Below are 72,089 nucleotides of genomic sequence, written 5' to 3' on the forward strand. Positions count from 1 at the left end.
GTATTTGGTTCTGAACATACATCAAAACTAAATCTCATAATAATAATAATCTACTCACATGTCTGAGTGTTTTTCACTGTTCTCTTGGGAACACTGTGGAGGTGACATAGGCTCTACATTGGTCATCATCCCGGTATTGGTGATATTTAGCTAAAACACACAGAGAAAAATAAATTGATTTATTTTTAAGCATTTTTGTAATTATAGGTTTTAGACATACTATTAGCCACATACTTACTTTACAAAACCTTTGATAAGATGATACAAAGTTTTTTATTTCTGGCCAGCCATTGTCCTCTCTTGTGTCCGCCTCATCTGAATTCATGTGTCTGCTACAACGAGCTACAAAGTACAAGTGTTATCAGAGATAATTAGTATAAGACCCGGTCAGACATTCACCCTGTTATCACTAATAATGATGAGAACTTATCTTCACATAAAATGAAAGACAAGACACACAGCAGTTTTCTGCAGATGACGTCTCATTTTACTTACTGATAAAGTAGCGGGTGTCCTCATCTGACTTTAGCTCAGGAACGAACAGGGGCTTCTGACTTAGAAGGTTGTCAAAGTCTAAGTGATGCAGAAATGGATGCATTTTGATCTCATTTGCTCCTCCTGGAAAAGGAAGACAAGAAAGAATGTGATAGAGTCATTTTTAGAGAAACTGCTCCATATCGGTACAGTTTATGTTAACCTGAACTGAAGATGTAACAGCAGACATGAAGGAAATGTACTGAAAGTCACAGTATGAAAAATGGGGAATGGATAAGTAGGTAGATTACTGAACCTCATGGACACAACCATTTGTCTGGTCACAGACGTGTAATAAGTCATAATACTATTATAATATTACCTGTCCCAAGTCTATCTGCTGGATCTTTTCTGAGCAGCTGAGTGATGATGTCCCGAGCATCAGGTGGAGTAGAGTATTTATGATATGTCAAAATTAATTTATCTGTTATATAGAAACAAATATTACAGGAAATGAAACATTTTCATTTATTTTTATAAAAAATGTCCTTAATAAGGCTAGAAATTAAACCAGAAAACCAATGAAACCAAATAACAGTGACATCACAAGCATTCAGATTATTTTACTTACCCTCAAGGACACTGCGTAAAATATCTCTTTTTAAAGCCCCTTTAAATGGTGTACATCCATAAAGAAATTTATGTAGAGTGATCCCTACTGACCACCAATCAACGGGCCTTCCATAGCCTTTCCTTTGGATAATTTCTGGGGCCATGTAACTAGGGGTGCCAAAAGTCTGGAAACCAACAGAAGAATGAGATGATAATCAATAAATATAATTGCGTCAAATAACATCAGTGCAAACGTTTTATAGAGAAATTGTCAGAGAAAGAGAAAGAGATGAAATCTGTAAAGTACAAGACCTTGTAAGTAAAGCCTACCTCTTCATCAAGGAACTCGCTGGTGATGTCCTCAGTTGAAGCCTTGTAGATATCTGAGCTTGGTCTCATGAGGCCGAGTTTTGAAACCCCAAAATCGGTGACCTTAATATGTCCTGTTGATGATATCAGGAGGCTGTGAAAGAAAGAAATGGTGTCAGACCCAAGTAATTACCCATAGACTGTATAAAAACTATAATTTTTTTTCCCCTTTATTATACTACTGGGGTCACTTACTTGCCAGGCTTCAGGTCTCTGTGCACCACACCATAACTGTGCAGGTATTCCACAGCAAGTACCGTTTCCGCAATGTACATACGGGCCAGGGGGACTGGTAAAGGACCCCTGCACTTTATAAGACTGGCACAGTCTCCTCCTATCGGAGAAAGCAAATATGAGAGGTGAGGGTTTGTTTCAATGTAAATTACACATGATGAGGGTGAATATGAAATAAGTGGAAATATTGGGACAAGATGGCCTATATAGAGATATACTGTGTAATGTAGAGCGTATACTGTATACTATATGTTGCCATCCATGTGGGCACATTATGGTCATATATAGGTGCTAGGACAAAACAGATGTGGGCTGGATATAGATACAATGGATGTGTCCTACCTGGTACATACTCCATGACCATACACAGATGAAGTTTAGTAGGGAAAGAGCAGAACATGGAGGCCACAAAGGGACAATCAGCGAATGCTGAGATGTCCCTCTCCAGAAAGGCCAATTCAAGTCTCTTTGGCTTTTTCAGGTTCTCCTTGTCCATTGTCTTCATAGCACAAATCTGGTTTGTGTCTTTATGGCGCACTAAGTGGACGGCCCTGGAGAGGAAGAAAATCCATGATTTATTACAAATTCTTATTAACAGTCCATCTATAGACCTCATCAAATGATCTCCTGTACTAATGGTTAATACTAGATGTGAGGCCATCACTATAAATCCATGTCTAGAAATGCATAAAATAATACTCCATAAATGATTATCAATGGAGGGTCCACAGCCACGTCACATCCTAACTGACCTGACAGATAGATGTGGACAGTGATGTGGTCTCCTAATTTCTCTATGGGAATATTACATGGGCAGGACACCGAGGCATCATCATAAGGAGCCCTGGGAAATAAATATTATACCAAAGTAAAGCTCACCCAAAGGCTCCACTGCTGATCAGTTTGATCTGTTTATAGTCGCTCTTACAAGGATTTCTCTCTGGGTTCAATGATCCGATCAAGGCCTAAAAAGGAATAAGAAATGACATTAAGACAGAAAATGCAGGAGAATAAAAGCTCAAGATGCAGGAACGTCTCCCTTCTATATTATGTCCCCACTGATTACACTGTAGAGAACGTAATACAAGCCGGACCCACCACAGACCCCATTATATTATAAAGGGAAATCCCCCATACACATAAATCAATACTGCAGGGAAGGATAAGGGACATCACACAGAGGGGGCAGGAAGAATAACGCCATTATCACACATAATATGTCTGATCTACATGACGAACAGTGATATCCCATTGTCATATGGGATATAATATGGGATGTATAATTCACACCCGTCATCTAATGATATACAGACGTCCCTCTGATACTTACACTGGCAGATTCCTGGATGATTTCTGGTGTCTCACATATTCCACCATCAGTATTTGCCGGCACAGTTATTCCTAAAATAATGAAGAAACGTTATTTATTAAATGTCTATATCAGCACTTAATAACCAAAAGAAAAGGAAGTAAAAAAGTCAAATATCAAAAAACATAACAAATTGTATTGATTAATCAGAACAATTCATGATAAAAAAAATAATAAGAGAATGTCAGACACAGAGAACGCTCTCTCTTTCAAACCAAGAACAACTGATCAAAATCACTTCAAAACCTATTCATAATGGTATTCATACAAGTTTGTGTCTGTTTAGAATGTAGAAGATATAGGAACAATCTGTAGTCCTCAAAATTAATAAGACAAATAAAAAAGAGAAACCTGCACAGTCTGGGAGGGTGGGAAGCAAGACCCCGACATGTGTTTCGCATAGGCTTCTTCCAAGGGGTATTGAAGAAGTTTTGCGTAGGCTTCTTCCAGCGGGTGTGTAAGAAGCCTACATGAAACGCGCATCAGGGGCTCACTCCCCACCCTCCCAGACCATGCAGGTTTCTCCTATTTATTTGTTTATTTATTTATACAGAGGATGAAGAATAAATCAAAATATTCTTTGCCGTTCTCAATAACGAAATATTTGAATGTAAAATATTAGATGATCGTCTTACCTTCTATCAGATCGGAGTTTGGCCCTGGCTGACTATTATCAGGGTCAGCAACATTTAGGTTTTGCCCCTCTGCGGAGTCGCCTTTTGATGTTTCCTGATGGATATAAGATATACAATTAATATAACATTTCTCAAACACTAGATTACCATATATATAAAGCAGGAAGGATTAAACCTGGATTTACTTGACAAGTTCAGTATTGGACGGACAATTCACGGCCGCTCTATCAAGTAAATTTACATTAATATTTAAGCGACTTGTATCTACAACTGTTCTCTAATAACTTCTATCAGAACTGCAGCATTTACAAGGAGGAAGATTGTGATGATCGAGTGAGACAGAGGTAGAAATACAAGCTCCGCACCGCTGAGTACAGACTGTCACCACAGAGGATGGAGCCGCAGAGACAGGCTGCCATAAAATATCCTGTGTCTGCCTGGAGCGGAGAGAGGAAGGCCTCTACCATCATAAATCTGACCTTCTGCTATATGACTGGTAATCTGGAGAAGATCAGACAACAAGGACATGAGATGTAGAAGATGACAGATCCTTACCAGGCGCTCCAGTGAGTAGGCCGGATACTCCAGTACAAGCAGGACATTTTGGGCCAGCTGTTTGAAAAAGGCCAATTCTCCACTTTGTGATTTTTCTTCAGCCTATAAAGATGAAAATAAACAAGAAATGAAAATAATCAATAAAATTCATGAACATATATGGTATTGCCACGTTTGTTAAAGTCTGATCTCTCAAGATAGGTGTTTATTAATTGTGTTAATTAATTCCCTAACACCGAGAAAAAAAATCAAAACGCTAGATTTACAGGTTTTTTTGCTCACCTCACTTCACTAAAAAAATGTAATAATAAGTAATTAAAGCACCGTATGTACACAAAAATGATATCAATAAAAACCTGAGTTCACTGCGCAAAAAAAGGCTTTACTTAGTCCTATCAACAGAAAAATTACAATGTTATGGGTCTCTGAATATAGTGACACAAAGAACCATTTCATCTCAATTGGAATTTTTTTCACCTTGTTTCAATACAATGTATGGTAAATAGGATGGAGCCATTGAAAGCTGCAATTCATCCCAAAAAAACAAGCCCTCACATGTCTATGCCAATGGAGAAATAACAAAGTTATGGCTCTTGAAAGAAAGTGAGGAAAAAATGAGAGCAGAAAAATGAAAAATTCTGTGGTCCATAAAGGGTTAACCAATCCTATTCCCTCCTCCCCCCGCATCCAGGACCTTCCCACCCCTAATTCAACTAACCCTTTAGATCCCACCCCCTCCTTTGTCATGTAGCCTGATTGCCCTGTTTTGACTCCAGGCTATTCTTATCTGGGTATTTGGCACAGGTTAAACTTAAACTTGTATTCCATTATTATTTTCCATTATTATTATATATAATTTGTGCAGATTGTCTGCTACTTACCTGGTGTACTAATGTCCAGATGTTCTGCTGTAAATGCTCAAGATATTCTGAGCTTATACAACCTTGGTGGTATTTGGTCAGGCAATCTCTCACAAGCTCCATAACCAGCCGGTAAGTGAAGCTGAGGACGCCATCGGGTAGTGGTAGCACAAAGTCAGGGTCATAGGTGGTAAGAATCCCCTGGAGTAGTGCTAACACCTGAAGTCTGTCTGGAGGAATTCCAGACATTTCAAGTAATCCAAGCGCGGTTAGTATATGACTAGCTATATGGCTTATCACACCAACAGCAATGACACCGGAATGTCAAAGTGACAACAGGAGTGTAAACACTTGTAGAAGTAGTGATGGTTAATTGTGATGTCATAATGGAATCTTGTGTTCTAATCTTAAAGGGGCATCTTACCTTATAAGGAAGTTGCCTTGCAACCCTTAAGTAGGGAAAAATATAGGCTCAGCATCAGTATCTGTTATACACAATAAAAATTATAGCGTTTTGTATCAATAAGAAATTCCGATTCCAGCGCTAACAGAAATATCTTTCTGTGGGAACAGGGCATGTGGGGCTGGGGCTGCATCCAACCCTGGCATATGAAGCACGCTGGCCCATGTTGCTCTGCCACAACCACTTCCAAAGATGGGGGTCTTTATTACAAATATGGCCCTGCCTACCAATGGAGAAAATCAAAATTTACTACTCCCAATAATTCCAGTTTTTAAAGTTGGCAAAATAGGTCTCTTTATAATATTAATAGTAACCTCTTGACCCTCCTTATAATAATAATAGCGCCCATCTGGTTCTCCTGATAATATTAAAGGGAATCTGACAGTGGCATCAACCCTCATAAGCTATCTATATGGGCATTTAGGTCATAGAACGTTGAAGAAACCGATACCTTGATATCTGCCATCTGATGTCTTATTCCACAGAAATCCACATTTCTTTTATATGTAAATGAGCTGTTAAGATCTATGGGCCGGACATAGATCTCCCTGAGAATCTGCATCCAGAGATTATTTTCAATGGAACAGGTAGTTATCAGTGGGAGACATGTACATCAGGAGAGTAGACGGTCAGTCATTACATGTGTCACACTGGAAATGACTCTTTTCATTTATAATAAGCCCTGGATGCAGATTCTCAGGGAGATCTATGTCCGGCCCATAGATCTTAACAGCTCATTTACATATTAAGAAAAAAAGTAAATTTCTCTGGATTAAGACATTCATCAAATAGTGGCTATCAAGGCATCACTCTATTCAACTTTCTCTGACCTGCATCTTTATGTAGACGGCTTATGAGGGTTGATCTTACTGACAGTTTCCCTTTAATAGTGTGGCTCGGACCTCCTTATAATAATAGTGCCCCTTATGGGCCTCCTTATAATAATGATAATAATGGTGACTACCTGTTCTTTTTTATTAAATTAAAAATAATAATGCTCCGTCAGGCCTCTTTATAATAGTAATATTAATGATAAAAATATTAGATGACCCCACACGGTTTAGGGAAAGTGTCACTGAATGCAGAAGCCGGGTCTAAGCTCCTAATAAACACTACCCACCTCCTGCCCTGCTGTGTTATCACAGGCTTTATTCCCCTTCAAGCCTAAGCAGCAGAATGCCGGTATCTCCTCTTACTGCTCCATTTCACCTGCTGTCAGTAATGCAAAGTGCCTGAGCCCTGTTTTAAAGCCTCTTGCTAACCCCCTCCCACCATGTATCTAGTGGTAGACCCCATATTAATATAAGCCCCCTACATACCTTGAGCTGCCCCTCTCCAGCTGTCTTTTCTGGAGCTGATCCCAGCAGGTATGGCTGACAAGAGGCTGCAGCTGGAGGCCTTGTGCTTCAAGCAGCATTGTGGGGAGGAAGGATAGCTGTCCTGACTTCTGGCAAGGCTTGCAAGTCTCCTTCACGGCTGGACTGGGCATCTGGCAATTCTGTCAAATTCTGGCTTGGCCGGTCTGGCAGTGGGCTGCATCAATCCGCAACACTATTAACTGTTAACAATTATAGTGAAGCAGAGAGCCATCAGCTCCCTGCTCTGCCACTTAACTAAGGCAAGCCACAGATTGCTTCCGGCCACAGGCAGGGACTGCAAGGGATCGGTACCACGTAATGGACGTCAGGCAATAAGATGACATCAGAGACTGTAGTGAGGAGGAGCACATCACCACTCGGCATGGGAGTGTCGTGAGGAAAATATGAGTTTATTTCTATTTTTTTGCAGTCACTGCAGGGTACTAATATTATTACAAGATAAGATACCTAGGGGGGCACTAATGTCTCATAAAGAGGCCAAGGAGGGTGACATTGTTATTACAGGTTGTCCCATGGGGCTCTTTTATTATCACTATGGAGGAGGCCTAGAGGGGCTCTGTTATTATTATAAGGAAGCCCGGGGATATTAATATTATTGTAAGAAATCCCGGGGCGCTATAAATATTATAAGGAAGCCCAGGGTCCATTATTATTATTATTATTATTATTTTAAGCAGGCCCAGGGGGTCTCTATTATTATTGGGGCAATATTATTGTAAGAAGCCCTGAGTGCACCATTATTATTAGGTACAGATGGGGGCATTATTACTCTGTAGTGGCACAGAGGGGACACTGTTACTGTGTGGGATACAAAAGCAGGAAGCTCTTTCTATGCAGGGTACAGAGGGGGCATTATTACTACGACAGGGGTGGGCAATTAATTTTCCAGAGAGGAAACAAGAGAGACTGTGACTGTTGTGGAGGGTCAAACCAATAGGCTGAATTTAATTCTGCTCATCATTAATATTACCAAAAATAATTACAATTATTATTTTATAATAATAGTATCACTTAATATTAAGTAGAATTAAGTATGCTGACATCCCCCTATATACCGTACGAGCCCGCAAACAGCCTCCAATATACAGTATGAGCCCCTACACAGCCCCTTACATACAGTATGAGCCCCCAAATAGCCCCTCTATATACAGTGAGCCCCCACATAGCCTCTCTGTATATAATATGAGCCCTCACATAGCCTCCTATATATAGTATGAGCCTTCACATATTTCCTATATACAGTATTTGCCCCATAAACAGTATTAGCCCCCCATAGCCCCTCTATATGCAGTGTGAACCTCACATGGCCTCCTATATACAGTATATATACTCCTATGTGAGCCCTCACAAAGTTTCATAGTTTTGAAGTTGAAGATAGACTTAACACCATCAAGTTCAACCTATAGTCTAAAATGTTGATCCAGAGGAAGGCAAAAAACCCATGGGGCAGAGATTAATAGCTCCATATTAGGGGAAAAATTCCTTTCCGATTCCATAAGACAATCAGACTAGCTCCCTGGATCAACGCCCCATCACAGAATCTAGTGCCCATATCATGTAATGTTATATTTCTGGAAATTGCAGTTGGAACCAGCTCAACACACCGGAGTAATTAAAAATTTGCAAACTCTTTATTGGAAATCCTTTAAAAATGAAATTGATAAAAAATTGGGCATCTTAGACAACAAAGAGGGGTGTAACAGGAATCAATCCATACGCGTTTCTAGCTACATGGCTCTTAAACACAGTGTTCAAGAGCCATGTAGCTCGAAATGTGTATGGATTGATTCCTGTTACACACACCACCCCTCTTTATTGCTTTGTTGTCTGAGATGCCCAATTTATTATCAATTTCATTCTTAAAGGATTTCCAATAAAGATTTTGTGAATTTTTAATTACTCCGGTGTGTTGATCTGGTTCCAACTCCAATTTCCTCAACTACCTCCAGCGCTGTGCAGCAGCGGGGACGCCGTGCTCCTCCCGGACTGGAACAGCATCTCAGGGGTGAGCTGAATTTTTTCTTATTTAATGTTATATTTCTCAAGAAAAGCATCCAGACTCTTCTTCAATTTTTGTAGTGAATCACTCATTACAAACATCATCTGGCAGAGAGTTCCACAGTCTCACTGCTCTTACAGTAAAGAATCCGCGTCTGTGGTAATGATTAAACCTTCTTTCCTCTAGACGTAGAGGATCCCCTTTTGTCCCCATCGCAGGCCTAAGTAAAAAAGCTCATTATACACATCTCTGTATTGTCCCCTCATATATTTGTACATTGCAGCAGGATCGCCCCTAAGCCTTCGTTTTTCCAAACCGAAAAACCCCAAGTTTGATAATCTGTCTTGGTATTGCAGTCCACCCATTCCCTTAATAACCTTGGTTGTTCTTCTCTGTACTCACTCTAGTTCAGTTATGTCCTTCTTATACACTGGAGACCAAAATTGTACAGAGTATTCTAAGTGGGGTAGCAATGGTGACTTGTATGGTGGCAAAACCAATGTTCTTGCCATGAGTGTTTATGCCTCTTTTAATGCATCCTATCATTTTCTTTGCCTTGACAGCAGCTGCCTGACACTGGTCACTAAAGTGAAGTTTGCCGTCCACCCATACACCCAAGTCTTACTCAGTGACTGTTTTACCCAGTGTTTTACGATTTAGTTCATAATTATTTATTTTATTTCCTCTGCTCAAGTGGAAAGTGGTGACTACCTGTTCTTTTTTATTAAATTAAAAATAATAATGCTCCCTCAGGCCTCTTTATAATAGTAATATTAATGATAAAAATATTAGATGACCCCACACGGTTTAGGGAAAGTGTCACTGAATGCAGAAGCCGGGTCTAAGCTCCTAATAAACACTACCCACCTCCTGCCCTGCTGTGTTATTACAGGCTTTATTCCCCTTCAAGCCTAAGCAGCAGAATGCCGGTATCTCCTCTTCCTGCTCCATTTCACCTGCTGTCAGTAATGCAAAGTACCTGGGCCCTGTTTTAAAGCCTCTTGTTAACCCCCTCCCACCATGTATCTATAGCATCGGCGTCTCTGCCCCCTGCTGGCGTAGCGTACATGTACATACCATATCATACGTGTACGTTACGGTAAGCTCGGACCAATGAGAGGAAGCATCCGGCGCTCAATCAGAGGAAGTATCCGGCACCCAATCAGAGGGACAGCTGTAACATCACGTGCCAACGTTAGCTGCTGGTCTGAGATTGGCTGGCGGCTGCTTCCTGTGATTGGGCGGAGCTTACAGTAATGTACGGGACGCTACATGTAGGGTACAGCAGCGGAGAGAGACCGGCGGTCGGGCGGAATCCAGCGTGGAGCCACAGAGCACCGATGAGTGTGTGTGTTCTGGCGGGTCTGGCAGTGGCATGGGGTTATTTGGTGGTGGCAGCGTGTTTGGTGGATCCAGCGGCGACCCCAGGAGCGGCTCTGACAACGGCGGCGTCTCTGGCGGTGTGTCCGGCTGTGCTTGGAGCAGCGTTTGCAGTGGCGGGTGCAGCCAGGGTGTCCTGTGCCATCTTGGGACACTCATGTGCTTCCTGCCGGGCACAGCCGCGGTGCCTTATGGGATTCGTTCACTTCGCAAACTGCCAATTATGTAAGTACATAGCCTCCCATTGCTTAGTGTTCTTGATTGTCTTTGTGGGCACACTATCTCCTCCGTAGTGTAAAAACAAGGCAGCAGCGCAAGTGCGAATGCTCGCTGGGTTATGTCATCATCTTTGCCAGTGATGGTGCATCGGAGACCAGAGCTGTGGAGTCAAAGTCGGAGTCGTGGAGCCTGAGTCGGTGCCAATTTTGGTGGAGTCGGTATAAAAAGGACTGACTCAGACTCCAAAAATATATAATAAATTGGGTACGGTAGTGCAATGCAATATTTGCAAATTATTATGTTCTACATATCTTGATTATTATAGCAATGATTAAAAGGCTTATGTTCACATGATGCTACAATAAATGTATCACCTAAACATCAGCAATGTACGAAGGAGTCAGAGTCATGGAGTCGGAGTCAGGGAAATTGAGGAGTCAGTGGTTTGGCTTACCGACTCCACAGCCCTGGAGACAGCCAGGCAAGTGTCGCTGCTGCAGTTGTGTGTGCCTTTCCCAGAATTTCGCGCAGTATCCTAGATGCCAAATTGCAGCATCTGTATCCAGGATCGTGCATCTACCTAATAATGCATGTTGCAGCAGCCTCCAAGATGCATTATCAGTAGGAATAGATATATTCAGATGCTGAATATGGACAAATATTTTCAATTAACACTACCCCACCACTATACTAGAGAAGCAAACAAAACCATCTCAAACTTTTATTTAAAATATTTTATTTACTGGAAAAAGTAATGAGGCAGAGGGCAAAAACATTTAATACAAAAAAAAAATAAATTCATATATGTACTCTTTTAAAAACAAAGGAAAGAAATTCTGCATTAATGAGCCTTGTCATTTATTCATAACTCTGTCAATCTTGCACCAATGCCATCCAGACATGACATCCACATTTGGAAATCTCAATCCCCTTTTTTTGCCAAGAAACATCTAAAGGAGTTATTCAAGTCTCCAACGCTTGGTTACCTAAATAGAAAAAAATAAATAATATAATATATATATATATATTAGATGGTGGCCCGCTTCTAACGCATCGGGTATTCTAGAATATATATGTAGGCTGCTGGGGTGTATATAGAGGCTGCTGGAGTATATATAGAGGCGGCTGCTGCTGGGCTGTATCTAGAGGCGGCTGCTCCTGGGGTGTATATAGCGGCTGCTGGGCTGTATATAGAGGCTGCTGCTGCTGCTGGGGTGTACTGACCAGAAAATGTGACTGCCTCAGCCAATCACAGGCCATAGTTAACCGGATTTACCCAAAGTCCATTTTCCCTAATATGGGTAAATCCAGTTAATTTGTAGCATATAGCACAGTGGGTAACCGAAGTCCATTTTTCCCTAATCTGGTGAACAACTGCAGTATATGATACTACTTAACCGTTTTTACTCAAAATGAAGGGACTTTGTCGTTTTTTAGACCCTGGGTCACTGCCCCCCCGTGCTGGATCTGCCCCCGCAGTGTTCGCTTTCTACCCTCCATCCCACGTGCTGGCTCTTATGCAGCGGGTGAGAGCGGGCAGAGTAGGCGTGAGGGGGTAGAGCAGAGTGAGGGTAGTAGCAGAGAGCGGGACAGCGGGGGGACAGTGGGAGACAGGAGAACACAAAGGGAGACAGTAGAGCACAATGGGGTCAGTGGAACACAGCGGCGGACAGCAGAGAAGGGGTCAGTGGAGCATAGCAAGCAAAGCAGGGTACAGCGGAGTACAGCAGGGGACATTAGAGCAGAGAAGGGGTCAGCGGAGCAGAGTGGGGGACAGCAAAACAGAGAAGGGTTCAGCAGAGCTCAGCGGGGGTTAGCAGAGAAGGGTCAGTGGAGCACAGCGGGGTACTGCAGAGCAGAGAAGGGGTAAGCAGAGCATAATGGGAGACAGCAGAGCACAGTGGGGGACAGCAGAGTAGAGAAGGGGTCAGTGGAGCACAGCGGGGAAAAAGCGGAGCAGAGAAGGGTCAGTGGAGCACAGCGGGGGACACCAGAGGAGGGGTTAGCAGACCACAGAGGGGGACAGCGGAGCAGAAAAGGGGTCAGCGGAGCATAGCTGGGGACAGCGCAGCACAGTGGGGGATAGCGAAGCAGAGAAGGGTCAGTGGAGCACAGTAGGAACAGAGAAGGTCAGTAGAGCAGAGAAGGGGTGTGTGTGTGTGTATATACACATGCGGTGTGTGTATATGTGTTCCCTCGCCCGACATTGCCGCAGCGCTGCCTGCACCCACCTCCGTGTAGCCACAGCCTCTAGGAAAGACCGCGGCTTGCGGCCTGTGCATGGAGGTGGCTGCAGGCAGCGCAGTGGCGATGTCGGGCGAAGGGGAATGGGGGAAGGGTCCCAGCGACGGCGGGTCCAGGCGGCGGGTGGGTTCCACTTCCGGTGAGCGTGGTTCAATTCTCGCGGCAACTCGCGGCTGGACTGCGCCTGTCCCTGATTGGTTCTGGCCGGCCGGGATTGGTTCAGCGACGCGGGATTTCGGTTACGGAAGTGGAACCACAAGGCAATTATATAGTGAACACACATTTCACATACAGTGACAGAACTACCCAACTCTGAGACCTTATTGTTCCCACACAGCCTGTCCTTGGGTGGCTCCGTCTGAGATAAGGTGTTATATTCAGCTAGGATGCATTTTAAAAAGATTTCTCTCTCCAGTCAGGGTGATGAAGGACTGTATCCCTTATCTGCATTATACACCACAGGGAACTCTGGTTTTACAGATTTCTGCTGCCTTCACCATAGCCCATAGGAGACATAATATATTACCTTATTGTATGATTAGACACTAACATGTCCCTGTGGACATTACAGCTGTGTTAAAAAAACAAACAAAAAAATGAGATAAGGCGACACTCTCACCCTTCCTGGGGATGGATGGCACAGTGAGCACCATTTATGGCCTCCCTCCAGGCAGGAGCAGAACCTGCAGGGGGGCGAGTATAGGAGCAGTGAAAAAAGAAAAAAAACATCACATGGACTGTGAATGCCAGTTTGAAAAAAGAAATATGAAGCATTTCCCACCTTTGGTCCCTAGAGGGAGGGCTTACAATGTTTCTAGTTTGAAAGAAAAAAAATGTGATGCTTCTCCCCTTTTGGTCTTTAGAGGGGGGCTTGCAATGTTAAAAATTTATAGCACACCCCCTGTAACTGATGAACTATAAATTCAGTGGCCTGAACACAGAGCATTGTCAGAAGGTTCCGGTAAATCCAGGTAACTGCTAGCATAGTGCACAGCAAGGCAATCTGATAAACCACTATCCACTAGAGAATGAAATCCACCCAATGTACAGAGTCACTGCTGCCCCAAGAAAGATTGAAGAAAACAACCAGCGTGTATTTGTTGTTTTAGGAAATAGGCTGTGAGACTTTTTTTTTTTTTTTACAGGCTAGGTTTTATTTTTACATGGTGTTTTTTAATACAGATCCCATGGTGTTGTGGATCCGCCGGCTGCTGGGCGTAAGTATGTACCTTACCTACCAGTGTCTTACATCTGCCAATATGTATAACATTTTTTATTCACTTCTGGGTGTCTATGGGTAAATTACCTTACTTGATGCAATACGCAGTCACACTGTGACAGTGATACCACATGGAACGGTGTGAAGTCTACCATTTTGTCATGTCTGCAGCTTTTTGAGCGCTTTATGAATGTGTAAGGCCGTATTCCCTTTGACAGTAGTTGCACGGTGCATCACCAGTCTTATACTGCTTTTTTTAGAACATATACCACGAGGACATACCTGACCTGCCCAGTTTGCTCTAAAGTATCAGAGCGACTGGACAAACATCTACACGGAGTGTGCATGACCCAGAATTCTGCCGAGGAGAGGAAAGCCGCTACTGCTGATGCAAGGGCCAGAGTTAGAAAAATCACATCCAAAGGGACAAGCATAGACGAGGAGGACATTATGTCTCTTCAAACATTGGCCAACGTAATCCCTTTCCTTGAGGATAGAGGGTTCCTCATAGTCCGGAAGCCAACTGCGGCCAGGTAGGCTCCACTTTTTCCTATCAATCTTTTGGCTATATCACATGACTTTGTATATTTAATATATTAGTGTTGAATGATCTGATCGGCCCAACTTCAGGATGGATCAGGCGCTTTTTTGGCTGACTGGGTTTAAGGTTAGGGCCGATCACCGATTGTCGGTCAGATTGGGTCGATGCTTTTGACCCCATCTAACCCAGGATGGCTCATCACCATTTGATATGCATGTCCGTTAATCAGGTGGCTTTTTATAAATTTACAGTACTGTCCAATGTGAGGAGCAGACTGCAGGTGCCAGCAGCACTGCCCCTGCGGTGGAATATGAAGTGGTCCAGGAGAGCGAGATGTCCGAGAGTGTGTAAGTGTCTGCCAGTCAGTCAGTCTGCGTCAGTCAGTCTGTCTGTCTGTCTAATTCACACATAATGCTTTCTTTCCTCGCAGTGCCAGTGCCGTGCATCCCTCTGCTCAGTCAACTCAAGAATCTCCTTCAAGAGAAGAAGACTACCAGAGATCGCCTGTACAGTGAGTTTATTGCTTAGTCTTTTCATTAGGATACACCCAGCATTCAGTTATCCGGTGAACCACTGCAACATATGCTACTACTTAACCGGAATTACTCAAAATGAAGGGACTTTGTCGTTTTTTAGACCCAGGGTCACTCCCACTGTCAGAGGTGCGGGCATTCAGGTGTCTGATGCCCGTCCCAGCTGGCCAGGGGAGATACCACCACCAGCAGCCGCGTCCCAGCTGGCCAGGGGGGGGACACCAACACCAGCAGCCGCGTCCCAGCTGGCCAGTTGGGACATACACATAAAGAAACACACATACACAGGGAGTAAGGCACACAGGAGGAAGACAGCACACAAGGGGGAAGAGCTCCTATCGGAACGTCACCCCCCTCCCGATATATATATATATATATATATATATATATACATACACACACTAGATGGTTGACCGATTCTAACGCATCGGGTATTCTAGAATATGTATGCGGTACACCGGGCGCAATCAGCACAGCAGTTTTTACATTTGGCGCCAATATCGCTGATTGCTCCCGGCCGCGACCAATCAGCACAGAGGTTTTTAAATTTGGCGCCAATATAGCTGATTGGTCGCTGCCGACGGCCGCGGCGCTGCTTGTGCGGGTACTTCCGCTGCGAGCAGCTGGGAGATGACCGGCTGCTCGCAGCAGAAGCATCCCGAATGGTGGCGCCGCTGCCCAGTCCTCCCTTCAGTCTTACAGTCGGGAGATCAGCGGTCCTAGCCGCTGATCTCCCAACGGTAGCCGCATGGAGGTCAGCGGCGCCACCGGTCGGGGTAGTTCTGCTGCGATCAGCCAGTCATCTCCCGGCTGCATAGCCGCTGACCTCCGTGCGGCAGATGAGCCGCTAACGGCCGCCATCTTTTTTCTGAAATCCCGCGTCGCTTATTGGCTGCGGCCGGACCAATCAGCGACGCGGGATTTCCTGGACAGACAATTATATATATTAGATTTTATTTATGAAGATTTAGGAATAATGCAATACATGCGGGCGGGCGGGCGGGCGGGCGTGCGGCGGTGTAGGTATGCAGTGGTGTGTATGAGCGGTGGCTGTGTGCCCCGATGGCTGTGTCGCCCTGTGGCTGTGTCACCTTGTGGCTTTGTACTCCTGTAGCTATGTCCTTCTGTCTCTGGCTGTCTCCCCCGTGTGCGCTCTCTGTCTGTGGCTGTCCCCCTGTCTCTGGCTGTCCCCCTGTCTCTGGCTGTCCCCCTGTCTCTGGCTGTCCCCCATGTCCCCCTGTCTCTGGCTGTCCCCCATGTCCCCCTGTCTCTGGCTGTCCCCCATGTCCCCCTGTCTCTGGCTGTCCCCCATGTCCCCCTGTGTATCTGGCTGTCCCCCATGTCCCCCTGTGTATCTGGCTGTCCCCCTGTCTCTGGCTGTCCCCCATGTCCCCCTGTCTCTGGCTGTCTCCCATGTCCCCCTGTCTCTGGCTGTCCTCCATGTCCCCCTGTCTCTGGCTGTCCCCCATGTCCCCCAGTGTCTGGCTGTCCCCCATATCCCCCATTGTCTGGCTGTCCCCCATATCCCCCTGTCTCTGGCTGTCCCCCATGTCCCCCTGTGTCTGGCTGTCCTCCATGTCCCCCTGTGTCTGGCTGTCCCCCATGTCCCCCTGTGTCTGGCTGTCCCCCATGTCCCTCTGTCTCTGGCTGTCCCCCATGTCCCCCTGTGTCTCTGGCTGTCCCCCATGTCCCCCTGTGTCTCTGGCTGTCCCCCATGTCCCCCTGTGTCTCTGGCTGTCCCCCATGTCCCCCTGTGTCTCTGGCTGTTCCCCATGTCCCCCTGTGTCTGGCTGTCCTCCATGTCCCCCTGTGTCTCTGGCTGTCCCCCATGTCCCCCTGTGTCTCTGGCTGTCCCCCATGTCCCCCTGTGTCTGGCTGTCCCCCATGTCCCCCTGTGTCTCTGGCTGTCCCCCATGTCCCCCTGTCTCTGGCTGTCCCCCATGTCCCCCTGTCTCTGGCTGTCCCCCTGTCTCTGGCTGTCCCCCATGTCCCCCTGTCTCTGGCTGTCCCCCTGTCTCTGGCTGTCCCCCATGTCCCTCTGTCTCTGGCTGTCCCCCATGTCCCCCTGTCTCTGGCTGTCTCCCATGTCCCCCTGTGTCTCTGGCTGTCCCCCATGTCCCCCTGTCTCTGGCTGTCCCCCATGTCCCCCTGTCTCTGGCTGTCCCCCTTGTCCCCCTGTCTCTGGCTGTCCCCCTGTCTCTGGCTGTCCCCCATGTCCCTCTGTCTCTGGCTGTCCCCCATGTCCCCCTGTCTCTGGCTGTCTCCCATGTCCCCCTGTGTCTCTGGCTGTCCCCCATGTCCCCCTGTGTCTCTGGCTGTCCCCCATGTCCCCCTGTGTCTCTGGCTGTCCCCCATGTCCCCCTGTGTCTCTGGCTGTCCCCCATGTCCCTCTGTCTCTGGCTGTCCCCCATGTCCCCCTGTCTCTGGCTGTCCCCCATGTCCCCCTGTCTCTGGCTGTCCCCCATGTCCCCCTGTCTCTGGCTGTCCCCCATGTCCCCCTGTCTCTGGCTGTCCCCCTGTCTCTGGCTGTCCCCCATGTCCCCCTGTCTCTGGCTGTCCCCCATGTCCCTCTGTCTCTGGCTGTCCCCCATGTCCCCCTGTCTCTGGCTGTCTCCCATGTCCCCCTGTGTCTCTGGCTGTCCCCCATGTCCCCCTGTCTCTGGCTGTCCCCCATGTCCCCCTGTCTCTGGCTGTCCCCCTGTCTCTGGCTGTCCCCCATGTCCCCCTGTCTCTGGCTGTCCCCCTGTCTCTGGCTGTCCCCCATGTCCCTCTGTCTCTGGCTGTCCCCCATGTCCCCCTGTCTCTGGCTGTCTCCCATGTCCCCCTGTGTCTCTGGCTGTCCCCCATGTCCCCCTGTGTCTCTGGCTGTCCCCCATGTCCCCCTGTGTCTCTGGCTGTCCCCCATGTCCCCCTGTGTCTCTGGCTGTCCCCCATGTCCCCCTGTGTCTCTGGCTGTCCCCCATGTCCCCCTGTCTCTGGCTGTCCCCCATGTCCCCCTGTCTCTGGCTGTCCCCCATGTCCCCCTGTCTCTGGCTGTCCCCCATGTCCCCCTGTCTCTGGCTGTCCCCCATGTCCCCCTCTGTCTCTAGCTGTCCCCCATGTCCCTCTGTCTCTGGCTGTCCCCCATGTCCCCCTGTCTCTGGCTGTCTCCCATGCCCCCCTCTGTCTCTGGCTGTCCCCCATGTCCCTCTGTCTCTGGCTGTCCCCCATGTCCCCCTGTCTCTGGCTGTCCTCCATGTCCCCCTGTGTCTCTGGCTGTCCCCCATGTCCCCCTGTCTCTGGCTGTCCCCCATGTCCCCCTGTCTCTGGCTGTCCCCCATGTCCCCCTGTGTGTCCCCCTGTGGCTCTGCTGCAGGCACCACCCCCTGTCCTCTGCTCCTGTCCTGTGTGGCCCTGTGTCCCCCTGTTCTGGTCCTTTGCCCCAGTCCTGTTGGGACATAGGATCGTTGAGTGTACCTCAGTTAAGGATGACAGCAGCCGGCGGGCATCCTCTGCTCTTTGAAGAAAATGGCAGACACGGCACTAGAGACAGCCTCCGCCTCTCCGGGAAGGGAGAGTTCTGTTCTCCCGCGGAGGCTCTTGGGAGTTGTAGTTCTCCAGGCGCTGTCACTGCCTCTTCTGGCCTGGGCGTGGACTACATCTCCCAGCATGCTGTGCGGCTTCGGCCTCAGACAGACAGCTGGCTTCCCAGCAGCGTCACGTCCCCCCGCCCCCCAGCCATTCACACAGGGACGGGGAAAGGAGGAAACAGAGCAGGCTGGAACATTGAGCCCGCGCCTCCCTCTCCCCCTCCCCCCACGGCCATTCTACATTGTGCTCCGGACGGGGCCACAAGCAGATCACCCTGTCCCTGCCTCTGATGCCACACTGTACACTGCCCCCCACATTGAGCCCGCAGCCCGTGCGCGTCCCCTACCGGCCGTTAACATTGTACATTGCACAATGAGTGACAAGCCAGCCGGCTCCGAGTCAAACACCCTGACTCCGCCCCCGCCGTGCAACATCCCCGTTTTACGCGATTTGAGGGTCTTTTGAAGTATTTTTTTTGCGGCGGCCATCATCCGGGGGAGGGGCTGATGATACCACACGCACTTAAAATTCAATCTGCAGCAAAAAAGTCACTGACCCCGTTTTTCACATGAAATTCGCAAAATAAAAATAAGCGTACGTGCGGACGCGCCTCCGTTCAGCGCAGCGTCCGTTATCACGCTCATCGCATGAATTACGGAAAAAAAACGTAAACTTTCTCTTTTTTTGGGCGCACTTTTTTTTCCACCCTATTGGGCTAGCTAAAGGCGAAACTGTCCATGGACAGCCCGCCACCTGCTGCTCGTTCACCGCATTGCATCTCCTAACCCAGATAATGGTGTTTGAGGGTTCCGTGGTCTGCTGCACCACCTGCCTGGGGTCGGCAGATCGCATGGCCCTAATCCGGTTAATTTGTGCACTTTGTGATTTTGGGGTGATCTTTTTCGTGCAAATAGGGCGTAGTCGCAGAGGCGCGGGAGAGGCAGCATATCGTTCGGCCGGTCTCGGCGGTGGGGCATGCACCGGTCTCGCGACCGCCGGGGCGACGGAACGGCCGCAGCGGCCCAAAGAAGCGCCACGGCGAGGGGGAAAAAAAATCCGCAAAAGCGGAGATGCTGCCCTCCGGGGCGTCGCCCCAGGGCCCGGCGTACCGAATTTCGAGGCAATCCGCCAAAATTTCCGTTTTTCCAGAGTCAGGCTGTAACCCTTCAGGTGGGAATGCTGCACTCGGAGAGGATCTCCTTTCATGTGCTATCCGGACTCTCTCACTCCCTTTTGCTAGGTCTTGTCTGGCTACAGAGACATGAACCCATCCTGAATTGGTGATCTGGTGCGGTGCTCCGTTGGGGACAGGATTGTCATGAGACTTGCCTGGTTCCGGTTCGTCTGGCTCGACCTCCGTCTACTCCGGCTAATCTACCTGGTCTGCCGGCACACTACTGGTCCTATGCGGACGTCTTCGACAAGAAAGAAGCTGAGACACTACCACCTCATAGGCTGTATGATTGCCCTATCGACCTGGTACCCGTTGCTTCTCCTCCCCGCGGGCGTATCTACCCCTTGTCGCTGGCTGCGACCTGGGCCATGACTGAGTACATCGAGGAGAATCTTGCTAGGGGATTCATCCAGAAATCTACTTCCCCGGCTGGAGCAGGATTCTTCTTCATTAAAAAGAAAGACGGCTCGCTTCGGCCGTGTATTGAATACAGGGGTCTTAACCAGATTAACATCAAGAATATGTACCCCCTGCCTCTAATCTCGGAGCTGTTCGAGTGCCTTAAAGGCGCAAGGGTCATCACCAGGCTCGATCTTCGTGGGGCATACAATTTGGTCCGGATCCGCCAGGAAGACGAGTGGAAGACGGCATTCAACACCCGGGACGGTCACTATGAATACCGCGTGATGCCCTTTGGTCTCTGTAATGCCCCAGCCGTCTTCCAGGAGCTGGTTAACGACATCTTCCGTGATCTCTTGTATTCTTGCGTAGTGGTGTACCTGGATGATATCTTGGTCTTCTCTCCGGATCTGCCCACACACCGGAGGAATGTTCGTCAGGTTCTGCTAAGGCTCCGGCAGAATCGTCTCTACGCAAGACTTGAGAAATGTCTCTTCGAACAGACTTCCCTTCCGTTCCTGGGATATATTATCTCCGAGACTGGTCTTCGGATGGACCCCGAGAAGTTTTCTGCCGTCTTAAAATGGCCCCGACCGGAGGCGTTGAAGGCGATTCAGCGATTCCTGGGCTTCGCAAATTATTACCGCCTCTTCATCCCTCATTTCTCCTTTCGGACTGCTCCCATCTCCACGCTCACCCGTAAGGGAGCAAATCCCAAGGAATGGACTTCCGAAGCGGAGGAGGCCTTCGTCTCCCTAAAACAAGCTTTCTCCTCCGCCCCTGTGCTGCACCGTCCGGATTGCAACAAGCAGTTCTTCCTGGAGGTTGATGGTTCCTCCTCCGGAGCCGGAGCGGTGCTCACCCAGAAATCCCCATCCGGGAGAATGGTAACCTGTGGCTTCTTCTCCAAGCTCTTCTCCTCATCGAGCGCAACTACTCCATAGGAGATCGTGAGCTGCTTGCCATCAAATTGGCGCTGGAGGAGTGGCGCTACCTGCTGGAAGGGGCTCTGCACCCGGTGATCATCTACACAGATCACAAAAACCTGGCCTCTTTACAAAACGCCCAGAGACTCAATCCGCGTCAGGCCCGGTGGTCTCTGTTCTTTGCCAGTAAGTGTAGGGATAGTCCAGGCGGAAAGGAAAATAAAGTGGCAAATCTACTGTATTACTGAAGCTAGAAATGGAGGGTGCTGTGCCTGATACTGCGTGTGCCAATCGGATGTCCTTGAACTGTCCAGTAAACTTTTGTTGGTTAAAATGAATTGGATGTGCACTGAGTTGTGTACGGCTGTTCCTAAATATGTATTTAGTGCCCCAAAGTCGTAGTCTATATGCCTTTAAGATGTAGCAGAGCCAGCAGCTGCCTGATTATGTTTGCACAGTGTTAATATTTTAGTTTGCAGATAATGTACACGAGAATTCAGTACATACACACGTGGTCAAAATTGTTGATACTCCTCATTTAATGAAAGAAAAACCCACAATGGTCACAGAAATAACTTGAATCTGACAAAAATAATAATAAATTAAAAATCTATGAAAATGAACAAAATGAAAGTCAGTCATTGCTTTTTAACCCTGCTTCCACAGAATTTTTAAAAAAATGAAACTCATGAAATAGACCTGGACAGAAATGATGGTACCCCTGAAAATAATGTGACAAAAGGGACATGATAAATCAAGTTGTGTCCACTAATTAGCATCACATGTGTCTACAATCTTGTAATCAGTTAGTGGGCCTGTATATAGGGCTACAGATACTCACTGTGCTGTTTGGTGACATGGTGTGTACCACACTCAACATGGACCAGAGGAAGCAAAGGAAAGAGTTGTCTCAGGAGATTAGAAACAAAATTAGAGACAAGCATGTTCAGGGTAAAGGTTATAAGACCATCTCCAAGCAGCTTGATGTTCCTGTGACTACAGTTGCACATATTATTCAGAAATGTAAGATCCATGGGAGTGTAGCCAACCTCCCTGGACATAGCCGCAGGAGGAAAATTGATGACAAATCAAAGAGACGGATAATACGAATGGTAACAAAAGAGCCCAGGATAACTTCTAAAGAGATTAAAGGTGAACTTCAAGCTCAAGGAACATCAGTGTCAGATCGCACCATCCGTCGTTGTTTGATCCAAAGTGGACTTCATGGGAGACGACCAAGGAGAACACCATTGTTGAAAAAAAGTCATAAAAAAGCCAGACTGGAATTTCCCAAACTACATGTTGTCAAGCCACAAAGCCTCTGGGAGAATGTCCTATGGAATGATGAGACAAAAATGGAAGTTTTTGGCAAGGCACATCAGCCATGTTCACAGACGGAAAAATGAAGCATATCAAGAAAAGAACACTGTCCCTACTGTGAAACATGGAGGAGGCTCTGTTATGTTCTGGGGATGGTTTGCTGCATTTGGCACAGGGTGTCTTGAATCTGTGCAGGGTACAATGAAATCTCAAGACTATCAAGGGATTCTAGAGAGAAATTTGCTGCTCAGTGTCAGAAAGCTTGGTCTCAGTCGCAGGTCATGGGTCTTACAACAGGATAATGACCCAAAACACACAGCTAAAAACACCCAAGAATGGCTAAGAGGAAAACATTGGACTATTCTGAAGTGGCCTTCTATGAGCCCTGACCTAAATCCTATTGAGCATCTTTGGAAAGAGCTGAAACACGCCGTCTGGAAAAGGCAACCTTCAAACACGAGACAACTGGAGCAGTTTGCTCATGAGGAGTGGGCCAAAATACCTGTCGAGAGGTACAGAAGTCTCATTGACAGTTACAGGAATCGTTTGATTGCAGTGATTGCCTCAAAAGGTTGTTCAACAAAATATTAAGTTAAGAAGAACCATCATTTCTGTCCAGGCCGATTTCATGAGTTTATTTTTTTTTAAATTCTGTGGAAGCAGAGTTGGAAAGCAATGTCTGACTTTCATTTGTTCATTTCAAAGATTTTAGTTTATTATTACTAATAACTGACTAATTTCAATCTGTCTTGGAGTTTCCTATAGCTTGTAACATGTCATAGATATAATTACATATATCTTTTCCCCCATGCACTTGCACTTTAGTCTATTTACATGTACGCACGTTCCATATACTTGTTGTGTATTACAGTATTTGGCATTATATGGATATACTATGTATACTGTATATCCATTTGATGTATCGTCACTCATTTTATTATTCCTGCACTTTCTTTACTTTTCTATCATTAATAAATAGGTTTTCCTATAATTCAGTCTCACTCCTGTGCACTTATTTTTTATTATACTTTATTTTTTATTAATTATTTTTTCACTTTCAATATGGGACTTCTAGCACTTATATATCAATATGGTGATCTAATATTTTTATTTGTGTATTCTTCTGAGTGTACATCCTCCTTTTTCCCCTCATTAATAGTATAATTGCCAGACCTGAAATACCAAGCACTTTCCACCTATTGTGTCCCCCATTTCCTTGTAGATTGTAAGCTTGCGAGCAGGGACCTCACTCCTGATGTAACTGTTTAAACTGTCTTACCTTGTATTGAATTTATTGTTTGTATATGTCCCCGCTTAATTGTAAAGTGCTGCGGAATATGTTGGCGCTATATAAATAAAAATTATTATTATTATTATTATGTCCACTTTATCACTGGGGTTCTATTTATATAATATAACTTCTATTTTTTTATCCCCAGTTGGTTATTAATTATCTAATGATTTGCACTGTTTTCATTCTCATACATCTTTCTATGATTATATCAAGGGACGACCATCATGACACTTCCTTGCTTCCTTTATGACTGAAGTATTGATTAATGGCTCTATGCTGGGGAGATCTTATGATGTGCTTATCCTTACTTGGATTTGGTGCATCTCTTTCCATACTGCGATAAGCTTTCCCGTGGTGTGCGCTTTCGGTTGCAGGCCGAATTAGGTTGCCGTGATGACGTGTCCTCCAACGTCACTTCTCCCCTCCTCCCGGGCTGACGCGTCGGCCGGTGGGCGGGGCCTGGTGACATGGTACGCTGCTGCTGCGGCTTCTGGAAGCGCCGATGCAGCCACACGTGAGTACACTGAGCACGGCCCAATATAAGGGAGCTTCCCTGCCCCCTATGTATCCTTCCCCCCGAAGAAGCGGCACGTAAAACGCGCGTTGGGGTTGTCCTTTTTCTCACAGTCACCAGGTTGTATTGCTTCTTCCCTCCACTCCCTATATACCTGCCGTGTTATGATGTCTTATGTTTGCTTTATGCTGAATGGATCTCTCTTGACACTACAGTCTATATTGCATTTTAATCAGAACTCAGCTATATGTCTTCTCGTCATAACTCCTGGTCTTCCTAGGGTTTTTGTGGAAGTGTTACCATATTGAGTTTTAATTTTTTTTGCTTCAAGGTTATATACAGCACTATCTGTGGACTCTGTTTCCTCATATATATTGCATGCAACACTTTATAGCCTCTACTGATAGTTTATTCTCTTGACAGGTTTTCATACCGTTGAGTTTATTTGTGTGACTCTATACCTTGGGTCCTCACTATCACTAATTGCTATATTATTATTATTTTTTCTATTTCATGTGACACTTTACAGATTTTTTCTGATTGATTGGATAGGCCTTCTATGCCTTTATATTATCCTTGTATGTGCTGATACCTATTACCTCGCTCATACTCTCGGTCATACTCCCAACCTACAGACTGTGGGATCCTTCTATTTACTTCTCCTTTTTTAGTACTGTGTTTTTTACTGACTGTTTTAATGAATTGAAATAAATATTGATTTTATTGGCATCTATTCTTCATTTATTTTGATTGGATTGCTTTAAGACTGAAGTATTGCATTTAATAGGCCCCTTTACGCCTTTGGATTAAAATGTGATATGTTGCAGTTGTGCAAAGTACTTATGCAAAAGACATGTAAATTATACTTGTGACGAATGCAAACAGTAAATTTAGCACCGTGAACCTTATTTACCATTTTATATAGAAAAACTGAACTTTTTATTTATTTATTTATTTTTTTAAATATATTTACATACAGTTTGATGTGACTAGTAATAGTTTACAGTTATATAAAGATTATTTTTTATGTGCAAAGGTGCAATATGCATGAATATTGCAATAAGGTCATGTAACATTTTTTGATACAATAAAAATTAAGTTTTGATTTCATTTTTCATTTGTTTATGAACAACCATGTTCACATACAGTATAATAATGCAACAGGTATTCAAATAAAACACTTAAATTAGCTAAAAATCAAGACTTTAATATGTCCGGTCAAAAATGACCGGAACATTATAAGTGTATAGTAGACCCGAACAGAACAGCAGGGTTAAGTCAAAACAATTTGAGCAACTCGGAATTTGTTTTACATTCTTTAGACTTTTTAAGTTTGTGGAAGCAGTGGCACAGAGAACGCGGACTCAGTGGTACAATAAAACAAGTTGTTTATTAACTATTTACAAAATTATTAAATTATATATCAATGACAATACAGACAGTGTAGAGCGATCTCTGCGCTCTCTCTCTGTCTCTTGCTTGTGGTCACCGTCTGGCCCTGTTTCTGGGCCTGTTTATCTGAACGATGCCGTATAAAATATCAAACGTAGCGCTACAGCACTAACAAGTATGACACCAATAGCTTAGCTGTCGACTAGATATCCTTGATTTTCCCTGACACAGGTAACCACTGTCTGTTACGCTCACTAAACCTTGCGTGGCTCAGTTATACTCCTACTGAGCTTCACACCAAGAACATGTGCTGAGTACAATTACCACTGTAACATCAATATTCACATAAAGTATATGCAACATACATCGTTGTACAGGGTCGGACTGGGGTGTCTGGGGCCCACAGGAAGAACTGACTCTAGGGGCCCACCTACAGCCATATGCAAATATCTGTTATCCGCTATCCCTGTTATAGTGGAGCATTGACTGGCGGCTCCTGCACATCTACTGTGCGACACTAACTGGGATGTAGAATTACGGTAGTTTGCATTAAAGCGGTTCTTTGGTTAAAACAAGTTATCACCGATCCATGGGATCCACAGGATCGGTGATCACTTATTGATCGTTTGGGTCCGAACATTGGAAAACGCGCCTATCAGAAGAATGGGGAAGTTTCATCCCTGACAGGACACTTATCCCCATTTTAAAATGCAGCTTCCAAAAAAGAGCAGCGCTCACAGTCACTGAGGGAATGAATGGATCAGTGGTTACATCTCACCAGTGACATTATACACAGGAGCTCTGTATATAGTGCACAGGTAATACAGTGGTCACCAGTGACATTATACACAGGAGCTCTGTATATAGTGTACAGATAATACAGTGGTCACCAGTGACATTATACACAGGAGCTCTGTATATAGTGTACAGGTAATACAGTGGTCACCAGTGACATTATACACAGGAGCTCTGTATATAGTGTATAGTGTACAGGTAATATAGTGATCGCCAGTGACATTATACACAGGAGCTCTGTATATAGTGTACAGTGTACAGGTAATACAGTGACCACCAGTGACATTATACACTGGAGCTCAGTATATAGTGTCAGTGTACAGGTAATACAGGGTTCACCAGTGACATTATACACAGGAGTTCCGTATATAGTGTCAGTGTACAGGTAATACAGTGATCACCAGTGACATTATACACTGGAGCTCTGTATTTAGTGTACAGGTATTACAGTGGTCACCAGTGACATTATACACAGGAGCTCTGTATATAGTGTACAAGTAATACAGTGGTCACCGGTGACATTATACACAGGAGCTCTGTATATAATGTACAGGTAATACAGTGATCACCAGTGATATTATACACAGGAGCTCAGTATATAGTGTACAAGTAATACAGTGGTCACCAGTGACATTATACACAGGAGCTCTGTATATAGTGTACAGGTAATACAGTGGTCACCAGTGACATTATACACAGGAGCTCTGTATATAGTGTACAGATAATACAGTGGTCACCAGTGACATTATACACAGGAGCTCTGTATATAGTGTACAGGTAATACAGTGGTCACCAGTGACATTATGCACAGGAGCTCTGTACATAGTGTATAGTGTACAGGTAATACAGTTGTCACCAGTGACATTATACACAGGAGCTCTGTATATAGTGTACAGGTAATACAGTGGTCACCAGTGACATTATACACAGGAGCTCTGTACATAGTGTATAGTGTAAGGTAATACAGTGATCACCAGTGACATTATACACAGGAGCTCTGTATATAGTGTACAGGTAATACAGTGGTCACCAGTGACATTATACACAGGAGCTCTGTATATAGTGTACAGATAATACAATGGTCACCAGTGACATTATACACAGGAGCTCTGTATATAGTGTACAGGTAATACAGTGGTCACCAGTGACATTATACACAGGAGCTCTGTATATAGTGTATAGTGTACAGGTAATACAGGGATCACCAGTGACATTATACACAGGAGCTCTGTATATAGTGTCAGTGTACAGGTAATACAGTGGTCACCAGTGACATACACAGAAGCTCTGTATATTGTGTATACATAATACAGTGATCACCAGTGACATACACAGGAGTTCTGTATATACTATACACACACGTGGTCAGAATTGTTGGTACCCCTCATTTAATGAAAGAAAAACCCACAATGGTCACAGAAATAACTTGAATCTGACAAAAGTAATAATAAATTAAAAATCTATGAAAATGAACAAATGAAAGTCAGACATTGCTTTTCTGCTTCCACTGAATTTAAAAAAAAATTAAACTCATGAAATAGGCCTGGACAGAAATGATGGTACCCCTGAAAATAATGTGACAAAAGGGACATGTTAAATCAAGTTGTGTCCACTAATTAGCATCACAGGTGTCTACAATCTTGTAATCAGTCAGTGGGCTTGTATATAGGGCTACAGATACTCACTGTGTTGTTTGGTAACATGGTGTGTACCACACTCAACATGGACCAGAGGAAGCAAAGGAAAGAGTTGTTTCAGGAGATTAGAAAGAAAATTATAGAAAAGCACGTTAAAAGGTAAAGGTTATAAGACCATCTCCAAGCAGCTTGATGTTCCTGTGACTACAGGTGCACATATTATTCAGAAATTTAAGATCCATGGGACTGTAGCCAACCTCCCTGGACGTGGCCGCAGGAGGAAAATTGATGACAAATCAAAGAGACGGATAATATGAATGGTAACAAAAGAGTCCAGGAAAACTTCTAAAGAGATTAAAGGTGAACTTCAAGCTCAAGGAACATCAGTGTCAGATCGTACTATCCACCGTTGTTTGATCCAAAGTGAACTTCATGTAAGACGACCAAGGAGAACACCATTGTTGAAAAAAAAAATAATAAAAAAGCCAGACTGGAATTTGCCAAACTACATGTTGACAAGCCACAAAGCTTCTGGGAGAATGTACTATGGACAGATGAGACAAAAATGGAAGTTTTTGGCAAGGCACATCAGCTCTATGTTCACAGATGGAAAAATGAAGCATATCAAGAAAAGAACACTGTCCCTACTGTGAAACATGGGGGAGGCTGTTATGTTCTGGGGCTGCTTTGCTGCATCTGGCACTATCAAAGGGATTCTAGAGAGAAATGTGCTGCCCAGTGTCAGAAAGCTTGGTCTCAGTCGCAGATCATGGGTCTTGCAACAGGATAATGACCCAAAACACACAGCTAAAAACACCCAAGAATGGCTAAGAGGAAAACATTGGACTATTCTGAAGTGGCCTTCTATGAGCCCTGACCTAAATCCTATGGAGCATCTTTGGAAAGAGCTGAAACATGCCGTCTGGAGAAGGCAACCTTCACACACAAGACAACTGGAGCAGTTTGCTCATGAGGAGTGGGCCAAAATAGCTGTCGAGAGGTGCAGAAGTCTCATTGACAGTTACAGGAATGGTTTGATTGCAGTGATTGCCTCAAAAGGTTGTTCAACAAAATATTAAGTTAAGAAGAACCATCATTTCTGTCCAGGCCTATTTCATGAGGTTAATTTTTTTTTAAATTCTGTGGAAGCAGAAAAGCAATGTCTGACTTTGATTTGTTCATTTTCAAAAATTAGTAATTTATCAGATTCAAGTTATTTCTGTGACCATTGTGGGTTTTTCTTTCATTAAACGAGGGGTACCAACAATTTTGACCACGTGTGTAGTGTAAGTGTACATGTAATACACTGACTCACCAGTGATGTCTCTAGGTGAAGTCCTTCATCTTCGCTTTTCTTCTTCATCTGGCACAGACAGCCATCACTTCTTCCAGCCAGGAATCATCTCTGCAGAAAATAACACACAGTTATCAATAACTGATCTCTTCTAGAGAATATTCCCACTTTTCCCCCCGACTTCTACACTACACCAGTTGAAGAAAAAAAGCAACATAGTGCCGTCCTGCACAGTAACAGGACCCCTCTTTTGTCCCATCCCATGGAAAACAATTTCCTAAAAAGTAAATTATATTACAGAAGTAATAATGTAATAATAATAATTGGAATCTAAAGTAATAATGTTCCCCACTGGTCACCATAAACTAATAAAGTATGTTCCTCAATCTGGCTCCCAAACAGTAATTAAGTCCCTTGTCTAGCCAGGCACCCCCATATGTCCCTTCTGGCCACCATTTGTCTAGTGTGACCCCTCCATATATTTATCCTAGCACACGTGTATCGAGCCTGCCCCCTCCTATATACCCATCCTAGCCCCCCCATGTGGCCAGTCTGCCCTCCCCACATATCCATCCTTGCCTCCATGTTTCCAGCCTGCGCCCCCATATATCCCACCCATATATCCTCCATGTGTCCAGCCTGCCCTCTACATACACATCCTGGCCTCCATGTGTCCAGCCTCCCCCCCTCATAAATCCATACTGCCCTTACCCCCTGCATATATCCATCCTGACACCCCCCATATATCCAGCGTGCCCCTCCATATATTTATACTAGCCCATGTGTATCGAGCCCGCCCCCCCCACGTATTCATCCTAGCCCCCCATGTGTCCAGTCTGTCCCCCCCCCATATATCCATCCTGGCCTCCATATTTTCAGCCTGCCCCCCCATATATCCATCCTGGCCTCCATGAGTCCAGCCTGCCCCCCCATATATCCTTCCTGGCCTCCATGAGTCCAGCCTGCCCCCCCATATATCCATCCTGCCCCCCATATATCCATCCTGGCCTCCATGTGTCCAGCCTGCCCACCCCCCTTTGCCTGGGTCCAGCCAGGGTTCCCCCTTGTGTGTCCAGCCAGGGCCCCCCCTTGTGTGTCCAGCCAGGGCTCCCCCTTGTGTGTCCAGCCAGTGCTCCCCCTTGTGTGTCCAGCCAGGGCTCCCCCCCTTGTGAGTCCAGCCAGGGCTCCCCCCTTGTGTGTCCAACCGGGCCCCCCCTTGCGTGTCCAGCCAGGGTTCCCCCTTGTGTGTCCAGCTTGGCCCCCCCCTCATGTGTCCAGCTTGGCCCCCCTCGTGTGTCCAGCCAGGGTTCCCCCTTGTGTGTCCAGCCAAGGCCCCCCCTCGTGTGTCCAGCCAGGGTTCCCCCCTCTTGTGTCCCGCCAGGGTTCCCCCCTTGTGTGTCCCGCCAGGGTTCCCCCTTGTGTGTCCAGCCAGGGTTCCCCCCTTGTGTGTCCAGTCAGCTACCCCCTTGTGTGTCCAGCCAGGCTACCCCTTGTGTGTCCAGCCAGGGTTCCCCCCTTGTGTGTCCATCCTGGACCACCGCTTTTGTGTCCAGTTGGCTCCCCCCTTGTGTGTCCAGCCAGCCTACCCCCTTGTATGTCCAGCTGGGCTCGCCTTGTGTGTCCAGCCAGGGTTGCCCCTTGTGTGTCCAGGGAGGGTTCCCCCCCTGTGTGTCCAGCCAGGCTACTCCCTTGTGTGTCTGTCCAGCTGGGCCCCCCCTTGTGTGTCTGTCCAGCTGGGCCCCCCCTTGTGTGTCTGTCCAGCTGGGCCCCCCTTGTGTGTCCAGCTGGGCCCCCCCTTGTGTGTCCAGCTGGCCCCCGCCTTGTGTGTCCAGCCAGTGGGTCCAGACCATTACACACACACACACACACACACACACACACACCTCTTACCTTCCTGAGCTCCCGTGCGGTGTCCTCCTTCTCCTGAGTTGCGCGCCTCCTTCACAGCAGGCGCATGACGATGACGTCATACACCTACCGGCGAAGGGAGACACGCAGCTTCAGCTGCTTCACTGGGACGTGCGCCGCGGTGGTTCAGGTAATGAACGCTGCGTGCGCGCGTCCCTGCATACACTGTGCCTGCGCTTTTAAAGGGCCCGTGCCCCTTAAAACCGCAGGATTTTTTTTTGTTCTCTTCTCCCCCCTCTACTCTGCAGCAGGGGGCGGGGCCCACCGGGAAATTTCCCGGTATCCCGCCAGCCCAGACCGACCCTGTCGTTGTATGAATATTGGTATAAATGCACACTAATCTATAATAGTTAAAGATAGACTGGACTGTCAGCCAATGGTGTCTGGGTCGAATCAGTATGGGCCTCCGTCAACCTGCTCTATTTTCCCATGGCAGTCGCCGCCCCAGACCCTAACAGGAGCCCACACTACACTTTCCTGCAAGGATGAAAGTCTCACACTGTGGGCCATAGTCAATTTCTTCTACCACAGACCTTCTGTCCTTGCCTCCAATTTCCAGAGAGAGACAACTCATGCTCCCTTCTGCTCACATAACCGAATTTCTGTCCTTCCAATTGGGTCTACGCTCACACGACCGAATTTCCATTTCTGCAATCGGGTCTGTGCTATCTGCTATCTTTAGCCTCGACAATCAGGATCTCCTAGCCTCTGTAAGTGACTCGCCCAGGGTGATGGGGATGACTCGGTACCCGGGCCTTTCGCCTGACCTTCGGGATGTCACGGTGGTCGGCTCCCGGGCCCGTACTCTGGGGTCAGCTTTTAAAAAGGGATTGGTTTGTTTATTAGTTTTATTAAAGTTCGTGACGCCACCTGTGGTTTCTGGTGAGATTCACCAGCGCTGCGGCAGTCCACTGAGGCCGGTGATAAGGCAGCTTAGATGGTATCGCTTCCCACAGGTGGAGCAGGGCCTCAGGGCAGCGTAGGAGGGGGGATGCAGGGCAGGCGAGACAAATCCAGGTCAGAGCAAGAACAGGGACGGACACGATAGTCACTTCAGTACCTTTTACTGGTGGAAATTCAGACACATCCCAGAGCACTGTAGGGTGAAGGGTGCATATCAGAATCCTCCCCAATGAGCGGGTGTAGGGCCTCCTGTTTCTTGCCTCTGCGTAGTAAGTTTCTGACCTGCCTGGAGCTAGGCCTAACTTTGTCTCTGTCCTGCGCTGGCTGACCTTGTGGTAGGGCCTTTTCTTGGAATACACGCTCCCAGCTTACGGGGCCTATGTGTCTCCTGGCTCTGTTACGTATCAGCACTTTAGCGATCCTGGGACCTGTAGTTCTCCAGGGATTCCGGTTATACCTTACTGGGTCATAGAGATCCCGGTAAGCTCGGATCCGGTGTCCGGTAATGCTTCGGGGTGAGCTAGTTAAGCTCCTTTGCCCCCTATGTACTAACTTCTCCACTCGCCTTCGGCCTTCTCGGGCCCTCACTAGGCTATACACACTAACGGCAGCTTGCCACGCTTCACCGATCTTATGGCGCCGGCACACCTAAGCTCACTATTCAGAGCTACAACTGAGTCTGGACTGTGCTCCACTGCAGGAACTCTCTCAACAGACTTGACTAGGCTGAGCTCAACTCTGTATTCAGGTCTGTGCTTGCTGAACTCTCCAGAGGAACTGAACTGCCTGGCTCCACCTTCCCTTTTTATATCCGTAACGGGCTCCCTCTGCTGGTCTGAGGTGGAAGGTGGAGATGTGTGAATGTTTATGGGGGCCTCTTGTGGAGGATTCCATCAATGCACTCTTCCAGGATCTGTGATACCAAGCGCAGCTGGGCGTCACATTCCCCCCTAGCAAAGCTTAGCACTCCCGGTACATTTTATAACAATAAGAAACATTAACAATCTTCCCTTTATGGGAGGCACCAAGCTTAAACGTTGCATAATAATATCAACAAATACAAAGTGTCCTCAGAATTCAAGTCTCTTGTGGTGAGGTTCCCAAACAGGATGTCCATCTCACAGAGTAGAGTACTTGGTGGTTTGAGGGACCTGTCCCAAACCCTCAACGTGGGCCCTGGGGTGGCTGCAGGGCATGGAGATCCCGAGTTGGACCTCCAATAGAGCCACTCCAGACAGGTTTTCCTTCGGTGGTCACCTAAAGGGGCACTCCTGGGAGCGCAATTATATACAATAAATAGTTTTTGGGCTGCACACAGTCCTCAGCCACGAAGTTCTTTATGCAAACAATAAAGGAATTAATCAGGTAAAGTGTCCATGTCACTTGAACTGTTCAATAATAAAGCAAAGCACAAAATAATATACATTAGTACAGTACATTACAATTTAATACCCCAGGGGTAACTATCTACATTTGTCAGAGGTTAGCTATCTTACTGCTTGTACCTGAGAGGGGGTTTACCTCGCGTGCTACGTGTTGATCTGCGTAGTGCGGTGGTCTGTGAGGTATCAATGTCTGTACTATCAATTACCCTACCAGTTCTACGTGTGACTATGTTGTAAAACTGCCTTAACCTCTCTCTGGAACTGGTAAGTCTACCATTGGCTGGGCCTTCTTGCTCTACTCCTGCCAGGGATCCTTCGTCCGGGGATTCTTCTTGAGCTGGCTCTTCTGCGGCACTAGGCTCTTCTGCAGCACTTACAGGTTCAACTTGCTGTGGAGGGTCTTCTGGTTGTTGAAAGAATTGGAGTATTGGAAAGATTACTGCTCCTCCTAGTTGGGGCCAATCTGCTGGGAAGTCTCCTAAGTCAGTATGGATTACTGCTTCTTTAGGCTCCTCCTGGATAATGAAAGGCACTTCTTCTTGGGGTTTCAGTAGATTTGGACATAACTTTAGATGGTCCCTGGATACTGTGGCAGTTGTCCTTCCTCCATCTCGACTAATTATGCAGGTCTTCTTATTATCAAATCTTGACTTCAGCACAGTGTAGGGTTCTTTCTCTCACTGGTCATCAAGTTTGTGGTTCCTTCTTTTCCTTTTCAATAATATTTCACCAGGTGTGAAAGGCTCTGCGGGTGCACGTTTATTGTAGTGGGCCTCTTGCTTATCCCTCACCCAGGTGAGACTGTCCTCAACACAGGCTTGTACCCTTCTGTACTGCTCTTGTCTGGTCATGTCCCAGTCCTCAGTGGTCACATCCGCTTCTGGTTCTACTACACCAAGCTCCAGATCCATAGGCAACTTCCCAGGTCTTGCACGCATAAGATATGCCGGAGTACAATTGGTGGAACTCACGGGTATGTGGTTGTACAGATCCACTAGGTCAGGTAGTAGGCCTGGCCACTGATTTCTCTCCTCAAGTGGTATGATCTTCAGCAGGTCGATGATGATGTTGTTCATCTTTTCACAGAAACCGTTGGTTTGTGGGTGGTACGGTGTAGTTCTTATCTTTTTACACCCGTACAGATGGCACAACTCCTTAAACAATTCAGCCTCAAAGGCCGGGCCTTGGTCCATCAGCACCTGCTCAGGGTATCCATGGAGTCCGCAGAAACACGCCTGGAAGGTCTTTGCTGCTGTCTCCGCCGTCAGGTCCTTGACGGGGGCGACCACCAGGAACCTAGAGTAGTGATCCACCATGGTCAGGGCGTAGGAGTACCCTGACCTGCTGGGTGACAACTTGACATGGTCCAGGGCCACGATCTCCAGGGGTCGAATCGTCTTGATGGGTTGCAGGGGTGCCTTCTGGCTGCTGTAGTCTTTTCTTCTGAGGCCACAGGGTCCACAGTCTTGGCACCACCGCTCAATGGAGCTGCTCATTACTACCCAGTAGAATCGACACTTCAGCAGGGTCTCTAGCTTTTTCCAGCCAAAGTGTCCCGCCTAATCGTGGTAGGCCTTCAACACCATTTCTTGCGGCCCGCCCGGTATTTAATTGTAAATTGGTAATTTGGCAGATGAGCCATCCATCGTTGTTCCAGTGCTCCTAGCTTGGCTGTTTCAAGATGGGTCAAAGGGTTGTTATCAGTGAAGGCAGTGAACTTGCTGGAGGCCAGGTAGTGCTTAAATCTTTCAGTGATGGCCCAGACCAAGGCCAGGAACTCCAAATTGAAGCTGCTATAGTTCTCTGGGTTCCTCTCGGTCGGGCGGAGCTTCCTGCTTGCGTATGCGATTAACTTCTCCTGGCCATTCTGCTTCTGACTTAAGACAGCTCCCAGCCCTTCGTTGCTGGCATCTGTATACAGCAGGAACGGTTGGCTGTAGTCAGGGTAGGCTAGGATCTCATCGCCTGTCAGGATCTCCTTCATCTCCTGAAATGACTCGACTTGCTCCTTACCCCAGTGGAATGGGGGATTTCTGCCTTTGGGGGACTGCCCTACCAGGAGGTCTTGCAGAGGGGCTGCTTTCTTAGTATAGTCTTTTACAAACCTCTGGTAGTATCCTACTAGTCCCAGGAACTGATGCACCTCCTTGAGGTTCTTCGGCTCCGGCCACTTCTGGATGGCAGCGATCTTCTCCGGGTCTGGTGCTACCCCTTCCGGACTGACAATGTGCCCCAGGTACTGTACCTTTCTCTTGAGCAGGTGGCACTTTGAGGGCTTCAGCTTCATCCCATACCGGGACAGTGAATCAAATACCTCTGCCAGGTGTTTCAAGTGGTCCTCGTACGTTCTGGAGTACACTATCACGTCATCCAGGTATAGTAACACAGTCTCGAAGTTGCGGTGTCCCAGGCAGCACTCCATCAATCTCTGGAACGTTCCAGGGGCATTGCAGAATCCAAACGGCATACTGTTGAACTCGCAGAGTCCCATCGGGGTTGTAAAGGCCGTCTTCTCCCGATCCTCCTCAGCCACAGCTACTTGCCAGTACCCACTAGTGAGGTCAAGGGTGGAAAAGTAATTTGCAGACTTTAAGGCAGCTAGGGACTCCTCTATGTGTGGTAAAGGGTATGCATCTTTATGTGTAATGCGATTTACTTGTCGGTAATCTACACACATTCTCATGCTCCCATCCTTTTTCCTAACTAGCACTAGGGGAGCTGCCCAGGGACTACAACTATCCCTTATTACCCCCGCCTTTCTCATGTCGTGCCACATTTCCTTAGCCTTCTGGTAGTGAGCTGGTGGTATAGGCCTGTAACGTTCATTGATTGGGGCATGGTCGCCTGTGGGGATATGATGTTGAACCCCCTTAATCCTCCCGAAGTCAAGTGGATGTTTACTGAACACCTGCGAGTATTCTTGAACCACCCGGTGTACACCCTGTTTTTGATGGGCAGAAGTGGTGTCTGTCCCAACATGGAGCTGTTGACACCAATCCTCCACCTGGGTTGCAGGGTCATTATCCTCCACTTCATCTGGTGAGGCTAAGGACTCCGCCTTGTGAATACAATTGTTATTTACAGCATGTAATTTGGCAACAGTGGCATAACGTGGCAATCTGACCTCATCTTCCCCACAGTTGAGAAGACGGACGGGCACCCTCCCATTGCGTACATCTACCACTCCTCTGGTGGTTAAGAGCGTGGGTCTGTGCTCGGCGCAAAGGGGTTCTACTACCGCCTGGTAGCTCTGTCCTCTAAGACCTATAGCAGCTCTACACCAGATGAGCAATTCACTCATTGGGGGGACGACAATGGGTGTGGGGTCTGTTACACGCACATTACCAATTTCACCTTCCGCTAACCTTACTTGCTGTTGGTACATCAGGACTCGGATCTCCTTCTGCAGCGCCCTCCTCTGTCCTGGTCTGGCAGTGTCAGCTATCTGTTGGAGCAAGAACACAACCTCTCCCAAACAGTTACCAACAATGTTTGCTTCGGGGTGAGCTAGTTAAGCTCCTCTGCCCCCTATGTACTAACTTCTCCACTCGCCTTCTGCCTTCTCGGGCCCTCACTAGGCTATACACACTAACGGCAGCTTGCCGCGCTTCACCGATCTTATGGCGCCGTCACACCTAAGCTCACTATTCAGAGCTACAACTGAGTCTGGACTGTGCTCCACTGCAGGAACTCTCTCAACAGACTTGACTAGGCTGAGCTCAACTCTGTATTCAGGTCTGTACTTGCTGAACTCTCCAGAGGAACTGAACTGCCTGGCTCCACCTTCCCTTTTTATATCCCTAACGGGCTCCCTCTGCTGGTCTGAGGTGGAAGGTGGAGATGTGTGAATGTTTATGGGGGCCTCTTGTGGAGGATTCCATCAATGCACTCTTGCAGGATCTGTGATACCAAGCGCAGCTGGGCGTCACATAAGAACTCTGTACCCCTTGCTTAATCCACATCCAATATTGATCTTGTGTTTCTGGACACACTCATCACCTACGTCAGGCCTAGCTACCACAGGTGACTTGTTACAAGTCGGGGCGACGACTGACTTCCTGGCCTGACCCCTGTGGCTTTTGTATTTTTCTGCTGCAGATCACATGTCCCCTGTGTACCTAGCTCTGCTTTCCTCTCATTCAGCCTGCCTTCTGTCCTTTGGTTCCAATACCCTTTCAGGGTCCTACACCTATATTCCTGATCACTACATGGCAGCATCTGCCCACAAATACCTTACAGCTCATTTCTATTATATGAATCACTCACTCTCCTTACATTCCTCCTCTCTTTAAGCTCATCAGTACTTGGATGAGAAAGGTTACTTATGCTCTAGATGCTCCTTGGCGGTGGTCTCAGAGTCACCAATATCCAAACACACTCCTGTGTCTGCTGTATTACATACTGCCATATGAAATCATCTTCCGCATACCTCCTGGGTGAAACACCAGTGTTGGTACATTCAGATCTGTGAGGTCCCTCCTGACCTGTCTCTTCTGGGACACTGAGGCCCTGAAACACTCTTCCTGTGATTTTGACCTCTACCCTACCCTCTAAGCTAGCCCCGGTCATTCTCTCTTCATCAGACACACATATCGGTAGCATGTAAGGGTGCCGCACTCTCTCTGGTGCGACGTCTTCTCCTTTCGGGGTGTACTCTCCTTGTCACTCGATGAGGAACAGCCTCCGATGCGTAGTCCAATTTTCCCCAAGGGTGCTTCACTTGAACCAAAACTCGATTCCCCAGCTGTAATGGTGCCTCCTGCACAGGAGTTACTACAGGATGCCTTTTCCCCTGGGGCTTCTGTACAATCTTAAGTCTCAGTGTTTCTAACCGATGTTGGTGTTCCCACACCAAAGTTGTGGTGTTTATCTACGTACTATCTTCCTCTGGATCAAGCTCTAGCTCAGTAACCTTACGGCTGTTACGTCCAAACAGCAACGTGTAAGGCGTGTACCCTGTCGTAGCATGAACCCGGTTACTGTACACCCAGAGCAGTTCTGATACAAATTCAGGCCATTTCATTTTCCTGTGTCACGGTGTAGGGGAATGCTGGTGAGGAAATAGCAGATACGGGCTGGGTGAGCAGGGAAAACTAATCTGTCCCTAGACTGGGAACCCTGAATAGCCCTGACCCCAAAAGTATCTCTGATGGTGAGAAGGTTCGGGTCTCCACCCTAAGCCCTAACTCCTCCACAAGCCCTGCGCTAATTCCCCAAACCTCCCTCCGCAGAACAAAGGTACAGCAATCTCAAAGGAAAGGACTTCAGCAGCACAAACGAACAGCACTGCACAGCACGGCTTCCAGGTATAGAGTGAAACTCTATCAGCTGCACCACCTGGTGGAAGGCGAGGCTACTTAAAGGCTAAGGGGAGGAGACACACAGAAACTCACATCCACCAGGACATGGCAATAGAATTGGCATGAACCCATGCAGTACAAGAGGGAATTTCACAGTTTAAGTTACAGCGGCATCTAGAATAGACCGCAGACACACAGCGCTAGACAGCGTGTGACATCCTGTCATCTTCCTGTTGTCCTCCACAATTCTCAGAATGTAGATAAAGTTCTGTTGAAACGTTCACAGTCCCCATTTCTCTATGGGTGGTAGGGTGTAGTTCTGGAATTCTCAATGTTGTACAGTTGGTGCAATTCATCCATGACTTTTCCATGAAAACAGGCTCCGATCCCAGAGTGAATTCATTTTGGACACCCGTATACGCAGATGAAGTCATGACAGATGGCACAGGCTGCTGACTCGGCTTTTTGATTCCCGGTGGGAGTCATGACTGCTAACTTATTAAAATGATCCATCATCACCAGACAGTACAGACAACCATTATCGGAGTGGCTGATCTTGAGATAGTCCACCATCAGCACTTCCAAAGGGAAAGAAAACCTCTTCACCTATATAGATGCTCTGTGTTTAGGGGGTTTAGTCATCTCACCCTGATGGGATTTCCGGTAATCTTCTTTCACCACTCGATTTACTTGTGGCCAATACAGAAGCCGTTGTAGCCAGTGGAAAGTTCTCTCTGTTCTGAAATGGGTATCACTCTCATGGACTTCCTTCTTCACTATGGGCTTCATTCCTTGTGAAATCATTAGCAGATTACAATGAGGCAATCTGGGCTACCGCCTAGGGCCAAAGGCACCGGGGGTCCTTTGGCCATATTGTCCTCATTATAATGTTTTTTTTCACCACTGTCGGCAGTGGACATCTCCGGAGAGGGAGCTTTCCTAAAGCTCAGCTGCCAGCAACTCACAATGGTTTGCTGGCATCTACAAGGCTATGTGTGTATGTGCTCTTAGGAATAACAGAAGCTTTGGTCCTCTCCTCCACTTTTGGCTGAGATTTAGAGGATTAATCGGAGACATAGAACCGCTGTTCTCCACTTTGGAATCCAACCCTTCAGATATATGGTATATGATGTATAGTATTGATATACCAAAAATATCAGTAATAATCAATTAAATTCTAAAAGACATTAATCAATTTAAAATTTGTATTTATTTAGTTTAATTAAATCTGGCATGGAAGGATGAAGACGTGTTCTTGGAGAAGCCTTCAACTTTAGCAGGTGTTTCTTGCTGGTCAGGAGGCCACGAGTAGATGGTTCAAATCCTTCCATACAGGTACAGCATTGATGGTAGACATGCTGTAGTTTCTTCAGGGCGCTAGATGTGGGGGTTTTCTGTCCTCGAGATGTCTAAGGTGCCCTGGTGACAGCAGGCAAAAATGCAGCTTCCTCTGACAGTGCGAGCAGCCCTGGATAATCCACGCCGGCAGAATGATATCATCCGGCGGAAGATGGAACCTATGAGAAAAGATGTAAAACTAATGTAAGTAATGGGACTCCATATTAGAGGGTACTACTGTGGTGTCACTGTGGGAGAACATTAGAGGAATCTCATCACACAGAGGGCAGGGATCATTGTCAGTCATCATACATGTGACAATCCCACCACTGACAGATAACATCTGCTCCACATGACTTCTTCTCACTGACATCATACAACAGGGAGATTATTGTCACACTTACCTCGCCTACTTTCCCCCTCTTCTACTTTCTCTGTTTTTTCTTGTCTTCTCAGTTTTTGAAAATATTTTCTTTTCTTCTGAACTGGAGATTCTAATCAAAAAGTCAGAAAAAAATATTAATTATAAACTTCTAAAATATTTTCTTTGTATCTATATAGAGTTATGCAATTGATTAATATGCACCTGTAGCATTTCTGTGTGCCGCCATGTGGTGACTCCCCAAGGAAATATGTCCCCTTATTATCATGACATACTTGCAGCAAGCCACTGTGTTATCATATAATCAGTTAGATTAAACTTCAGTGTAACTTTCAAGAGCACCCATCACCAGATCAAAAGTTTCTGAGATTCACTCTTATCTTATGTCTGCTGCTCCCCTGAGTATTCTGATATTTGTTTTGCTAAAATCCACCCTATGGTTTTTTCCATGAGGGTGTGGCTCACAATTTTATATTGCAGAGCAACCTAAAGACACGCCCCAGAGGATCCTGTGAGCACCGCCCTCTTGGAAAAGACCATAAACATTAGCACTAAATAAGACCCATAACTCAAAAAACTGAATACTCAGGGGAGCAACGGGAATAAAGTAAGTAATTTTTGAAGCCTTCATGTGCTGATTCACATTATAATTTTGGATTATAGGCTATAATTGGATGGCCTATAAACCTGTACATACCTGACAATGAGGACGAGGATGACTCGTTGTTTTTAGCAGTGAAACACTGATTGTCTCCATTAGTTTTGGAAGAAGAAGACTCTTTCTGCCTGTTTGGTAGAAGAAAGACCAGTAAATTAAAAGTAAAAACAATAGAAAAAATGAAGAACACCTGTTTGTGAGGCCAATTAGGACAACATAGAGGGGATACCCTGCCCACGGCCTCAACTAGTAATATTGGCCTGTCATGAGCTGGAAATGAATGGCTGGTCACAATGATCAGCTGTTATTGCAGTGTTATCACAAGCCAGACGCACAGAGATCAGCAATCATGGGGTGGTGGATGCTGGATTTAGATTTGTGTTACTCGTGTCTTGTATTTGGTTCTGAACATACATCAAAACTAAATCTCATAATAATAATAATCTACTCACATGTCTGAGTGTTTTTCACTGTTCTCTTGGGAACACTGTGGAGGTGACATAGGCTCTACATTGGTCATCATCCCGGTATTGGTGATATTTAGCTAAAACACACAGAGAAAAATAAATTGATTTATTTTTAAGCATTTTTGTAATTATAGGTTTTAGACATACTATTAGCCACATACTTACTTTACAAAACCTTTGATAAGATGATACAAAGTTTTTTATTTCTGGCCAGTCATTGTCCTCTCTTGTGTCCGCCTCATCTGAATTCATGTGTCTGCTACAACGAGCTACAAAGTACAAGTGTTATCAGAGATAATTAGTATAAGACCCGGTCAGACATTCACCCTGTTATCACTAATAATGATGAGAACTTATCTTCACATAAAATGAAAGACAAGACACACAGCAGTTTTCTGCAGATGACGTCTCATTTTACTTACTGATAAAGTAGCGGGTGTCCTCATCTGACTTTAGCTCAGGAACGAACAGGGGCTTCTGACTTAGAATGTTGTCAAAGTCTAAGTGATGCAGAAATGGATGCATTTTGATCTCATTTGCTCCTCCTGGAAAAGGAAGACAAGAAAGAATGTGATAGAGTCATTTTTAGAGAAACTGCTCCATATCGGTACAGTTTATGTTAACCTGAACTGAAGATGTAACAGCAGACATGAAGGAAATGTACTGAAAGTCACAGCATGAAAAATGGGGAATGGATAAGTAGGTAGATTACTGAACCTCATGGACACAACCATTTGTCTGGTCACAGACGTGTAATAAGTCATAATACTATTATAATATTACCTGTCCCAAGTCTATCTGCTGGATCTTTTCTGAGCAGCTGAGTGATGATGTCCCGAGCATCAGGTGGAGTAGAGTATTTATGATATGTCAAAATTAATTTATCTGTTATATAGAAACAAATATTACAGGAAATGAAACGTTTTCATTTATTTTTATAAAAAATGTCCTTAATAAGGCTAGAAATTAAACCAGAAAACCAATGAAACCAAATAACAGTGACATCACAAGCATTCAGATTATTTTACTTACCCTCAAGGACACTGCGTAAAATATCTCTTTTTAAAGCCCCTTTAAATGGTGTACATCCATAAAGAAATTTATGTAGAGTGATCCCTACTGACCACCAATCAATGGGCCTTCCATAGCCTTTCCTTTGGATAATTTCTGGGGCCATGTAACTAGGGGTGCCAAAAGTCTGGAAACCAACAGAAGAATGAGATGATAATCAATAAATATAATTGCGTCAAATAACATCAGTGCAAACGTTTTATAGAGAAATTGTCAGAGAAAGAGAAAGAGATGAAATCTGTAAAGTACAAGACCTTGTAAGTAAAGCCTACCTCTTCATCAAGGAACTCGCTGGTGATGTCCTCAGTTGAAGCCTTGTAGATATCTGAGCTTGGTCTCATGAGGCCGAGTTTTGAAACCCCAAAATCGGTGACCTTAATATGTCCTGTTGATGATATCAGGAGGCTGTGAAAGAAATAAATGGTGTCAGACCCAAGTAATTACCCATAGACTGTATAAAAACTATAATTTTTTTTCACCTTTATTATACTACTGGGGTCACTTACTTGCCAGGCTTCAGGTCTCTGTGCACCACACCATAACTGTGCAGGTATTCCACAGCAAGTACCGTTTCCGCAATGTACATACGGGCCAGGGGGATTGGTAAAGGACCCCTGCGCTTTATAAGACTGGCACAGTCTCCTCCTATCGGAGAAAGCAAATATGAGAGGTAAGGGTTTGTTTCAATGTAAATTACACATGATGAGGGTGAATATGAAATAAGTGGAAATATTGGGACAAGATGGCCTATATAGAGATATACTGTGTAATGTAGAGCGTATACTGTATACTATATGTTGCCATCCATGTGGGCACATTATGGTCATATATAGGTGCTAGGACTAAACAGACGTGGGCTGGATATAGATACAATGGATGTGTCCTACCTGGTACATACTCCATGACCATACACAGATGAAGTTTAGTAGGGAAAGAGCAGAACATGGAGGCCACAAAGGGACAATCAGCGAATGCTGAGATGTCCCTCTCCAGAAAGGCCAATTCAAGTCTCTTTGGCTTTTTCAGGTTCTCCTTGTCCATTGTCTTCATAGCACAAATCTGGTTTGTGTCTTTATGGCGCACTAAGTGGACGGCCCTGGAGAGGAAGAAAATCCATGATTTATTACAAATTCTTATTAACAGTCCATCTATAGACCTCATCAAATGATCTCCTGTACTAATGGTTAATACTAGATGTGAGGCCATCACTATAAATCCATGTCTAGAAATGCATAAAATAATACTCCATAAATGATTATCAATGGAGGGTCCACATCCACGTCACATCCTAACTGACCTGACAGATAGATGTGGACAGTGATGTGGTCTCCTAATTTCTCTATGGGAATATTACATGGGCAGGACACCGAGGCATCATCATAAGGAGCCCTGGGAAATAAATATTATACCAAAGTAAAGCTCACCCAAAGGCTCCACTGCTGATCAGTTTGATCTGTTTATAGTCGCTCTTACAAGGATTTCTCTCTGGGTTCAATGATCCGATCAAGGCCTAAAAAGGAATAAGAAATGACATTAAGACAGAAAATGCAGGAGAATAAAAGCTCAAGATGCAGGAACGTCTCCCTTCTATATTATGTCCCCACTGATTACACTGTAGAGAACGTAATACAAGCCGGACCCACCACAGACCCCATTATATTATAAAGGGAAATCCCCCATACACATAAATCAATACTGCAGGGAAGGATAAGGGACATCACACAGAGGGGGCAGGAAGAATAACGCCATTATCACACATAATATGTCTGATCTACATGACGAACAGTGATATCCCATTGTCATATGGGATATAATATGGGATGTATAATTCACACCCGTCATCTAATGATATACAGACGTCCCTCTGATACTTACACTGGCAGATTCCTGGATGATTTCTGGTGTCTCACATATTCCACCATCAGTATTTGCCGGCACAGTTATTCCTAAAATAATGAAGAAACGTTATTTATTAAATGTCTATATCAGCACTTAATAACCAAAAGAAAAGGAAGTAAAAAAGTCAAATATCAAAAAACATAACAAATTTTATTGATTAATCAGAACAATTCATGATAAAAAAAATAATAAGAGAATGTCAGACACAGAGAACACTCTCTCTTTCAAACCAAGAACAACTGATCAAAATCACTTCAAAACCTATTCATAATGGTATTCATACAAGTTTGTGTCTGTTTAGAATGTAGAAGATATAGGAACAATCTGTAGTCCTCAAAATTAATAAGACAAATAAAAAAGAGAAACCTGCACAGTCTGGGAGGGTGGGAAGCAAGACCCCGACATGTGTTTCGCATAGGCTTCTTCCAAGGGGTATTGAAGAAGTTTTGCGTAGGCTTCTTCCAGCGGGTGTGTAAGAAGCCTACATGAAACGCGCATCAGGGGCTCACTCCCCACCCTCCCAGACCATGCAGGTTTCTCCTATTTATTTGTTTATTTATTTATACAGAGGATGAAGAATAAATCAACATATTCTTTGCCGTTCTCAATAACGAAATATTTGAATGTAAAATATTAGATGATCGTCTTACCTTCTATCAGATCGGAGTTTGGCCCTGGCTGACTATTATCAGGGTCAGCAACATTTAGGTTTTGCCCCTCTGCGGAGTCGCCTTTTGATGTTTCCTGATGGATATAAGATATACAATTAATATAACATTTCTCAAACACTAGATTACCATATATATAAAGCAGGAAGGATTAAACCTGGATTTACTTGACAAGTTCAGTATTGGACGGACAATTCACGGCCGCTCTATCAAGTAAATTTACATTAATATTTAAGCGACTTGTATCTACAACTGTTCTCTAATAACTTCTATCAGAACTGCAGCATTTACAAGGAGGAAGATTGTGATGATGGAGTGAGACAGAGGTAGAAATACAAGCTCCGCACCGCTGAGTACAGACTGTCACCACAGAGGATGGAGCCGCAGAGACAGGCTGCCATAAAATATCCTGTGTCTGCCTGGAGCGGAGAGAGGAAGGCCTCTACCATCATAAATCTGACCTTCTGCTATATGACTGGTAATCTGGAGAAGATCAGACAACAAGGACATGAGATGTAGAAGATGACAGATCCTTACCAGACGCTCCAGTGAGTAGGCCGGATACTCCAGTACAAGCAGGACATTTTGGGCCAGCTGTTTGAAAAAGGCCAATTCTCCACTTTGGGATCTTTCTTCAGCCTATAAAGATGAAAATAAACAAGAAATGAAAATAATCAATAAAATTCATGAACATATATGGTATTGCCACGTTTGTTAAAGTCTGATCTGTTAAGATAGGTGTTTATTAATTGTGTTAATTAATTCCCTAACACCGAGAAAAAAAATCAAAACGCTAGATTTACAGGTTTTTTTGCTCACCTCACTTCACTAAAAAAATGTAATAATAAGTAATTAAAGCACCGTATGTACACAAAAATGATATCAATAAAAACCTGAGTTCACTGCGCAAAAAAAGGCTTTACTTAGTTATATCAACAGAAAAATTACAATGTTATGGGTCTCTGAATATAGTGACACAAAGAACCATTTCATCTCAATTGGAATTTTTTTCACCTTGTTTCAATACAATGTATGTTAAATAGGATGGAGCCATTGAAAGCTGCAATTCATCCCAAAAAAACAAGCCCTCACATGTCTATGCCAATGGAGAAATAACAAAGTTATGGCTCTTGAAAGAAAGTGAGGAAAAAATGAGAGCAGAAAAATGAAAAATTCTGTGGTCCATAAAGGGTTAACCAATCCTATTCCCTCCTCCCCCCGCATCCAGGACCTTCCCACCCCTAATTCAACTAACCCTTTAGATCCCACCCTCTCCTTTGTCATGTAGCCTGATTGCCCTGTTTTGACTCCAGGCTATTCTTATCTGGGTATTTGGCACAGGTTAAACTTAAACTTGTATTCCATTATTATTTTCCATTATTATTATATATAATTTGTGCAGATTGTCTGCTACTTACCTGGTGTACTAATGTCCAGATGTTCTGCTGTAAATGCTCAAGATATTCTGAGCTTATACAACCTTGGTGGTATTTGGTCAGGCAATCTCTCACAAGCTCCATAACCAGCCGGTAAGTGAAGCTGAGGACGCCATCGGGTAGTGGTAGCACAAAGTCAGGGTCATAGGTGGTAAGAATCCCCTGGAGTAGTGCTAACACCTGAAGTCTGTCTGGAGGAATTCCAGACATTTCAAGTAATCCAAGCGCGGTTAGTATATGACTAGCTATATGGCTTATCACACCAACAGCAATGACACCGGAATGTCAAAGTGACAACAGGAGTGTAAACACTTGTAGAAGTAGTGATGGTTAATTGTGATGTCATAATGGAATCTTGTGTTCTAATCTTAAAGGGGCATCTTACCTTATAAGGAAGTTGCCTTGCAACCCTTAAGTAGGGAAAAATATAGGCTCAGCATCAGTATCTGTTATACACAATAAAAATTATAGCGTTTTGTATCAATAAGAAATTCCGATTCCAGCGCTAACAGAAATATCTTTCTGTGGGAACAGGGCATGTGGGGCTGGGGCTGCATCCAACCCTGGCATATGAAGCACGCTGGCCCATGTTGCTCTGCCACAACCACTTCCAAAGATGGGGGTCTTTATTACAAATATGACCCTGCCTACCAATGGAGAAAATCAACATTTACTACTCCCAATAATTCCAGTTTTTAAAGTTGGCAAAATAGGTCTCTTTATAATATTAATAGTAACCTCTTGACCCTCCTTATAATAATAATAGCGCCCATCTGGTTCTCCTGATAATATTAAAGGGAATCTGACAGTGGCATCAACCCTCATAAGCTATCTATATGGGCATTTAGGTCATAGAACGTTGAAGAAACCGATACCTTGATATCTGCCATCTGATGTCTTATTCCACAGAAATCCACATTTTCTTTTATATGTAAATGAGCTGTTAAGATCTATGGGCCGGACATAGATCTCCCTGAGAATCTGCATCCAGAGATTATTTTCAATGGAACAGGTAGTTATCAGTGGGAGACATGTACATCAGGAGAGTAGACGGTCAGTCATTACATGTGTCACACTGGAAATGACTCTTTTCATTTATAATAAGCCCTGGATGCAGATTCTCAGGGAGATCTATGTCCGGCCCATAGATCTTAACAGCTCATTTACATATTAAGAAAAAAAGTAAATTTCTCTGGATTAAGACATTCATCAAATAGTGGCTATCAAGGCATCACTCTATTCAACTTTCTCTGACCTGCATCTTTATGTAGACGGCTTATGAGGGTTGATCTTACTGACAGTTTCCCTTTAATAGTGTGGCTCGGACCTCCTTATAATAATAGTGCCCCTTATGGGCCTCCTTATAATAATGATAATAATGGTGACTACCTGTTCTTTTTTATTAAATTAAAAATAATAATGCTCCGTCAGGCCTCTTTATAATAGTAATATTAATGATAAAAATATTAGATGACCCCACACGGTTTAGGGAAAGTGTCACTGAATGCAGAAGCCGGGTCTAAGCTCCTAATAAACACTACCCACCTCCTGCCCTGCTGTGTTATCACAGGCTTTATTCCCCTTCAAGCCTAAGCAGCAGAATGCCGGTATCTCCTCTTACTGCTCCATTTCACCTGCTGTCAGTAATGCAAAGTGCCTGGGCCCTGTTTTAAAGCCTCTTGCTAACCCCCTCCCACCATGTATCTAGTGGTAGACCCCATATTAATATAAGCCCCCTACATACCTTGAGCTGCCCCTCTCCAGCTGTCTTTTCTGGAGCTGATCCCAGCAGGTATGGCTGACAAGAGGCTGCAGCTGGAGGCCTTGTGCTTCAAGCAGCATTGTGGGGAGGAAGGATAGCTGTCCTGACTTCTGGCAAGGCTTGCAAGTCTCCTTCACGGCTGGACTGGGCATCTGGCAATTCTGTCAAATTCTGGCTTGGCCGGTCTGGCAGTGGGCTGCATCGATCCGCAACACTATTAACTGTTAACAATTATAGTGAAGCAGAGAGCCATCAGCTCCCTGCTCTGCCACTTAACTAAGGCAAGCCACAGATTGCTTCCGGCCACAGGCAGGGACTGCAAGGGATCGGTACCACGTAATGGACGTCAGGCAATAAGATAACATCAGAGACTGTAGTGAGGAGGAGCACATCACCACTCGGCATGGGAGTGTCGTGAGGAAAATATGAGTTTATTTCTATTTTTTTGCAGTCACTGCAGGGTACTAATATTATTACAAGATAAGATACCTAGGGGGGCACTAATGTCTCATAAAGAGGCCAAGGAGGGTGACATTGTTATTACAGGTTGTCCCATGGGGCTCTTTTATTATCACTATGGAGGAGGCCTAGAGGGGCTCTGTTATTATTATAAGGAAGCCCGGGGATATTAATATTATTGTAAGAAATCCCGGGGCGCTATAAATATTATAAGGAAGCCCAGGGTCCATTATTATTATTATTATTATTATTATTTTAAGCAGGCCCAGGGGGTCTCTATTATTATTGGGGCAATATTATTGTAAGAAGCCCTGAGTGCACCATTATTATTAGGTACAGATGGGGGCATTATTACTCTGTAGTGGCACAGAGGGGACACTGTTACTGTGTGGGATACAAAAGCAGGAAGCTCTTTCTATGCAGGGTACAGAGGGGGCATTATTACTACGACAGGGGTGGGCAATTAATTTTCCAGAGAGGAAACAAGAGAGACTGTGACTGTTGTGGAGGGTCAAACCAATAGGCTGAATTTAATTCTGCTCATCATTAATATTACCAAAAATAATTACAATTATTATTTTATAATAATAGTATAACTTAATATTAAGTAGAATTAAGTATGCTGACATCCCCCTATATACCGTACGAGCCCGCAAACAGCCTCCAATATACAGTATGAGCCCCTACACAGCCCCTTACATACAGTATGAGCCCCCAAATAGCCCCTCTATATACAGTGAGCCCCCACATAGCCTCTCTGTATATAATATGAGCCCTCACATAGCCTCCTATATATAGTATGAGCCTTCACATATTTCCTATATACAGTATTTGCCCCATAAACAGTATTAGCCCCCCATAGCCCCTCTATATGCAGTGTGAACCTCACATGGCCTCCTATATACAGTATATATACTCCTATGTGAGCCCTCACAAAGTTTCATAGTTTTAAAGTTGAAGATAGACTTAACACCATCAAGTTCAACCTATAGTCTAAAATGTTGATCCAGAGGAAGGCAAAAAACCCATGGGGCAGAGATTAATAGCTCCATATTAGGGGAAAAATTCCTTTCCGATTCCATAAGACAATCAGACTAGCTCCCTGGATCAACGCCCCATCACAGAATCTAGTGCCCATATCATGTAATGTTATATTTCTGGAAATTGCAGTTGGAACCAGCTCAACACACCGGAGTAATTAAAAATTTGCAAACTCTTTATTGGAAATCCTTTAAAAATGAAATTGATAAAAAATTGGGCATCTTAGACAACAAAGAGGGGTGTAACAGGAATCAATCCATACGCGTTTCTAGCTACATGGCTCTTAAACACAGTGTTCAAGAGCCATGTAGCTCGAAATGTGTATGGATTGATTCCTGTTACACACACCACCCCTCTTTATTGCTTTGTTGTCTGAGATGCCCAATTTATTATCAATTTCATTCTTAAAGGATTTCCAATAAAGATTTTGTGAATTTTTAATTACTCCGGTGTGTTGATCTGGTTCCAACTCCAATTTCCTCAACTACCTCCAGCGCTGTGCAGCAGCGGGGACGCCGTGCTCCTCCCGGACTGGAACAGCATCTCAGGGGTGAGCTGAATTTTTTCTTATTTAATGTTATATTTCTCAAGAAAAGCATCCAGACTCTTCTTCAATTTTTGTAGTGAATCACTCATTACAAACATCATCTGGCAGAGAGTTCCACAGTCTCACTGCTCTTACAGTAAAGAATCCGCGTCTGTGGTAATGATTAAACCTTCTTTCCTCTAGACGTAGAGGATCCCCTTTTGTCCCCATCGCAGGCCTAAGTAAAAAAGCTCATTATACACATCTCTGTATTGTCCCCTCATATATTTGTACATTGCAGCAGGATCGCCCCTAAGCCTTCGTTTTTCCAAACCGAAAAACCCCAAGTTTGATAATCTGTCTTGGTATTGCAGTCCACCCATTCCCTTAATAACCTTGGTTGTTCTTCTCTGTACTCACTCTAGTTCAGTTATGTCCTTCTTATACACTGGAGACCAAAATTGTACAGAGTATTCTAAGTGGGGTAGCAATGGTGACTTGTATGGTGGCAAAACCAATGTTCTTGCCATGAGTGTCTATGCCTCTTTTAATGCATCCCATCATTTTCTTTGCCTTGACAGCAGCTGCCTGACACTGGTCACTAAAGTGAAGTTTGCCGTCCACCCATACACCCAAGTCTTACTCAGTGACTGTTTTACCCAGTGTTTTACGATTTAGTTCATAATTATTTATTTTATTTCCTCTGCTCAAGTGGAAAGTGGTGACTACCTGTTCTTTTTTATTAAATTAAAAATAATAATGCTCCCTCAGGCCTCTTTATAATAGTAATATTAATGATAAAAATATTAGATGACCCCACACGGTTTAGGGAAAGTGTCACTGAATGCAGAAGCCGGGTCTAAGCTCCTAATAAACACTACCCACCTCCTGCCCTGCTGTGTTATTACAGGCTTTATTCCCCTGCAAGCCTAAGCAGCAGAATGCCGGTATCTCCTCTTCCTGCTCCATTTCACCTGCTGTCAGTAATGCAAAGTACCTGGGCCCTGTTTTAAAGCCTCTTGTTAACCCCCTCCCACCATGTATCTATAGCATCGGCGTCTCTGCCCCCTGCTGGCGTAGCGTACATTTACATACCGTATCATACGTGTACGTTACGGTAAGCTCGGACCAATGAGAGGAAGCATCCGGCGCTCAGAGGAAGTATCCGGCACCCAATCAGAGGGACAGCTGTAACATCACGTGCCGTTAGCTGCTGGTCTGAGATTGGCTGGCGGCTGCTTCCTGTGATTGGGCGGAGCTTACAGTAATGTACGGGACACTACATGTAGGGTACAGCAGCGGAGAGAGACCGGCGGTCGGGCGGAATCCAGCGTGGAGCCACAGAGCACCGATGAGTGTGTGTGTTCTGGCGGGTCTGGCAGTGGCATGGGGTTATTTGGTGGTGGCAGCGTGTTTGGTGGATCCAGCGGCGACCCCAGGAGCGGCTCTGACAACGGCAGCGTCTCTGGCGGTGTGTCCGGCTGTGCTTGGAGCAGCGTTTGCAGTGGCGGGTGCAGCCAGGGTGTCCTGTGCCATCTTGGGACACTCATGTGCTTCCTGCCGGGCACGGCCGCGGTGCCTTATGGGATTCGTTCACTTCGCAAACTGCCAATTATGTAAGTACATAGCCTCCCATTGCTTAGTGTTCTTGATTGTCTTTGTGGGCACACTCTCCTCCGTAGTGTAAAAACAAGGCAGCAGCGCAAGTGCGAATGCTCGCTGGGTTATGTCATCATCTTTGCCAGTGATGGTGCATCGGAGACCAGAGCTGTGGAGTCAAAGTCGGAGTCGTGGAGCCTGAGTCGGTGCCAATTTTGGTGGAGTCGGTATAAAAGGGACTGACTCAGACTCCAAAAATATATAATAAATTGGGTACGGTAGTGCAATGCAATATTTGCAAATTATTATGTTCTACATATCTTGATTATTATAGCAATGATTAAAAGGCTTATGTTCACATGATGCTACAATAAATGTATCACCTAAACATCAGCAATGTACGAAGGAGTCAGTCATGGAGTCGGAGTCAGGGAAATTGAGGAGTCAGTGGTTTGGCTTACCGACTCCACAGCCCTGGAGACAGCCAGGCAAGTGTCGCTGCTGCAGTTGTGTGTGCCTTTCCCAGAATTTCGCGCAGTATCCTAGATGCCAAATTGCAGCATCTGTATCCAGGATCGTGCATCTACCTAATAATGCATGTTGCAGCAGCCTCCAAGATGCATTATCAGTAGGAATAGATATATTCAGATGCTGAATATGGACAAATATTTTCAATTAACACTACCCCACCACTATACTAGAGAAGCAAACAAAACCATCTCAAACTTTTATTTAAAATATTTTATTTACTGGAAAAAGTAATGAGGCAGAGGGCAAAAACATTTAATACAAAAAAAAATAAATTCATATATGTACTCTTTTAAAAACAAAGGAAAGAAATTCTGCATTAATGAGCCTTGTCATTTATTCATAACTCTGTCAATCTTGCACCAATGCCATCCAGACATGACATCCACATTTGGAAATCTCAATCCCCTTTTTTTGCCAAGAAACATCTAAAGGAGTTATTCAAGTCTCCAACGCTTGGTTACCTAAATAGAAAAAAATAAATAATATAATATATATATATATTAGATGGTGGCCCGCTTCTAACGCATCGGGTATTCTAGAATATATATGTAGGCTGCTGGGGTGTATATAGAGGCTGCTGGAGTATATATAGAGGCTGCTGCTGCTGGGCTGTATATAGAGGCTGCTGGGCTGTATATAGAGGCTGCTGCTGCTGGGGTGTACTGACCAGAAAATGTGACTGCCTCAGCCAATCACAGGCCATAGTTAACCGGATTTACCCAAAGTCCATTTTCCCTAATATGGGTAAATCCAGTTAATTTGTAGCATATAGCACAGTGGGTAACCGAAGTTCATTTTTCCCTAATCTGGTGAACAACTGCAGTATATGATACTACTTAACCGTTTTTACTCAAAATGAAGGGACTTTGTCGTTTTTTAGACCCTGGGTCACTGCCCCCCCGTGCTGGATCTGCCCCCGCAGTGTTCGCTTTCTACCCTCCATCCCACGTGCTGGCTCTTATGCAGTGGGTGAGAGCGGGCAGAGTAGGCGTGAGTGGGTAGAGCAGAGTGAGGGTAGTAGCAGAGAGCGGGACAGCGGGGGGACAGTGGGAGACAGGAGAACACAAAGGGAGACAGTAGAGCACAATGGGGTCAGTGGAACACAGCGGCGAAGAGCAGAGAAGGGGTCAGTGGAGCATAGCAAGCAAAGCAGGGTACAGCGGAGTACAGCAGGGGACATTAGAGCAGAGAAGGGGTCAGCGGAGCAGAGTGGGGGACAGCAAAACAGAGAAGGGTTCAGCAGAGCTCAGCGGGGGTTAGCAGAGAAGGGTCAGTGGAGCACAGCGGGGGACTGCAGAGCAGAGAAGGGGTAAGCAGAGCATAATGGGAGACAGCAGAGCACAGTGGGGGACAGCAGAGTAGAGAAGGGGTCAGTGGAGCACAGCGGGGAAAAAGCGGAGCAGAGAAGGGTCAGTGGAGCACAGCGGGGGACACCAGAGGAGGGGTTAGCAGACCACAGAGGGGGACAGCGGAGCAGAAAAGGGGTCAGCGGAGCATAGCTGGGGACAGCGCAGCACAGTGGGGGATAGCGAAGCAGAGAAGGGTCAGTGGAGCACAGTAGGAACAGAGAAGGTCAGTAGAGCAGAGAAGGGGTGTGTGTGTATATACACATGCGGTGTGTGTATATGTGTTCCCTCGCCCGACATCGCCGCAGCGCTGCCTGCACCCACCTCCGTGTAGCCACAGCCTCTAGGAAAGACCGCGGCTTGCGGCCTGTGCACGGAGGTGGCTGCAGGCAGCGCAGTGGCGATGTCGGGCGAAGGGGAATGGAGGAAGGGTCCCAGCGACGGCGGGTCCAGGCGGCGGGTGGGTTCCACTTCCGGTGAGCGTGGTTCAATTCTCGCGGCAACTCGCGGCTGGACTGCGCCTGTCCCTGATTGGTTCTGGCCGGCCGGGATTGGTTCAGCGACGCGGGATTTCGGTTACGGAAGTGGAACCACAAGGCAATTATATAGTGAACACACATTTCACATACAGTGACAGAACTACCCAACTCTGAGACCTTATTGTTCCCACACAGCCTGTCCTTGGGTGGCTCCGTCTGAGATAAGGTGTTATATTCAGCTAGGATGCATTTTAAAAAGATTTCTCTCTCCAGTCAGGGTGATGAAGGACTGTATCCCTTATCTGCATTATACACCACAGGGAACCCTGGTTTTACAGATTTCTGCTGCCTTCACCATAGCCCATAGGAGACATAATATATTACCTTATTGTATGATTAGACACTAACATGTCCCTGTGGACATTACAGCTGTGTTAAAAAAACAAACAAAAAAATGAGATAAGGCGACACTCTCACCCTTCCTGGGGATGGATGGCACAGTGAGCACCATTTATGGCCTCCCTCCAGGCAGGAGCAGAACCTGCAGGGGGGGCGAGTATAGGAGCAGTGAAAAGAGAAAAAAAACATCACATGGACTGTGAATGCCAGTTTGAAAAAAGAAATATGAAGCATTTCCCACCTTTGGTCCCTAGAGGGAGGGCTTACAATGTTTCTAGTTTGAAAGAAAAAAAAATGTGATGCTTCTCCCCTTTTGGTCTTTAGAGGGGGGCTTGCAATGTTAAAAATTTATAGCACACCCCCTGTAACTGATGAACTATAAATTCAGTGGCCTGAACACAGAGCATTGTCAGAAGGTTCCGGTAAATCCAGGTAACTGCTAGCATAGTGCACAGCAAGGCAATCTGATAAACCACTATCCACTAGAGAATGAAATCCACCCAATGTACAGAGTCACTGCTGCCCCAAGAAAGATTGAAGAAAACAACCAGCGTGTATTTGTTGTTTTAGGAAATAGGCTGTGAGACTTTTTTTTTTTTTTTTTTTTTTTTTTACAGGCTAGGTTTTATTTTTACATGGTGTTTTTTAATACAGATCCCATGGTGTTGTGGATCCGCCGGCTGCTGGGCGTAAGTATGTACCTTACCTACCAGTGTCTTACATCTGCCAATATGTATAACATTTTTTATTCACTTCTGGGTGTCTATGGGTAGATTACCTTACTTGATGCAATACGCAGTCACACTGTGACAGTGATACCACATGGAACGGTGTGAAGTCTACCATTTTGTCATGTCTGCAGCTTTTTGAGCGCTTTATGAATGTGTAAGGCCGTATTCCCTTTGACAGTAGTTGCACGGTGCATCACCAGTCTTATACTGTTTTTTTAGAACATATACCACGAGGACATACCTGACCTGCCCAGTTTGCTCTAAAGTATTAGAGCGACTGGACAAACATCTACACGGAGTGTGCATGACCCAGAATTCTGCCGAGGAGAGGAAAGCCGCTACTGCTGATGCAAGGGCCAGAGTTAGAAAATCACATCCAAAGGGACAAGCATAGACGAGGAGGACATTATGTCTCTTCAAACATTGGCCAACGTAATCCCTTTCCTTGAGGATAGAGGGTTCCTCATAGTCCGGAAGCCAACTGCGGCCAGGTAGGCTCCACTTTTTCCTATCAATCTTTTGGCTATATCACATGACTTTGTATGTTTAATATATTAGTGTTGAATGATCTGATCGGCCCAACTTCAGGATGGATCAGGCGCTTTTTTGGCTGACTGGGTTTAAGGTTAGGGCCGATCACCGATTGTCGGTCAGATTGGGTCGATGCTTTTGACCCCATCTAACCCAGGATGGCTCATCACCATTTGATATGCATGTCCGTTAATCAGGTGGCTTTTTATAAATTTACAGTACTGTCCAATGTGAGGAGCAGACTGCAGGTGCCAGCAGCACTGCCCCTGCGGTGGAATATGAAGTGGTCCAGGAGATCGAGATGTCCGAGAGTGTGTAAGTGTCTGCCAGTCAGCCAGTCTGTGTCAGTCAGTCTGCATCAGTCAGTCTGTCTGTCTGTCTAACTCACACATAATGCTTTCTTTCCTCGCAGTGCCAGTGCCGTGCATCCCTCTGCTCAGTCAACTCAAGAATCTCCTTCAAGAGAAGAAGACTACCAGAGATCGCCTGTACAGTGAGTTTATTGCTTAGTCTTTTCATTAGGATACACCCAGCATTCAGTTATCCGGTGAACCACTGCACCATATGCTACTACTTAACCGGAATTACTTAAAATGAAGGGACTTTGTCGTTTTTTAGACCCAGAGTCACTCCCACTGTCAGAGGTGCGGGCATTCAGGTGTCTGATGCCCGTCCCAGCTGGCCAGGGGAGATACCACCACCAGCAGCCGCGTCCCAGCTGGCCAGGGGGGGGGACACCACCACCAGCAGCCGCGTCCCAGCTGGCCAGGGGAGATACCACCACCAGCAGCCGCGTCCCACCTGGCTAGGGGGGACACCACCACCAGCAGCCGCGTCCCAGCTGGCCGGGGGGGAAACCACCACCAGCAGCCGCGTCCCAGTTGGCCATGGGGGGACACCACCACCAGCAGCCGCGTCCCAGCTGGCCAGGGGGGGGGGGGACACCACCACCAGCAGCTGAGTCCCAGCTGGCCAGTGGGGGACACCACCACCAGCAGCCACGTCCCAGCTGGCCAGGGGGGGACACCACCACCAGCAGCCGCGTCCCAGCTGGCCAGGGGCGGGAAACCACCACCAGCAGCCGCATCCCAGCTGGCCAGGCGGGGGAACCACCACCAGCAGCCGCGTCCCAGCTGGCCAGGGGGGAAACCACCACCAGCAGCCGCATCCCAGCTGGCCAGGGGGGGACACCACCACCAGCAGCCGCATCCCAGCTGGCCAGGGGGGAGAAACCACCACCAGCAGCCGCGTCCCAGCTGGCCAGGGGGGGACACCACCACCAGCAGCCGCGTCCCAGCTGGCAAGGGAGGGACACCACCACCAGCAGCCGCGTCCCAGCTGGCCAGGGGGGAGACGGCCTTTGCTGGCTCACGCCATACACACATATATACTCAAACCAAGGAAGAAGAGGATAGCCGGGTTGCGTTATCATGGAGGCTGGAGAGCCGCGTCTCCACAATGCTTCATTATCTAACTGAAGAAAAAAAAAAAAGGGAAATTAATTTGCAATAATATAAATAAATATATAATATATTATGATACAATATATAATATATATATAAGACCACCAGCAGCCACGTCCCAGCTGGCCAGGTGGGACACCACCACCAGCAGCCGCGTCCCAGCTGGCCAGTTGGGACATACACATAAAGAAACACACATACACAGGGAGTAAGGCACACAGGAGGAAGACAGCACACAAGGGGGAAGAGCTCCTATCGGAACGTCACCCCCCTCCCGATGCGATAGCATCGGGCTTCCAACTAGTATAATATATATATATACACACTAGATGGTTGACCGATTCTAACGCATCGGGTATTCTAGAATATGTATGCGGTACACCGGGCGCAATCAGCACAGCAGTTTTTACATTTGGTGCCAATATCGCTGATTGCTCCCGGCCGCGACCAATCAGCACAGAGGTTTTTAAATTTGGCGCCAATATAGCTGATTGGTCGCTGCCGACGGCCGCGGCGCTGCTTGTGCGGGTACTTCCGCTGCGAGCAGCTGGGAGATGACCGGCTGCTCGCAGCAGAAGCATCCCGAATGGTGGCGCCGCTGCCCGGTCCTCCCTTCACTCTTACAGTCGGGAGATCAGCGGTCCTAGCCGCTGAACTCCCAACGGTAGCCGCATGGAGGTCAGCGGCGCCGCCGGTCGGGGTAGTTCTGCTGCGATCAGCCGGTCATCTCCCGGCTGCATAGCCGCTGACCTCCGTGCGGCAGATGAGCCGCTAACGGCCGCCATCTTTTTTCTGAAATCCCGCGTCGCTTATTGGCTGCGGCCGGACCAATCAGCGACGGGGGATTTCCTGGACAGACAATTATATATATTAGATTTTATTTATGAAGATTTAGGAATAATGCAATACATGCGGGCAGGCGTGCGGCGGTGTAGGTGTGCAGTGGTGTGTATGAGCGGCGGCTGTGTGCCCCGATGGCTGTGTCACCCTGTGGCTGTGTCACCTTGTGGCTTTGTACTCCTGTAGCTATGTCCTTCTGTCTCTGGCTGTCTCCCCCGTGTGCGCTCTCTGTCTGTGCCTGTCCCCCTGTCTCTGGCTGTCCCCCATGTCCCCCTGTCTCTGGCTGTCCCCCATGTTCCCCTGTGTATCTGGCTGTCCCCCTGTCTCTGGCTGTCCCCCATGTCCCTCTGTCTCTGGCTGTCCCCCATGTCCCCCTGTCTCTGGCTGTCCCCCATGTCCCCCTGTGTCTCTGGCTGTCCCCCATGTCCCCCTGTGTCTCTGGCTGTCCCCCATGTCCCCCTGTGTCTCTGGCTGTCCCCCTGTGTCTCTGGCTGTCCCCCATGTCCCCCTGTGTCTCTGGCTGTCCCCCTGTCTCTGGCTGTCCCCCATGTCCCCCTGTGTGTCCCCCTGTGGCTCTGCTGCAGGCACCACCCCCTGTCCTCTGCTCCTGTCCTGTGTGGCCCTGTGTCCCCCTGTTCTGGTCCTTTGCCCCAGTCCTGTTGGGACATAGGATCGTTGAGTGTACCTCAGTTAAGGATGACAGCAGCCGGCGGGCATCCTCTGCTCTTTGAAGAAAATGGCAGACACGGCACTAGAGACAGCCTCCGCCTCTCCGGGAAGGGAGAGTTCTGTTCTCCCGCGGAGGCTCTTTGGAGTTGTAGTTCTCCAGGCGCTGTCACTGCCTCTTCTGGCCTGGGCGTGGACTACATCTCCCAGCATGCTGTGCGGCTTCGGCCTCAGACAGACAGCTGGCTTCCCAGCAGCGTCACGTCCCCCCGCCCCCCAGCCATTCACACAGGGACGGGGAAAGGAGGAAACAGAGCAGGCTGGAACATTGAGCCCGCGCCTCCCTCTCCCCCTCCCCCCACGGCCATTCTACATTGTGCTCCGGACGGGGCCACAAGCAGATCACCCTGTCCCTGCCTCTGATGCCACACTGTACACTGCCCCCCACATTGAGCCCGCAGCCCGTGCGCGTCCCCTACCGGCCGTTAACATTGTACATTGCACAATGAGTGACAAGCCAGCCGGCTCCGAGTCAAACACCCTGACTCCGCCCCCGCCGTGCAACATCCCCGTTTTACGCGATTTGAGGGTCTTTTGAAGTATTTTTTTTGCGGCGGCCATCATCCGGGGGAGGGGCTGATGATACCACACGCACTTAAAATTCAATCTGCAGCAAAAAAGTCACTGACCCCGTTTTTCACATGAAATTTGCAAAATAACAATAAGCGTACGTGCGGACACGCCTCCGTTCAGCGCAGCGTCCGTTATCACGCTCATCGCATGAATTACGGAAAAAAAACGTAAACTTTCTCTTTTTTTGGGCGCACTTTTTTTTCCACCCTATTGGGCTAGCTAAAGGCGAAACTGTCCATGGACAGCCCGCCACCTGCTGCTCGTTCACCGCATTGCATCTCCTAACCCAGATAATGGTGTTTGAGGGTTCCGTGGTCTGCTGCACCACCTGCCTGGGGTCGGCAGATCGCATGGCCCTAATCCGGTTAATTTGTGCACTTTGTGATTTTGGGGTGATCTTTTTCGTGCAAATAGGGCGTAGTCGCAGAGGCGCGGGAGAGGCGGCATATCGTTCGGCCGGTCTCGGCGGTGGGGCACGCACCGGTCTCGCGACCGCCGGGGCGACGGAACGGCTGCAGCGGCCCAAAGAAGCGCCACGGCGAGGGGGAAAAAAATCCGCAAAAGCGGAGATGCTGCCCTCCGGGGCGTCGCCCCAGGGCCCGGCGTACCGATTTTCGAGGCAATCCGCCAAAATTTCCGTTTTTCCAGAGTCAGGCTGTAACCCTTCAGGTGGGAATGCTGCACTCGGAGAGGATCTCCTTTCATGTGCTATCCGGACTCTCTCACTCCCTTTTGCTAGGTCTTGCCTGGCTACAGAGACATGAACCCATCCTGAATTGGTGATCTGGTGAGGTGCTCCGTTGGGGGCAGGATTGTCATGAGACTTGCCTGGTTCCGGTTCGTCTGGCTCGACCTCCGTCTACTCCGGCTAATCTACCTGGTCTGCCGGCACACTACTGGTCCTATGCGGACGTCTTCGACAAGAAGGAAGCTGAGACACTACCACCTCATAGGCTGTATGATTGCCCTATCGACCTGGTACCCGTTGCTTCTCCTCCCCGCGGGCGTATCTACCCCTTGTCGCTGGCTGAGACCCGGGCCATGACTGAGTACATCGAGGAGAATCTTGCTAGGGCATTCATCCAGAAATCTACTTCCCCGGCTGGAGCAGGATTCTTCTTCATTAAAAAGAAAGACGGCTCGCTTCGGCCGTGTATTGAATACAGGGGTCTTAACCAGATTAACATCAAGAATATGTACCCCCTGCCTCTAATCTCGGAGCTGTTCGAGTGCCTTAAAGGCGCAAGGGTCATCACCAGTCTCGATCTTCGTGGGGCATACAATTTGGTCCGGATCCGCCAGGAAGACGAGTGGAAGACGGCATTCAACACCCGGGACGGTCACTATGAATACCGCGTGATGCCCTTTGGTCTCTGTAATGCCCCAGCCGTCTTCCAGGAGCTGGTTAACGACATCTTCCGTGATCTCTTGTATTCTTGCGTAGTGGTGTACCTGGATGATATCTTGGTCTTCTCTCCGGATCTGCCCACACACCGGAGGAATGTTCGTCAGGTTCTGCTAAGGCTCCGGCAGAATCGTCTCTACGCAAGACTTGAGAAATGTCTCTTCGAACAGACTTCCCTTCCGTTCCTGGGATATATTATCTCCGAGACTGGTCTTCGGATGGACCCCGAGAAGTTTTCTGCCGTCTTAAAATGGCCCCGACCGGAGGCGTTGAAGGCGATTCAGCGATTCCTGGGCTTCACAAATTATTACCGCCTCTTCATCCCTCATTTCTCCTTTCGGACTGCTCCCATCTCCACGCTCACCCGTAAGGGAGCAAATCCCAAGGAATGGACTTCCGAAGCGGAGGAGGCCTTCGTCTCCCTAAAACAAGCTTTCTCCTCCGCCCCTGTGCTGCACCGTCCGGATTGCAACAAGCAGTTCTTCCTGGAGGTTGATGGTTCCTCCTCCGGAGCCGGAGCGGTGCTCACCCAGAAATCCCCATCCGGGAGAATGGTAACCTGTGGCTTCTTCTCCAAGCTCTTCTCCTCATCGAGCGCAACTACTCCATAGGAGATCGTGAGCTGCTTGCCATCAAATTGGCGCTGGAGGAGTGGCGCTACCTGCTGGAAGGGGCTCTGCACCCGGTGATCATCTACACAGATCACAAAAACCTGGCCTCTTTACAAAACGCCCAGAGACTCAATCCGCGTCAGGCCCGGTGGTCTCTGTTCTTTGCCAGTAAGTGTAGGGATAGTCCAGGCGGAAAGGAAAATAAAGTGGCAAATCTACTGTATTACTGAAGCTAGAAACGGAGGGTGCTGTGCCTGATACTGCGTGTGCCAATCGGATGTCCTTGAACTGTCCAGTAAACTTTTGTTGGTTAAAGTGAATTGGATGTGCACTGAGTTGTGTACGGCTGTTCCTAAATATGTATTTAGTGCCCCAAAGTCGTAGTCTATATGCCTTTAAGATGTAGCAGAGCCAGCAGCTGCCTGATTATGTTTGCACAATGTTAATATTTTAGTTTGCAGATAATGTACACGAGAATTCAGTACATACACACGTGGTCAAAATTGTTGATACTCCTCATTTAATGAAAGAAAAACCCACAATGGTCACAGAAATAACTTGAATCTGACAAAAATAATAATAAATTAAAAATCTATGAAAATGAACAAAATGAAAGTCAGTCATTGCTTTTTAACCCTGCTTCCACAGAATTTAAAAAAAAATGAAACTCATGAAATAGACCTGGACAGAAATGATGGTACCCCTGAAAATAATGTGACAAAAGGGACATGATAAATCAAGTTGTGTCCACTAATTAGCATCACATGTGTCTACAATCTTGTAATCAGTTAGTGGGCCTGTATATAGGGCTACAGATACTCACTGTGCTGTTTGGTGACATGGTGTGTACCACACTCAACATGGACCAGAGGAAGCAAAGGAAAGAGTTGTCTCAGGAGATTAGAAACAAAATTAGAGACAAGCATGTTAAGGGTAAAGGTTATAAGACCATCTCCAAGCAGCTTGATGTTCCTGTGACTACAGTTGCACATATTATTCAGAAATGTAAGATCCATGGGAGTGTAGCCAACCTCCCTGGACATAGCCGCAGGAGGAAAATTGATGACAAATCAAAGAGACGGATAATACGAATGGTAACAAAAGAGCCCAGGATAACTTCTAAAGAGATTAAAGGTGAACTTCAAGCTCAAGGAACATCAGTGTCAGATCGCACCATCCGTCGTTGTTTGATCCAAAGTGGACTTCATGGGAGACGACCAAGGAGAACACCATTGTTGAAAAAAAGTCATAAAAAAGCCAGACTGGAATTTCCCAAACTACATGTTGTCAAGCCACAAAGCCTCTGGGAGAATGTCCTATGGAATGATGAGACAAAAATGGAAGTTTTTGGCAAGGCACATCAGCCATGTTCACAGACGGAAAAATGAAGCATATCAAGAAAAGAACACTGTCCCTACTGTGAAACATGGAGGAGGCTCTGTTATGTTCTGGGGATGGTTTGCTGCATTTGGCACAGGGTGTCTTGAATCTGTGCAGGGTACAATGAAATCTCAAGACTATCAAGAGATTCTAGAGAGAAATTTGCTGCTCAGTGTCAGAAAGCTTGGTCTCAGTCGCAGGTCATGGGTCTTACAACAGGATAATGACCCAAAACACACAGCTAAAAACACCCAAGAATGGCTAAGAGGAAAACATTGGACTATTCTGAAGTGGCCTTCTATGAGCCCTGACCTAAATCCTATTGAGCATCTTTGGAAAGAGCTGAAACACGCCGTCTGGAAAAGGCAACCTTCAAACACGAGACAACTGGAGCAGTTTGCTCATGAGGAGTGGGCCAAAATACCTGTCGAGAGGTACAGAAGTCTCATTGACAGTTACAGGAATCGTTTGATTGCAGTGATTGCCTCAAAAGGTTGTTCAACAAAATATTAAGTTAAGAAGAACCATCATTTCTGTCCAGGCCGATTTCATGAGTTTATTTTTTTTTAAATTCTGTGGAAGCAGAGTTGGAAAGCAATGTCTGACTTTCATTTGTTCATTTCAAAGATTTTAGTTTATTATTACTAATAACTAACTAATTTCAATCTGTCTTGGAGTTTCCTATAGCTTGTAACATGTCATAGATATAATTACATATATCTTTTCCCCCATGCACTTGCACTTTAGTCTATTTACATGTACGCACGTTCCATATACTTGTTGTGTATTACAGTATTTGGCATTATATGGATATACTATGTATACTGTATATCCATTTGATGTATCGTCACTCATTTTATTATTCCTGCACTTTCTTTACTTTTCTATCATTAATAAATAGGTTTTCCTATAATTCAGTCTCACTCCTGTGCACTTATTTTTTATTATACTTTATTTTTTATTAATTATTTTTTCACTTTCAATATGGGACTTCTAGCACTTATATATCAATATGGTGATCTAATATTTTTATTTGTGTATTCTTCTGAGTGTACATCCTCCTTTTTCCCCTCATTAATAGTATAATTGCCAGACCTGAAATACCAAGCACTTTCCACCTATTGTGTCCCCCATTTCCTTGTAGATTGTAAGCTTGCGAGCAGGGACCTCACTCCTGATGTAACTGTTTAAACTGTCTTACCTTGTATTGAATTTATTGTTTGTATATGTCCCCGCTTAATTGTAAAGTGCTGCGGAATATGTTGGCGCTATATAAATAAAAATTATTATTATTATTATTATGTCCACTTTATCACTGGGGTTCTGTTTATATAATATAACTTCTATTTTTTTATCCCCAGTTGGTTATTAATTATCTAATGATTTGCACTGTTTTCATTCTCATACACCTTTCTATGATTATATCAAGGGACGACCATCATGACACTTCCTTGCTTCCTTTATGACTGAAGTATTGATTAATGGCTCTATGCTGGGGAGATCTTATGATGTGCTTATCCTTACTTGGATTTGGTGCATCTCTTTCCATACTGCGATAAGCTTTCCCGTGGTGTGCGCTTTCGGTTGCAGGCCGAATTAGGTTGCCGTGATGACGTGTCCTCCAACGTCACTTCTCCCCTCCTCCCGGGCTGACGCGTCGGCCGGTGGGCGGGGCCTGGTGACATGGTACGCTGCTGCTGCGGCTTCTGGAAGCGCCGATGCAGCCACACGTGAGTACACTGAGCACGGCCCAATATAAGGGAGCTTCCCTGCCCCCTATGTATCCTTCCCCCCGAAGAAGCGGCACGTAAAACGCGCGTTGGGGTTGTCCTTTTTCTCACAGTCACCAGGTTGTATTGCTTCTTCCCTCCACTCCCTATATACCTGCCGTGTTATGATGTCTTATGTTTGCTTTATGCTGAATGGATCTCTCTTGACACTACAGTCTATATTGCATTTTAATCAGAACTCAGCTATATGTCTTCTCGTCATAACTCCTGGTCTTCCTAGGGTTTTTGTGGAAGTGTTACCATATTGAGTTTTAATTTTTTTTGCTTCAAGGTTATATACAGCACTATCTGTGGACTCTGTTTCCTCATATATATTGCATGCAACACTTTATAGCCTCTACTGATAGTTTATTCTCTTGACAGGTTTTCATACCGTTGAGTTTATTTGTGTGACTCTATACCTTGGGTCCTCACTATCACTAATTGCTATATTATTATTATTTTTTCTATTTCATGTGACACTTTACAGATTTTTTCTGATTGATTGGATAGGCCTTCTATGCCTTTATATTATCCTTGTATGTGCTGATACCTATTACCTCGCTCATACTCTCGGTCATACTCCCAACCTACAGACTGTGGGATCCTTCTATTTACTTCTCCTTTTTTAGTACTGTGTTTTTTACTGACTGTTTTAATGAATTGAAATAAATATTGATTTTATTGGCATCTATTCTTCATTTATTTTGATTGGATTGCTTTAAGACTGAAGTATTGCATTTAATAGGCCCCTTTACGCCTTTGGATTAAAATGTGATATGTTGCAGTTGTGCAAAGTACTTATGCAAAAGACATGTAAATTATACTTGTGACGAATGCAAACAGTAAATTTAGCACCGTGAACCTTATTTACCATTTTATATAGAAAAACTGAACTTTTTATTTATTTATTTATTTTTTTTTTAAATATATTTACATACAGTTTGATGTGACTAGTAATAGTTTACAGTTATATAAAGATTATTTTTTATGTGCAAAGGTGCAATATGCATGAATATTGCAATAAGGTCATGTAACATTTTTTGATACAATAAAAATTAAGTTTTGATTTCATTTTTCATTTGTTTATGAACAACCATGTTCACATACAGTATAATAATGCAACAGGTATTCAAATAAAACACTTAAATTAGCTAAAAATCAAGACTTTAATATGTCCGGTCAAAAATGACGGAACATTATAAGTGTATAGTAGACCCGAACAGAACAGCAGGGTTAAGTCAAAACAATTTGAGCAACTCGGAATTTGTTTTACATTTTTTAGACTTTTTAAGTTTGTGGAAGCAGTGGCACAGAGAACGCGGACTCAGTGGTACAATAAAACAAGTTGTTTATTAACTATTTACAAAATTATTAAATTATATTTCAATGACAATACAGACAGTGTAGAGCGATCTCTGCGCTCTCTCTCTGTCTCTTGCTTGTGGTCACCGTCTGGCCCTGTTTCTGGGCCTGTTTATCTGAACGATGCCCTATAAAATATCAAACGTAGCGCTACAGCACTAACAAGTATGACACCAATAGCTTAGCTGTCGACTAGATATCCTTGATTTTCCCTGACACAGGTAACCACTGTCTGTTACGCTCACTAAACCTTGCGTGGCTCAGTTATACTCCTACTGAGCTTCACACCAAGAACATGTGCTGAGTACAATTACCACTGTAACATCAATATTCACATAAAGTATATGCAACATACATCGTTGTACAGGGTCGGACTGGGGTGTCTGGGGCCCACAGGGAGAACTGACTCTAGGGGCCCACCTACAGCCATATGCAAATATCTGTTATCCGCTATCCCTGTTATAGTGGAGCATTGACTGGCGGCTCCTGCACATCTACTGTGCGACACTAACTGGGATGTAGAATTACGGTAGTTTGCATTAAAGCGGTTCTTTGGTTAAAACAAGTTATCACCGATCCATGGGATCCACAGGATCGGTGATCACTTATTGATCGTTTGGGTCCGAACATTGGAAAACGCGCCTATCAGAAGAATGGGGAAGTTTCATCCCTGACAGGACACTTATCCCCATTTTAAAATGCAGCTTCCAAAAAAGAGCAGCGCTCACAGTCACTGAGGGAATGAATGGATCAGTGGTCACATCTCACCAGTGACATTATACACAGGAGCTCTGTATATAGTGCACAGGTAATACAGTGGTCACCAGTGACATTATACACAGGAGCTCTGTATATAGTGTACAGATAATACAGTGGTCACCAGTGACATTATACACAGGAGCTCTGTATATAGTGTACAGGTAATACAGTGGTCACCAGTGACATTATACACAGGAGCTCTGTATATAGTGTATAGTGTACAGGTAATACAGTGATCGCCAGTGACATTATACACAGGAGCTCTGTATATAGTGTACAGAGTACAGGTAATACAGTGACCACCAGTGACATTATACACTGGAGCTCAGTATATAGTGTCAGTGTACAGGTAATACAGGGTTCACCAGTGACATTATACACAGGAGTTCCGTATATAGTGTCAGTGTACAGGTAATACAGTGATCACCAGTGACATTATACACTGGAGCTCTGTATTTAGTGTACAGGTATTACAGTGGTCACCAGTGACATTATACACAGGAGCTCTGTATATAGTGTACAAGTAATACAGTGGTCACCGGTGACATTATACACAGGAGCTCTGTATATAGTGTACAGGTAATACAGTGGTCACCAGTGACATTATACACAGGAGCTCTGTACATAGTGTATAGTGTAAGGTAATACAGTGATCACCAGTGACATTATACACAGGAGCTCTGTATATAGTGCACAGGTAATACAGTGGTCACCAGTGACATTATACACAGGAGCTCTGTATATAGTGTACAGATAATACAATGGTCACCAGTGACATTATACACAGGAGCTCTGTATATAGTGTACAGGTAATACAGTGGTCACCAGTGACATTATATACAGGAGCTCTGTATATAGTGTATACCGTTGTTTGATCCAAAGTGAACTTCATGTAAGACGACCAAGGAGAACACCATTGTTGAAAAAAAAAATAATAAAAAAGCGAGACTGGAATTTGCCAAACTACATGTTGACAAGCCACAAAGCTTCTGAGAGAATGTACTATGGACAGATGAGACAAAAATGGAAGTTTTTGGCAAGGCACATCAGCTCTATGTTCACAGATGGAAAAATGAAGCATATCAAGAAAAGAACACTGTCCCTACTGTGAAACATGGGGGAGGCTGTTATGTTCTGGGGCTGCTTTGCTGCATCTGGCACTACCAAAGGGATTCTAGAGAGAAATGTGCTGCCCAGTGTCAGAAAGCTTGGTCTCAGTCGCAGGTCATGGGTCTTGCAACAGGATAATGACCCAAAACACACAGCTAAAAACACCCAAGAATGGCTAAGAGGAAAACATTGGACTATTCTGAAGTGGCCTTCTATGAGCCCTGACCTAAATCCTATGGAGCATCTTTGGAAAGAGCTGAAACATGCCGTCTGGAGAAGGCAACCTTCACACACAAGACAACTGGAGCAGTTTGCTCATGAGGAGTGGGCCAAAATAGCTGTCGAGAGGTGCAGAAGTCTCATTGACAGTTACAGGAATGGTTTGATTGCAGTGATTGCCTCAAAAGGTTGTTCAACAAAATATTAAGTTAAGAAGAACCATCATTTCTGTCCAGGCCTATTTCATGAGGTTAATTTTTTTTTAAATTCTGTGGAAGCAGAAAAGCAATGTCTGACTTTGATTTGTTCATTTTCAAAAATTAGTAATTTATCAGATTCAAGTTATTTCTGTGACCATTGTGGGTTTTTCTTTCATTAAACGAGGGGTACCAACAATTTTGACCACGTGTGTAGTGTAAGTGTACATGTAATACACTGACTCACCAGTGATGTCTCTAGGTGAAGTCCTTCATCTTCGCTTTTCTTCTTCATCTGGCACAGACAGCTATCACCTCTTCCAGCCAGGAATCATCTCTGCAGAAAATAACACACAGTTATCAATAACTGATCTCTTCTAGAGAATATTCCCACTTTTCCCCCCGACTTCTACACTACACCAGTTGAAGAAAAAAAGCAACATAGTGCCGTCCTGCACAGTAACAGGACCCCTCTTTTGTCCCATCCCATGGAAAACAATTTCCTAAAAAGTAAATTATATTACAGAAGTAATAATGTAATAATAATAATTGGAATCTAAAGTAATAATGTTCCCCACTGGTCACCATAAACTAATAAAGTATGTTCCTCAATCTGGCTCCCAAACAGTAATTAAGTCCCTTGTCTAGCCAGGCACCCCCATATGTCCCTTCTGGCCACCATTTGTCTAGTGTGACCCCTCCATATATTTATCCCAGCACACGTGTATCGAGCCTGCCCCCTCCTATATACCCATCCTAGCCCCCCCATGTGGCCAGTCTGCCCTCCCCACATATCCATCCTTGCCTCCATGTTTCCAGCCTGCGCCCCCATATATCCCACCCATATATCCTCCATGTGTCCAGCCTGCCCTCTACATACACATCCTGGCCTCCATGTGTCCAGCCTCCCCCCCTCATAAATCCATACTGCCCTTACCCCCTGCATATATCCATCCTGACACCCCCCATATATCCAGCGTGCCCCTCCATATATTTATGCTAGCCCATGTGTATCGAGCCCGCCCCCCCCACGTATTCATCCTAGCCCCCCATGTGTCCAGTCTGTCTCCCCCCCATATATCCATCCTGGCCTCCATGTTTTCAGCCTGCCCCCCCATATATCCATCCTGGCCTCCATGAGTCCAGCCTGCCCCCCCCATATATCCTTCCTGGCCTCCATGAGTCCAGCCTGCCCCCCCATATATCCATCCTGCCCCCCATATATCCATCCTGGCCTCCATGTGTCCAGCCTGCCCACCCCCCTTTGCCTGGGTCCAGCCAGGGTTCCCCCTTGTGTGTCCAGCCAGGGCCCCCCCTTGTGTGTCCAGCCAGGGCTCCCCCTTGTGTGTCCAGCCAGGGCTCCCCCTTGTGTGTCCAGCCAGGGCTCCCCCCCTTGTGAGTCCAGCCAGGGCTCCCCCCTTGTGTGTCCAGCCGGGCCCCCCCTTGCGTGTCCAGCCAGGGTTCCCCCTTGTGTGTCCAGCCAGGGACCCCGTTGCGTATCCAGCCAGGGCTCCCCCCTCCTGTGTCCAGCTTGGCCCCCCCCTCATGTGTCCAGCTTGGCCCCCCCTCGTGTGTCCAGCCAGGGTTCCCCCTTGTGTGTCCAGCCAAGGCCCCCCCTCGTGTGTCCAGCCAGGGTTCCCCCCTCTTGTGTCCCGCCAGGGTTCCCCCCTTGTGTGTCCCGCCAGGGTTCCCCCCTTGTGTGTCCCGCCAGGGTTCCCCCTTGTGTGTCCAGCCAGGGTTCCCCCCTTGTGTGTCCAGTCAGCTACCCCCTTGTGTATCCAGCCAGGCTACCCCCTTGTGTGTCCAGCCAGGGTTCCCCCCTTGTGTGTCCATCCAGGACCACCGCTTTTGTGTCCAGTTGACTCCCCATCTTGTGTGTCCAGCCAGCCTACCCCCTTGTATGTCCAGCTGGGCTCGCCTTGTGTGTCCAGCCAGGGTTGCCCCTTGTGTGTCCAGGGAGGGTTCCCCCCCTGTGTGTCCAGCCAGGCTACCCCCTTGTGTGTCTGTCCAGCTGGGCCCCCCCTTGTGTGTCTGTCCAGCTGGGCCCCCCCTTGTGTGTCTGTCCAGCTGGGCCCCCCCTTGTGTGTCCAGCTGGGCCCCCCCTTGTGTGTCCAGCTGGCCCCCGCCTTGTGTTTTCTAGCCAGTGGGTCCAGACCATTACACACACACACACACACACACACACCTCTTACCTTCCTGAGCTCCCGTGCGGTGTCCTCCTTCTCCTGAGTTGCGCGCCTCCTTCACAGCAGGCGCATGACGATGACGTCATACACCTACCGGCGAAGGGAGACACGCAGCTTCAGCTGCTTCACTGGGACGTGCGCCGCGGTGGTTCAGGTAATGAACGCTGCGTGCGCGCGTCCCTGCATACACTGTGCCTGCGCTTTTAAAGGGCCCGTGCCCCTTAAAACCGCAGGATTTTTTTTTGTTCTCTTCTCCCCCCTCTACTCTGCAGCAGGGGGCGGGGCCCACCGGGAAATTTCCCGGTATCCCGCCAGCCCAGACCGACCCTGTCGTTGTATGAATATTGGTATAAATGCACACTAATCTATAATAGTTAAAGATAGACTGGACTGTCAGCCAATGGTGTCTGGGTCGAATCAGTATGGGCCTCCGTCAACCTGCTCTATTTTCCCATGGCAGTCGCCGCCCCAGACCCTAACAGGAGCCCACACTACACTTTCCTGCAAGGATGAAAGTCTCACACTGTGGGCCATAGTCAATTTCTTCTACCACAGACCTTCTGTCCTTGCCTCCAATTTCCAGAGAGAGACAACTCATGCTCCCTTCTGCTCACATAACCGAATTTCTGTCCTTCCAATTGGGTCTACGCTCACACGACCGAATTTCCATTTCTGCAATCGGGTCTGTGCTATCTGCTATCTTTAGCCTCGACAATCAGGATCTCCTAGCCTCTGTAAGTGACTCGCCCAGGGTGATGGGGATGACTCGGTACCCGGGCCTTTCGCCTGACCTTCGGGATGTCACGGTGGTCGGCTCCCGGGCCCGTACTCTGGGGTCAGCTTTTAAAAAGGGATTGGTTTGTTTATTAGTTTTATTAAAATTCGTGACGCCACCTGTGGTTTCTGGTGAGATTCACCAGCGCTGCGGCAGTCCACTGAGGCCGGTGATAAGGCAGCTTAGATGGTATCGCTTCCCACAGGTGGAGCAGGGCCTCAGGGCAGCGTAGGAGGGGGGATGCAGGGCAGGCGAGACAAATCCAGGTCAGAGCAAGAACAGGGACGGACACGATAGTCACTTCAGTACCTTTTACTGGTGGAAATTCAGACACATCCCAGAGCACTGTAGGGTGAAGGGTGCATATCAGAATCCTCCCCAATGAGCGGGTGTAGGGCCTCCTGTTTCTTGCCTCTGCGTAGTAAGTTTCTGACCTGCCTGGAGCTAGGCCTAACTTTGTCTCTGTCCTGCGCTGGCTGACCTTGTGGTAGG

This window comes from Phyllobates terribilis, unplaced genomic scaffold, assembly GCF_046119375.1.
Source record: "Phyllobates terribilis strain yellow unplaced genomic scaffold, ASM4611937v1 Scaffold_3__8_contigs__length_932513732, whole genome shotgun sequence".
Classification (NCBI taxonomy): Eukaryota; Metazoa; Chordata; class Amphibia; order Anura; family Dendrobatidae; genus Phyllobates; species Phyllobates terribilis.